General features: G+C 40.4%; 6 protein-coding genes across 7 annotated transcripts; 3 read left to right on the forward strand and 3 right to left on the reverse strand.

Annotated features, from left to right (window-relative positions):
- Positions 1-2,869: 2,869 nt before the first annotated feature.
- prss16 (serine protease 16) lies at positions 2,870-10,392 on the reverse strand. Its single transcript, XM_075474492.1, has 13 exons — positions 10,256-10,392; positions 9,466-9,641; positions 8,844-8,943; positions 8,306-8,435; positions 7,519-7,642; positions 6,714-6,791; positions 6,500-6,547; positions 6,288-6,407; positions 5,037-5,201; positions 4,697-4,838; positions 4,423-4,602; positions 4,123-4,277; positions 2,870-3,130 (listed from the first exon to the last, which is right to left on the reverse strand). Exons 1-13 carry the CDS (start codon positions 10,326-10,328, stop codon positions 3,053-3,055), a joined length of 1,569 nt encoding a protein of 522 aa, XP_075330607.1. The 5' UTR covers positions 10,329-10,392; the 3' UTR covers positions 2,870-3,052.
- Positions 10,393-16,663: 6,271 nt separating this feature from the next.
- LOC142388921 (lysophosphatidic acid receptor 6-like) lies at positions 16,664-18,571 on the forward strand. The gene has a single exon (XM_075474493.1). The coding sequence runs from the start codon at positions 16,768-16,770 to the stop codon at positions 17,638-17,640; it is 873 nt and encodes a 290-aa protein (XP_075330608.1). The 5' UTR covers positions 16,664-16,767; the 3' UTR covers positions 17,641-18,571.
- A 3,182-nt stretch (positions 18,572-21,753) lies between these two features.
- itm2ca (integral membrane protein 2Ca) lies at positions 21,754-27,195 on the reverse strand. The gene is made up of 6 exons (XM_075473993.1): positions 26,958-27,195; positions 25,275-25,418; positions 24,952-25,140; positions 23,801-23,911; positions 22,884-23,034; positions 21,754-22,791 (listed from the first exon to the last, which is right to left on the reverse strand). The coding sequence occupies exons 1-6, from the start codon at positions 27,048-27,050 to the stop codon at positions 22,700-22,702; spliced, it is 780 nt and encodes a 259-aa protein (XP_075330108.1). The 5' UTR covers positions 27,051-27,195; the 3' UTR covers positions 21,754-22,699.
- A 610-nt stretch (positions 27,196-27,805) lies between these two features.
- cab39 (calcium binding protein 39) lies at positions 27,806-43,100 on the reverse strand. Of its 2 annotated transcripts, none has more exons than XM_075473994.1 (9): positions 42,878-43,100; positions 40,004-40,159; positions 37,824-37,988; positions 37,010-37,128; positions 35,982-36,150; positions 35,085-35,144; positions 34,430-34,495; positions 33,848-33,991; positions 27,806-29,930 (listed from the first exon to the last, which is right to left on the reverse strand). In XM_075473994.1, the coding sequence occupies exons 2-9, from the start codon at positions 40,115-40,117 to the stop codon at positions 29,742-29,744; spliced, it is 1,026 nt and encodes a 341-aa protein (XP_075330109.1). In that variant the 5' UTR covers positions 40,118-40,159; positions 42,878-43,100; the 3' UTR covers positions 27,806-29,741. The 2 variants fall into 2 exon arrangements, with proteins under 2 accessions (XP_075330109.1, XP_075330110.1); XM_075473995.1 differs by lacking the exon at positions 42,878-43,100 and adding an exon at positions 42,010-42,831.
- An 8,801-nt stretch (positions 43,101-51,901) lies between these two features.
- Positions 51,902-53,771, forward strand: her8.2 (hairy-related 8.2). Its single transcript, XM_075474494.1, has 4 exons — positions 51,902-52,157; positions 52,306-52,401; positions 52,489-52,567; positions 53,032-53,771. Exons 1-4 carry the CDS (start codon positions 52,095-52,097, stop codon positions 53,391-53,393), a joined length of 600 nt encoding a protein of 199 aa, XP_075330609.1. The 5' UTR covers positions 51,902-52,094; the 3' UTR covers positions 53,394-53,771.
- A 3,171-nt stretch (positions 53,772-56,942) lies between these two features.
- Positions 56,943-59,931, forward strand: her13 (hairy-related 13). Its single transcript, XM_075474495.1, has 4 exons — positions 56,943-57,270; positions 57,544-57,630; positions 57,755-57,836; positions 58,614-59,931. Exons 1-4 carry the CDS (start codon positions 57,184-57,186, stop codon positions 59,078-59,080), a joined length of 723 nt encoding a protein of 240 aa, XP_075330610.1. The 5' UTR covers positions 56,943-57,183; the 3' UTR covers positions 59,081-59,931.
- Positions 59,932-70,460: the final 10,529 nt, after the last annotated feature.

A 70,460-nucleotide genomic window follows, 5' to 3' on the forward strand; every position in this document is an offset into this window, starting at 1 on the left:
CCCCACGCAGCCGCAATTACACCAGCCGCCATGATGGATGGAAGGGAGGGAAAGGGGGAAAGATGGAGAGAGGGAGATACAGAGAGGGGCATCTATCACGCCCCTTAATCTACCTGTCACTGCACAGGCCTGGATGGGGGAAGGAAGGCTGAGGGAGAGAGGAGAGTGGGCTTTACATTGGACTCTGGTGAAAGGTTTCTCTCTTTCTTCCTTTTTTATCGTTTGTTTCTTTGCTTTTTCTCAGAATTAAGCCTGGAAGAACTGAACTCATTAAATGTCCTGAGTTGTCCAATTGATTTCCCAGAGCTGATTGGATTCTGTTGAACATACAGTCAGTGCCTGTGTTTCAAGCCTCTGTGTTTGTCTAAATTTGATAGGCCAACAAGTTGGAAGATGGAGTTTCTTTCACCTATTCAAACCCATTTCAGCGTATGTGCACAAAACAACACCCCCTATGAACATTCAGAAAGGTGACCAGTACACCCAAAACTCCATTTTTTTTATCATCCCATCTGCACTCATTGCCTCCATGTCCCACCCACAGACCCTTACCTCTGCTCATCCTCATACCTGTTGAAGCTGTGACCTATCGCTGAATAAATCTGCATACAATCCCTGCCGTGCCTCATCAACTTTCCCCACAACTCTGCATGTTAAAAATGTTATGAAAAGTAATCTGAGGTCTCCTACCCTCAACCCCTCCTCCTCCTCCTCCCATTCGCATTTTCCTCCTCCACCTCCTCATCTGTCCAGAGGAGTGAGAGATGGGATGGTGGGATTAATACTCTTCCGCTCAAGCCAACCCTGGGAATGATAGATGGACAGATGCAGGACGGGAGCGGAGGAGGAGAGACAGATTAAAGGAGAGAAGTCTGAGGGTTCATAAATCCAAAAAGGGGAGGGAGACCTGCACCGCATCACACTCTAATAAGATCTGCAAGAAATCTATGATGAGGGAGACAGAGGTGCAGTAAAGATGAGGGAGAGAGATGGGAGTGGTGTAATAGCATTAGATGTAATCTAATCACGGCAATAAGATGTGAATGGATGAGTGCGAGCATGGTGATTATGCAGAAGAGCGATGGCGGTGTGTTGATTAGGCCTTGAGGTGTTAGGACAGGCCTCATTATTGGACATTTGGTCCAGTGTTGTAGCTCTCACTGGGGAACTTTGTGCTGCAGAGATGCCATAAAAACACTGTTTATTGGACTTTGTGTCACATTCAGCCACTTTAATCGTCACCAAAGAAAAACAGTGTCATCACAGTAGGCGCTGCATGGCTGCCTGTGTTTGATCTAAATGGAAAACAGGCAGAAAATGTGTTGATCACCTCTGTCATGAAACCTGTGAGCTTCATTGTGTATGTGTGCGTGGAGGCCATTACCCCGTTAAGAATCATATGCATGTGCATTAGAAGCTGTTGTGCAGCCGTGACCTGACTTGGATCAGATAGTGCTCCTTCACCTCCCTCCTCTTCTCTACGACCCCATCACCACCCTCTCCCCAACCACCCCTCCGTCCACCAGGCCACATTTTTCATGGCCCAGCTGTCGGAGGGCCGTGATTGGTTGGCCCAGCGGACAGATAGCCGATAGGCTCTGATTAATAGTTGAGGCCCAAGAACTTCCTCATTGATCAACAGGACAGGCTGCAGAAGGAGGAGGAGAGAGGCAGTGGAGAGAAAAAAAGCATGCCCTGTCGCTCTGCAAGTGCTAGCTGATAATCCAGATGGTGGCTCTTGGAGTTTGCGGAAGCATTTGTGTCTATTTGTGGGTTGTGTATTTGTTTACTATAGTAAGAAGACAAAAGTTGTTTGAAACAGGATGAAAAGGAAGGATTGGAGTGAAAAAGAGCTTCAGGATGCACCATCTCTCTATCTGTCCCATCTTTTTCTCTGTGCTGAAGTGTGATAGCATCTGTTAGTTTCCCAAGAGTAAGAAAGCACATTTAGGAATCAAAGAAAACATACACGTAGCCCATTAGTGGGAGTGTGTGTCGACAGACATAAAATATAGTGTCTGTGATGGATTCCATCAACTTTCCAAGGGATAAGTTTGAGTTTTAATGCATTCAAATGTGCTTTTGATGTGTTTAAATCTCCCCCCCCCCCCCAGATATGTTTACTGAGTGTGTGTGTGTTACAGTATCTATGTGTGTGTGCTTGTGTGTCCCCCCCTGCTGTTCTGTCCAGCCTCCAGTTGATTGATGATCTCCACTCCCATGGGGTCAGCAGGGTCATGACCTCCCACTTTTGACCCCCCTACAGAGAGGTTCACGCACACACATATACACACAAGGGCACACACACAAAAACAGATGGCCCTGGGACAACTGGAGCTCTCTCACCTTTCTCAAACACACACCGTATCTTCATGATTTATTTTATTGTTACAAATAAAACTACATCAAATATACACAGACTCTGACACCACTCAATCGTTCTAAATATTTTCAAAAAGCTATACAAAAATGGAGAGAAATCCAAGAACAATAATCAATAAACAGGCTTACGGTATTTAATCAGAAACAGCAGATCAAGCACTCTTTGATATGTGGTGTTTAAAAGGACAAATTCCCTGCCCCTGTGGCAACATCATACCCTAGTGACAAGACAAGGTACTGACAACTGATGAATATTGTAAACACAAACTACATACTAAGGATGACATTTTATCAGCACCAAAGAAAAAAGTAAAAAGAAAAAAAAAAAACAACAAGTTGGAGAGTTGGAAGCAGACAAGCAGGGTTATAACCCTCTCTAAAAGAGCAAAACCATCTAATACTCAATTAGGGCAAACTTAAAAAAAAAAAAAAAAAAAACTCAAACATGATATATCAGTAAAGCTGAATAGAATGTACAAAAGTATCTTTCAAAATCAAACCAAACAAGCAAATAAACTGCAGTTCTATAGTGGTAGAACAAGAGGAAATGGAGGACAAGAAGAGGAGCATGAAGCAAAGCAGATCCGACCAAACAGGCCAGATTATTTCCAAGTCATTATCAGTTTCAGTTGGTGGTGATAAGAGCTGATCAGGTTTTAACGTGACCTGATCAGAGTCGGGCTGATTTTTCTTCCAACTTCTCCAGGGCTGCAGTCCTCAACCAGCTGGCAACATGTTTTTCAATCTCCTGAGAGGTGGGAAGATGAGTTAACAATGTGGCTAAAATCTCGAGAGATACACAATACCCTTTCATTTATTTTATGATGCAACAGTATTTTTGCTAATATTTGGCTTTAAAGGTTGGTTTTATTGTGGGATTACTGAGGTGTATGATTCAGAATGTCAAGGAGTTTAAGGGATTTATGATTATTTATTGGTCTGATTTGAACAGATGTTGCTGTAAGTCGTGTGTATACTACAACTAACATAACTAATAATACCTGCACTACAATTTGGAATCAATAGGATCACATTATTCAAGTATAGTTACTCATAATTCTGCTTTTCTACACAGAGATCATCCATCTGCCTTGTGATATCAATGTATAAAAATGTGATTGTTCTGTACCTGAATGTTTTCCAACATCCAGCTGTTGCTGATATTGGTTTCAAGATTCGTCAGATGCCACAACTGCATTGTTGTTTATAATACTAGGCTTGTGCAAAACAAAATGTTATTTCGTCTGATCATTTTTTATTTTTCTAAATGATTAAACAGTGCAATACCTAATTGGAAGATGTTGTGTTCAGGCAAAACGTGTCATTTGTGTGCTTGAAACCTCTTTCATAAATTTGAGATGTTTTAAAATTCTTTCTACAGTTTACAGTCAGCCTGAAGTCTAAACAAGTGATTCATTTTCCAATTAGTCTGTATCCTTGCTGATCCACTGTGGATGATCATATATTAAAAAAAAAGAAAAAAGTGTAAAATACTCACTTTAGCAGTGGCTTAGCTTTAAAATGCATTTTCTTTAAGTAAGCAGGAATAGCGCATACTTGTCCTCATCCATTGCATTAAAATTATATTAGTAGGGCACACCATATCCTCAAATCCAGTTCATGAGTGGGAAGATATTGTAACCAAAAGTACACACTGGAAATTGCAGCTGGATGTAGAAAGATGTGAACATATCCTTTAATGGGGCAGTGTAGAAACAAATTTTAGTGAGGTGTCTATACCTGTCTCGCTTTCCATAGTGAGTGGCGCTCTCCGACTCTTCCGCTCGACATATCAGCACAGTGTGCAGTGTCTTTAATAAAAACTGTCTGAGCCTCATCTCCTTCCCCACTCCTGCCCTGAATCACCGAAAGCTCCTTCCATGGGTCAATTCCTCCTGTTGATGGGAAAAATTTAAAATTATATATATATATATATATATGATGATTATGCCCCGTCTCACATCACTAATCCTGTGTTACTGTGGTATCAGTCACTTGCTGTGGTTTATCATTTTTCCTTTCTCCAGTAAAGGAACTCACCATTGACATAAAGGACCCTGTGTGTATTTGGGTTGTCCCCTCCATAGTAACTGTTTGTGAAGGCAATGCGTGCAGCCAGAGAATGCTGGGAAATACCAAAAACCATGGCACAAAGCTGAGTCTGAGCCTGCAGGGTTGACATCCCAGAGAATGGACAAGTGGTGTCCTCACAAGTCTGGTCTACATGCACAGATACAAGAAGGAGGTTCAGCACACAGACATAATGATGCTGACTATACATGTATTGCTGTGTATGTGTGTGTGTGTGTTGTACAGAAGCCAAACTCAGTGCAGGTCTGATAGGTCCACTGTCTCTCAACTCTTCTGCCGGAGTGGAGAGATGTGTCCATCAGATCTTTCAATGTTTTCTCGTGAGAGATGTCCAGACAGTGTTCCTCAGTGGTGGAGTGGTAAATCTGCACAGATTTACAAGTAAAACATTGTAAGCTGGCCTGAGAGCCGCACATCTCTTCATTAAAATGGTGTCACAAAAGCTGCACTTTGTCATCGAGTGGCAACAAGCCCTGTGAGGAATGTGTGAAAATGGGTTTGTGGTGACATCTGGTGGTGATATCAGAGCATCAAAAAAGAAGATGAATTGAAAGGTTGCATACCTGTGAGAGTTTCACAAGGCGGTCGTAGGCCTCCATGTGTTGCTCATACTTCTCGCTTGTATTGGTCATAACACCACAGAGGTCCTTAATAGACATGAGCACGCCCTCTTCATTATACTGCACTGTCCCCATCACGATACCGGCCAAGTTTTGCACTAGCTCAATCTAGAGTAAAGAAGTTCAGTCAGAGAGTTATGCTTCATCAAGGAGGATTTACTATGTGTTACAATGGTGGATGAAGCATGAAGACAATTGGGTGTAAAAGCACATTAAAGCATTGACTATATAAATAAAAGTGTACATGGTTCAAATTTAAAAGTAATGGACACACTAATTAATAGATCAATTCGCTACAATGAATAAACATAATAGCTCAAACTAAGGGAAAAACAGCTGGTTCAAAGCAGTTGGCTAAATGTGCATTTGCATAGAGTAAAAAAAAGAGTAACCTACATAATTGAATTAGCTAAAACCAAATAAGAGTAATGTACAATGGTTTAAAAAGACAACTAAATTAATAAACACACAGTTAGGGCAAATGGTAAGCTAACTGGGGAAGCATTATAGTATGGTTTACATTTAGCCAAAAGGATATGGTTAGTTAATATGTTAGCTGATTGTAAATGATTAGAATAGTTACAAGTAATAGATAAATGGTAAGTTCAGTGTAATATAAACAGTGCCACTGTTGGCTAAAGCCAATGTATGCATGTAAGAAAACTAAAAGAGTAGCTCAGCAATAAGACACTAAATATTGGTTTATATAGCCGTAGTTTAAAGATAATCTGTTGAAATAAATAAGCTAAAATAACAGGTTATCAATTAGAAAGTCAGTTTTCCTGCAAGAAATAAAAATTGTGAATGTGACTAAACTGAATGTAACAACAGTAGGCTATAGAAAAATATATTTACATTTTCAACTTTAGTGTTAGTTATGCTAAATTATATCTAGTTTTAAATGATACACATTTGGGAGATAATAGTTGTTGATGAAGTGGTAATCAATCTCAGTTGTGAGAACATGTCTGAAAAATGTGGCTGAAAGCACAAATTTGCCTTGTTAATCATGGGAAAAACTGTTCACTGTCTATTGGGTGCATTCAGTTTATTCTTCACACATCTATAAAAAAAAATATATATGTAGTGTTAACTAGTTCAGGGAAAGTTTAATAAAAAAAAAAAAAAAAAGGTGTTCTCCTTTCTTCAACCAAAGAACAAGTCTTCTTAAAGCATAACAACCAAATCCATCACCTGATCATCAAGATTTTTGGGTATCTGACAGCAGCTGAAGTCCCTGGCCACCTGGCTGGAGTTTCCACCCATCAGTGCTGCTTCCACAGCAGAAAACGCTTCCCGCACTTTTGCCAGACACTGCAGGAGGAGAATGAGTCTGAATTTAACACAAGAAGTGACAGAGAGGAAGTTTTCAGACATTTTTTTATGACAGGTGGCAGTCTTCACACCTTCTCTGAGCCACCAACTGCCTCGTCCTTCAGACTCAAACCAACAACCTGTAACAGAGAGAACGGCAGAAGTGTGGGAGGAGGAGACTAATTAGTACCAAGTGACAGTTCTGTATGCGATGCAGCAGGCACAACTAAGCACAATAAGGTAAAGCCAAATGTTGGTTTAAAGATTGACAAAGACTTGCTACATTTATGACCATGGAGAGTTTACATTGTTGTATGCAGAAAAGTCCAGCTTTGCCTTGACTGGAGCAGAGGAGGCCACAGCTCCATACACCAGACTGGGAAACTGCACATGAAGGCAAGGAGAGTGGAGTAAGAAAATTCATAAACAAATAATTCAATCATGTACAACATGTTGTATTCATGTCATGTCTATCGTATGGGCTATTTTCCCAACAGTGAGGTGGGAAAGAAAACATATATATGGTATCTTCAAAAAGCAATGTCAAAGGTGAAACACATGAAAGGAGCATTGTTCGAGAAAAATTCTGTTACTCCTTTGAAAATGTTATCGTCAGACAATCCCAGCAGAGGTTTGGGACTAACAACAAACTAATCCTACTGACAAATGTAATATCCTGAGAGATATGTAATCTACTTTGGTTAAACTTAACATGTGCTAAAAAGCTTCTAGTTAAAAAGGGAAAAATGATAGCAGACAATGTGCTATGAAACTGGCTGATTAATATGTTTTTAGTTTTGGTCTTTTCATGGAATTTCCTGAAAATACCAAATCTGTACAATAGGCATCCTGCCCGAGCCATTATTAACAATACAATGGCTAAACATCTTGTTTTCCTGCAGTTGATGGACCAAGCTATATTCATATGAAAGCCATGAGTGCAGGCAAAGTGAAAATTAAAACCAAAGTGTCCAGTAAGAATTTTGAAATGAATGTTTTGGGATAAATTCATTCCTAAAAATCTTACTGACTTCTGTGGGATTACAATCTATTTGTGAAACAGTGTCTGAAAATTTCTGCAACTTTTAGGTATATGAGCCTCATCCCACACCTTTCCTCTAAACCAGGCAGATAAAGCTCCAGAGTAAGATCCTCCGAAGCTGATCCAGGTGTTCCTGTGGCTTAGATTGAAGCTCTGGCAAATGTACTGGTGGAATACAGCCAAGTCTGCGAGCCTGACCCAAAAGGGAATGGAACATACATGTTTAGTATACACACATCTGGGGATACATGTAAAAGGATAGAAACAAATGTTGATGCTGCGATAGAAGGCAAAAGGTGTACTTAGAAAGGACAGGCAAAAACACAGGCTGTCCCATGCTTGCCTTGACAGAGAAATTTAATGAGAGTGGATGAAAGAGAGAGACAGCAGGAGGCACAGATTTGCATGTGTAAGAAGGCTGACACCTGTCCTGATTAAAGGAGAATGCAATTAATTTTGACTGACTGTCCTGGAAAATGTTCCTGGTTTTCCTGGGACGTAAAGTATTCTGAGTTTCATTTGATCTATTTTTAAATGTTGCGTGAAGTACCAATAGCTCCATGACTGCAATTTGTGTTCAGACCTAAGCGTGGTGGATTGGGAGATGTCCTTATTGTGCAGCAAGTTTTAAAAAAAAAAAAAAAAAAAAAAGATTCTGGAGGCAAACTTAATACTCAGACATTATTACAGAAAAGCACTTGTACAATATGCAAGTAAACATAAACAAGTACAATTAATACAAAGGAACTGGAAAGAGTGATATATCTAATGAAAATTTAGAGCAAGAAAGGAGAAATGTAGGGTGAAAGACATAAATGTGCACACACACACACACACGTGGACAACTAATACTAACGCCTGCTGGCTGCTCAGATCTGCCAGGTTCTCCGTTTTTAGGCCATCAGGGTTGATGCTGTCACCATAGAAACGATGCTCCACTGCCAGTAGCAGAGCCCCGTGCTCCTTAGCCATGTCGACGTGATGACCTGGGTAAGCATGTTTAAAGCTGATAAAAGCAAGTCTTAATATATGACGAACAGCACTCTCAAAAAGCAGAATAGGAAAAGCCATCTTGAGTGCAAATGCAGATGTAATGTTTTAAAAGATGTAGACAAAACAAAACTATGTGGTTGTGAAATTCTCATGGTTTGGGTTCAAATTCTCCCCACTGATAACATCATGTTAGGATGCACACACACAACTTCTGCAACAAGTGCTTCCATTATCTTGGTTACCACAGTAACCCATCTTGGAACAGTGATGTCACCCTCTTACAACATGCGGTTGAATTGTGATGTTGAGTGGTTCTGATCAGGGGTCTAAAAGCTAATGGTAGTGAGTGAGAATCATTTGCATTTTTTAAATTGTAGAAAGGTGAAGATATCCCGAGGTACCTGCCAGAACATCAAACTTAAAGATGGGCCCTTCACCACCAATGAAGAGAAACACTGGACCATCAGGTCGCTGCCAGTAAGCCTCGTTCACAAAGAACTTCTGCAATGCAAACACATGCACTTAGAAAAAGGTAAATGCAACTAAACAAGAAGAACATTTAGAATATTACTGTGAGTGATGCTTCATTTAAACTGCAGTGGATAAATTGGTAAATTTTCTGCTTGAATTGGCTTTGAGAGCCAAGTGAAGCTGCAGATTGAGCTTAATGTTGTCATGAGACTTTGTCACCCTGTCTCAGATTGCTTTATCACTTTCACTGAGATTACAACAATCCTCTGAAATAAAACATGATCAGATCTTATTTGGTGCTTTACAAACAACAGGACCTACTTGTATTTGTACTGCACGGGGAAATATTAGCTTGAGGCCAAGGGCGGACTTAGTTGTCCCACAAAAGGAAATTACATCTACTGATTTAATTTATATTGTGGCTGTCGAGGAGCAAATGTTTGCTCTTCTCAAAAAAGGCAACAGTGTCTGTGGGATGTAGTCTGGGATAACCAGACCAATGTACTAACTTTTTCACATCATTGTATGTAATATGGTTTAATCTTTCTCTACCTGAGGGAAGGTGTTAACCTTCTGTCGGTTGAAATGGTCCATAGGCTGATGAATCCAGGCCTCCTTCACATGTTGGAGAGGCTGATGACCACTGGCTATGAGAGTCAGGAGAACCTGCTTGTTTTTCTGCAGCTGGTAGTCACGCAAACGCTCCTTGATTGTGCTCAGAATGCGTCCTGCAGGTATGAAAGAAACAAAAAAAACAGGGAATAGACCGAAAAGTGAAAAGTTGTGACACAGATAATGCAACAGATGTCAAATTTGATTGGTTTGTATGAGCTAAACCTAACATTTGTGTAAGCTAATGGCATACCATTACAAAGTCCTGTGTGATGAGGCCTTAAACCTGTCACTGGCAATACCAAAGCAGAGGAGATCCAGCTTGTTTATACATACGGATGTCATTAAAGTTTATGCTTGTGTCACTGATATGAGAAATTCAGCAATTCTTCTGACAAAATAAATTTATTTCAAGAACAGTCTGACAATAATTTCCCAAGAGCCTCATTGTCACCACCAGCATCTGTTTTGATATTTATTTTAGCTTCACACTGACAGCTGCAAAAATAACTAGACTTCCAAACAAGTACAGTGTGCTCGGATCATATCCAGACTAGGACCAAAAAGAGAAGTGGCAGAAAAGTTGTCAATATGTCCCATCATGAATGATGTAGTGTATCTTTTTTAAATTGTGAATCTTATCAGGATTTCACATGATTAATTTCAAGACTGTATAAAATAAAATAAAAAAAATGAAGGCATTGAATCCATTACAGCATTACAAACTCACCAGAATCAACAAAGGTCAGAAGAAGCACAGGTAGGAGGCAGGAGGCTGCAGAGAAAAGCATCTTTAACTGCATCAGGATACTTCAAATCAAGCTTGATGCATATCTGGTGTGTAGGATTCAAGAGGATCTCAACACTTTGCCACTTCTTATATAGTTCCTGGAAGGGGCTGCACTGGACTGTCAGCACTTGTTATGTGCATTTTACACCTCATGAGAACTGCATGCGATTGTGTTGAAAGAGAAAATGTATAAAACCGCTCAGCAGAATAGAGCATCAGCTTGGTGATGTAATTACACATTTTTGCATAGTCAAAGCTTTTTTTGGGGTGGTTGAGTTACAAGACCAATGCAAGCGTTTTCCACTTCTCAAGCTGAGTCAGTGTCTACAAGCAGTGCTGCTCATGTCCTTCACCATTTGTGTGTGATTTATTTATTTCTTTTCAAACACAAGTATATCGAATGACATGAAATTAATTGAAAAAATACTTAATTTATCCCATAGAGAAACTATATAACTTCGGCAGCCTGTTAACAATGACATCAACCGTTGCCAATGGCAACATTTATCTGGCGTGTCCTGGTTGTGTGACACTGACTTGGCCCCGAAACTGAAAAAAATCATTCACATTTCATTTTACTGGACACATGTTGGATCACATAAGCACTGAAAGGTCATTCATTTTATAACTGTTTTGCTTTTTAATTACACTGAAGACCTTTTTTATGGGAAAGGTCATAATAAAAGATTTTTGGATGTATTTGTACCACAGAATTTGTGCTTAGACAGAGACAGCGTGATGAAGTACTGAAATACTTTTTAGTTCAATCTTTTTTTTTCTCATGCATATTTAACCATTTCCCTTCATTAAAGGGTAAATAAATGACAGAAACAATCAGCGTCAGCATTAGCTATTGGGCTTTAGCCAAATTATCTCTAACCTTTGAAATTTCCTAAACCTGCACAATGACTTCCGTTACAGAATTCAGCCTTTTTAAATGCAGTGCTGTTTAAGGGCACCTTTACTTGACTCATGGTGAACTTTGTTTTACCCAATCATGTTAATGGAATGAAGCAATACTAGTTGCATCATGTTCCTTCAGCATATTCTTTGAAGTACCACTTACCTTTCAGCCGTTTGTGGCCTCTTTCTCTTTTTTTCCCCAGAAAAATTAAGATTAGCAACTATTTTCTTATGGAATGTTAAAATGTTTTACTTTCAACATTTTATGTATATTCTATGTTCTATAATGGATAAAATATTGATTCATTAGATGTACACATCCTGTCATTCTGGTTGTAGCTATAGCTGGTTTTAGTGTCCCAATTTTTTTAGAATGGAATTGTATATGTAAAGGTAACATTGCAAAAACACTTTCTGCAAGCTTTAAATGGTTTGTCAAACAGCAATGGAAGTGTGGCAGAGACGAGCAGCAGGCAGGTGCCAGATGCTCAGTCCCCAGCCCAAAGGCAGCCAATATTACCCTCGAAATATCAAATATGTCAAAACACAAGAACAGTTTGGAAAATACTATTTCTATGACTCACAACTTACTTTTCAGTTCCAACATTTCTGGCAGAAAAAGAGACGACTTCATAGGTGAGAAATCTGAAAGATATTATGCTCACCAGGTATTCCCAACAGGTCAGAAAATCCCAATCATGAGCTGAAAACTTTGGCACCAACTCGCAGTAGCTAACATCAGCATGTTCCGTCAGCTTCTGGATCCAGGACACAATCCATGATGGTCTATTTTTACTGATGTAGTGAACAACTTTTGTACACTGCTTATGCGGTACCACATGACGGGTTTTTAGTGCACAAAAACGTAAAGGAACAATTTCAGTTGATATTTTGAACAGCACTACAATCGGACTCATAGCAGTCAATATACTGCATGAGTTGGCTGTTCAGCCACAGTGAAACTTAGATGCATAAATAGAGTCATGAAAAGGTTAGGGTTATAGGAGGTCAACCAGCAGCCTGGTGGGTGGATCCTTAGAGGAGCTTAAAAAATGACAGCTCTGTCTTATTGATAACTCTAGTAAAACAGTAGTCTCAGAGCAAGGAGATTTGTTGGGAAAATATGGACCTTTCTAAAATAAATGGAACTAAGTCAATAAGAGCTTTACATGCAGAGGAAAGGGTGGAGAAATAGTCCCCGTCAAAACTCTCACTGCAGCATTAAGAACCACTGAGAGTCAATCATATAGTCTGTTTCTAAGGTCCTCGTGTCCAAAAACAGTCATTTTAGTTTGGTCTAAATTTAGAAGCAGAAAATCAAAAGTCATTCAGGCCTCTGGGTCTTTACATCCTTTATGGAAATGCATAGCTTAGCATCATCTGCATGGCAATGGAAATATATGGTGTGCTATTGCTTAAGGGAAGAATGTGTCAAGCCCATGTATCATTCCAAGCAGAGAACTCTTTGGAACTCCATGACAAGCTCTGGTATGTATGGAAAACTCATTGTTTACACGAAAAAAAAATGGAATCTATCTGACTAATCAAATTGATGCCATGTAATGACATCGAATTAGCCTAAAAAAAATATATTGTCTTTGTGTAGATAGACAAGAATTACACATTTCGTTCAACAAAAATTACATATTTCGTTCATGCCACCAAGCGCAATGTAGGAAAATTTTGTTGCTTGACTTTAAAGCCGCACATACAGCCGCTCGATGAAACCTTTCTGACTTTCAAATGCTGAATATTTCTCCTCGTGGATGTGCCTGTCCTTGTGTATTTTACATTAAATGCCTTGAGTATGTATTCTTCTGTGAAGTTTTTGTGTCAAATACCATGAAATTCTTTTTTAAATGTGTGTTTCTGGCTAGAATCAATAGACTGTGTCAATGACAGTTTCAGGTCTAAAAGACAAGCTGATAGTTTAAAGGAAGTTATTTTGGTCTTTATCTTTGAGATATCAACTGGAGAAACAGTCCAAATACAAATCAGAAACCCTGCAGTTGTTTCTACTGCTGCTGAAACTGGCCCTATATCAGTGACAGAAGTGGGATGGTTGTGATGAGTTTTTTCTATCCAACAGATAGGATTTCATTTGTCAAAAAGCTCATAAAGTCTTAACTTCCGAGAGATAAGGGAATATGGCTCAACAGAGCTATAACTCCTTGTCATTCCAGCTACAGTGCAAAAAACCTAGGAGTATTCATCTTCTGCTCTTTTAATGATGAATGAGATTCTAGTTTTTTAATTTATCAACCATCCTTTCAGGCCAGATGAAGTTCTTTCGAATTGAGGAAGCTTTGCAGCTTACTTAATGTCCACTTTAAAGTACACAGCTGTAAAAACCTTGCACACAAACCTCGAATACCAAGAACCTGTTCTCTTCTAATACATTTTCTGTTCTTCAACAGTCAACACAGTTACATGTACAGCTGAGATGAGCTACAGTTACAGCTTGACTTGAGCAGTTAACCGCACTAACATCCTATAGTCCCAGTACAGATGTGTAGGAGCGGAAGAAGTATGCCAAGTGCCGCGATGTTGAGAACTGTGTGAGAAAACTTTGTCAATGGGAGATAATTGTACATGTAAATATAGCCAAATTCAGCTGCACAGATGCTGTCTTTAAGTTACTTGAATAGTGACTTTTGTAGCAAAGCGACAGTCTAGATATGCTTTAATCAATGGCGAGTTGATACATAGTATCAATGAGCCTCGTATCTGTCCCAATTACTGACATTTTTAGACATCTGACAAAAGAACCCGAAAAATATATGAATGACAGCAGCTTATTGGGGATTTAGCTGCATTAATATACACTTACACTTCACTGTTTTTACAAAATGATGCAAAGAAACAGAATGTTGTGTGAAGCAACTAGGCCCATTTGAGTCTAGTTGAGCGTATACATGCAGAGGTGATTCAGTCCCAACAAGTGTTACGCACGGACACGTTAAAGTAAGCGCATTCAAGAGTTGGCTTCATATGTTCTGTGAATTTTGAACTAAAGAAGGCAGTTTTTAACTGAATGTAAAGTGAGGTTCTCGCAGCATTGAATGACCATCTTGTTCGACAGTGAACGTGTGATGTTGAATTGTGCCTGCACACGCCCTGTGAGCTCACAGTTCCGCAGAGGCCACCATATATAGCATGATTTCTGCAGCTGCATTAGAATAACACATGCTTATAGTTACAGAAAAATGTAGAACTCCGCAGCAACAATCCCACAGCAGACAGCAAGTCACAAACTGACAAAAATTGGAGTACCAAAACAAAAAGTGGGGTTCAGAAGAGAGCTATAAAGAGAAAGTTATGAGGGCTGCCAGCTGAATCTGAAGGATGGGATAGATGGCTTTCCACAGCAAAAAAACAGAAGAGAGCATCTGCAGTTTAAGTTGGCCACTAAGAATAATTTTATCGGAGGTGACACTCCAACAGTAAATGTTGTCACACAGTGTTGTTTTATTTGTTTCTTTTAGATGTATTTTGCTCTTTGAAAATTTTTCCTCCGCTGCTAAACTTACCGTAGCCTATGTTAATGTGATGTTCATTGTGTGACTGATTCATTACTAGCTCTCTGATGGCTATTATGATTAAATAGGAGTTAAAAAATGTTGACTTGCAGATAGTGGGACGAGAGACAGGGGGAAGGCAGGCTGCATACTAAATGACTAGCTAGCATGCTTTGGACACACTGTGCAGGATCCACTTAAACCAGTGATCCAGTGTGATAGACTGTAAAGTGAGAAAGCAAAAGGCATGCTTTTGCTTTTGTAGATTTTTTGGACTTTGAATTAGTTTTTTCTTGTCTTTGTTTGTTTCTATTCTGTTTTCTTGTTTGGATTCTTGGTGTTTTGACTGTTTTTCATTTAAATTAGTATTTATTCAGTTTGTATCTGTCTAGATTTTAGTAAGTTCCTCTCAGGGTTTGTCTTTGTAGTATTACTTTGGTCAGTGAGTCTTGTCTTGCCTCAGTGCTGTTTAGTTTCTTGTTCCACTTTTTCAACAGTAGTTGTCCTCAGTTCCCCTGGTTGGTCATCTGCCATACTCTCACCTGGATTTAACCTGTGTCAGCTGCCGTCACTCACTAAGCAGTTCCCCTCACAGTAGTCATGCTCCTTGTTTGGTCACAATCCTCATGGTAGTTCTCAGCTGTTCTGCTCGTTGCATCCAATGCATCATAAAAATGCTTGAAATGATTGGAATCATACAGAAATGACATCTATAGTGCAGATTAGTAGAACGAATGAAAATTAAGAAATAAACTTAAATTAGTTAATTTTAGGACTGAGATCAGATTTCCAAATGGTGAGCTATGAATTTCAGCTAAATCAGTTTCAGTCTGTGTGAACTGAACTTTGAACTAGTTCTCGAGAAGTGTGTGAGTACAAAACACCGCCAACCACATTGCCTTGGTTTATCAGTGTGCTTAATGTTGAGCGTGAAGCGGCAGCAGAGATATTGACATGTTCGGCTTTTATAGAAGAGAAGTTTTCAGGTTTCTGAATCACAGTGGCATGAAAATAACAGTGACCTGACAGCAGATTCTTAAAATGTGGTTGCAGCGTCATCAGATAAGCACCCACCGAGGGTAAAAAAAAAATCCCATGCATTGTAAAAAAAAAACTTAGCAAATGTGCTCAGTGTGCCATTGCAATTATCTTTTGTACTATCTTAAAGTTTCCGGTAAGTGAGCAATTACGACACCCACAACGAAACCCCCCACTGCAAGAGATAGCGAAGTATCGCTGTACTCTCAGTTTTCTTTTACTTTGATTCTGCCTTCACACTGTGCAGTAATGGCTAAGTAAATTTTCCATTCAAGGAGCGTATCTTCAGATGTGAATCTTAACTTTTCCAGAAAAATGAATAGATTTTCATTTTCATATAAAAAACAAATGTATTTCTTTTAATTAATGTACTGTTGTGATGGGGGTTCAGTTTCTATGGAGTGGTCTATGAATTGATAAAGAATCACAGGTAGAGTTCTCTTTTTACAACAGGAACAGTGTACCAAAATAGAGAAGTTCAAGAATAAACCATTTAAACTGGTCATGTTAACTTTTTACATAGTATGATGAAGGCAAGTTACTGTCCCGATGTGTTTCTTTATTCTTACTTTGGGACAGCAGACTTAATGAACATTGTGAAAAAAAAAATGTTAAGTTGTTATAGTTGTTATTTGCTGTTTAGCAAAGAGTTGACTCTAGGACACAGCAAAATATGATAATAGCTGCATAAAAACCAGGTGCCATTCATTTCTAAACTATATCTGTCGTAAACCTTAGATAATATATGTCCAAGCTGAAACAACTGTGTCAATGTGAACCTCAAAAAAACGCAAAATGGCTGGTTGATTTACGTCAGAGACCACAATTATTGCCACAGCACACTGATTTCCTGTTACTTTTTTCCTGTCCCCTCATTTCTCACAGATAAGAGCAGAGGAAGGAACCACTGAGTTTTGGGCTCTGCTGCAACTTTCAGTAACGGACACAGAAATATTGCACTTCTGTTCAGGTAGACAATATTTAAACAACAATATGACCAATTTGTTGTATGCCGTGATTTTTAGCAGCATCATGGTGGTCGGTCTGCCTCTCAATATCGTGGCGCTGTGGATCCTGCATCGTCACCACAGCCTCAAATCACCCAGTTCCGTCTTCATGGTCAACTTGGCCATCTCAGACCTGCTGCTCGTCATCACCTTGCCCATGAGAATCTACTTTTACGCTACAGGCAACTGGAGTCTGGGCAAACTGGTATGTGTCTCGATCACGATGCTCTTTCGCAACAACATCCGCTCCAGCTCCATCTTCATCACCTTCATCAGCGTGGATCGGCTGCTGGCCGTGGTTTATCCTCTGAGGTCACGGCACCTTCGAACCTCATCCAGAGCTGTGAAAGGTGCTGTGCTTGCTTGGCTGTTTGTGTTGGTGATGAATATCCCAGAGGGTTTAAACTTTTACAAAAAGGTTACCAGCAATGAGACGACTTGTTTTGAATCTGTTCCTTTTGGACACCGGAGACCATTTGGCTACTTTTATCTTGTGTTAGTGCTCATCTTGATGGTGATCAACATCGTGTGCACTGCTATGGTATCTTGGACTCTACGCAGTCATCTCAGTGACTCTGCAAGGGTCAACAATAAGGTGAACGTTTTGCTGATTTTTTTCCTGAACTTGGTTATGTTCATCATCTGTTTCCTTCCAGTGTCACTCGGTGCAATAACAGTTAGTAACAGTTCTGAGCTCACGCCCATGATATGTCTGGCCAGTGTGAACTGCTGTCTGGATCCGTTGTTGTATTACTTTTCCCTTGATGCCTTCTGGAAGAAAAAAGAGACAGTGGATACGACAAGAGAACAGATGACAACACAGAGAACAGAGGACACACATTGTCACAGGCCTTTGTAAGATGTCCCATTTAACATTTTGACATTCCTGCTTTTTTTTCCTTCTTCTTTATGGAATATTTTATTTTTCCACGCTTTAAATCACGTAAGCAAGATTAACTGTCTTTTCAATAGGTTTGGGGAATTTCAAGATAGAGGGAGTGAGTGTCTTATAGGCTGCTAGATAACAGTATCACTTCCAAAGAGTTTTAAGGCGGGTTCAGAAGAAATGGGAATGTTTAAAGGGATACCAGATTATTGTGGCAATTAAGTTACTTTGTAGTACTTTTGAAAAGAACTGATGCCACCTATGTTTGTGCCAAATGAGGAAACCAAGTCTCTGGCACATAAAGTGAAAGCAGGGAAACATTTGTTTTTATCCAAAGCTGAAACCAATATGTAATTGCTGTATAAATATTTGATTTCTTTGGAAATAGATGTAATTTATGACAATATTTTTTTTTTCTGAATTTGCGTTGCACTGTACAAGAAAGAAAGGGGAAAAAACTAAAATTACTAAAGACAACATTTTCACCTTGAAAAGCCAAATTCAGCTTTGTCTGTAGCCTGTAGTAACGGACGGCGCACTGGATCTCAGGACCAGGCACAAAGCTCACAGGAGCGAGCAGTTTTAATGTTGTTGTGGGCAAGAGCAGGCGTTCAGAAAAAAAACCTTCACAGTGATGTTATATATAATTACTTTTTTTTTTTCTGGTTAGTGTGTGTTCATGAAAGAAACCAAGTATCATGTTCTTTGCTGCCGTTTTACATTGCACTTTCTTTTACCCATTCAGTAAACCTTATAATGCAAACGTCAATAGTTTGGTGCCTTTCTTTATTGCTGCTTCATTATGTTGTTACAACTACAGCATTTGATTTACACTGGAGCCCTACGTTGGGCTTGGAATCCTGCTGGACCTGATGCAAATCCTATGGTCAGAGGTTCAGCAGCAGTGGGCAGGAGCAAAAATGTGGAAACAGTCATATATCTTTATATTTACTGTACAGACATGAGAATGGTATTAATCCTCTCATCTGACTCTCTGTAGACAGAATTTGTATCAAACTCTCTTGGCAGGAATGTAATGTTTCTGCTATTTTGTAGCCGACTATATGAATCTTTGGTCTTATAGCCTAAATGGTAAAAGATTAACATAGCTTTAATGATGACAACTGGTTTTTATACCACAATTTGAAGCCTTGAGTTGGCCCTTACTATCTTAAAAATCAGAGCTGACAAATGACCACTGGAACTAATTTCTGAAACTATTCATGCTCAAAGCAACTCAGCGCAGTTGCCAGAGGAATCATCCTCCGTCAGTCGTTTGGGGAAATGCTGGCTAAGACACTTTAGCGCAGGCTTGACTTTTGAGGCTGTGTTGTAAGTATTGCTCTGGGACATAATCTGTTTAAAACCTAAGATTTTTGGACGAATTAAAGAAATAAGATGTAATCTGGCGATTACAAGCCTGTTGGCCAGAGTATCTGTTCTCTTAGCTGTCTTCATATTGAGGTAATTGTCTCCTGGTTGCGACTCCGTATTTGCTGGCTACATGAATGATATCAATCTGCTCATTTAAGATATAATAAATATCTTAAATATATAAATATATATAACTACAAATATAAATATAAATATAAATATAAATATATATATATATATATATATATATATATATATATATATATATCGGAAGCTTACACATATAACATATACTGTATAGATACTGTTTAAGATGGAGTTAGTTTCTTCTCATTATTTGAAACTGATTCTTTTCAGGATCTTTTTCTTTTGATTGCTTAGCATGGTAACAGTTTGTAATAGTTTGACTGTCTTGTGTGTTTTTTTTTTATTTCATCAATTCTTTGTGTGACTCAGACCGTTGCCTTCTTTGTGAGCGTCTTCATAGTGGAGCCAACAGCTCAAGGCCTAAGCCCCCACCAGATGGAGGGGATGTCACTGTAAGCCTGCAGCAGACTGTGAGGATAGGTTACCTCATGTGCAGATTTCAAGTGATCCTAAACTAATTGCTGCAGGATTGGCAGAACTTCTTATACATGACTGTTTTATATTGATTTTCTCTTTCAAACGGCGAGCGTGTAACTGCAACTTGTCGTGAAACATGAGATTCTTTTATTATCGACATCAAGAGAGGCAACCCCGAAAAATAGAATGCATTGTTGCCACAGTGGAGCATGTGATGCAAGAGCAAGACGGAGGATTACATCAGAGAAATATTTCAGGCTTCACTTGATGCAATAGAAAACAAACAGGAAAATCATTTCACAATAAAACATTCAAGAATCAGAGGGACAAATTCTGTATTGTAAAAATATGAAAAAAATAATAATTCAAGGTAGTTCGAAATGGACTCAAAAAGAAAACACACACAGCTTCATGTAGATGTAAAATGCAGCCACTCAAATAAGCAATTCAATCTAAACTCGTTTGTTAACTTGATCCCATGACAGGAATTATACCCTTACTGTAATTGTGAGCACATTGTTATTGAGGCTTAAAAGAGACATTCAGGTGGGATAATTATCACAAATTCAGACAGTATAATCTTCATGATTGGCACATCCTACAAAGAGTAGGCCAAAAAAATATTGTTTTTTGTGATTAGGGAAAGATTGCATTTAAGACAATACTGTTATAAAATCAAAAAAAATAACTACATCCAGTGGGGATGGTAAACATAATTAAACAAGCAAATACTTTGAAACAGTTTCCATTAGGTTGCCGACAAAGCAAAAAACAAATGGCATTTAAACTGGCATTTTATAGAACTTTTATTCATTTAAACATACAAAATAAAATCAGTCACGTGAAAAAGAAAGTTTGTGTTGATACCACACCATACCTTCAAACCTATGTGCACACGTTAGAAAATCCTCAATCATCTTGCAACTGAAGGTATTTAGCACTAAAGAAAGATGAAAACATTCCATCAGAAATCATGGTTATGGTGAAAAGAACCTCTCATTTATAAGATTTTACAATCAAAAGAAATCTGGTGCTCATCACATCTCAAAAGTGGATTGATAAAACCTCAGATGAACAACAACACATGATGCATTGCACTACTACATATTTCACTGTTCTTTTAGAACAACTAAACCACAATGATGAATCTGTGTGTGGGAAACTTAAAAGAGAAAGTAGGCCCTCAAAGCTTCTATAAGAATATAGAGAGTAGGTTGCAGTTTGCAAAGTTGCAGCTGAACAAAGCTCGAGACTCCTGTAACAATCTCCTTTTTGGCAGACAAGACCAAAATGAAGACATTTGGCCATGATGTACCCAGAGACAACTTATCGCCTCCTACCAGTCATCAAGTATGTGGGTGGACGGGCGAAGATTTGGCCTCGTTTTGCAACCACAGGACCTGGGCACCTTGCAATCACTGATTCAGTCATGAACTTCTCTGTATACCAAAGCATTTTCTTAAAAATATGCTATTTCTTCTTGTTGAACTTTTTTTTAAACCTATATATTTCATGACAGAATGGCAAAATAATGGTTGAAGGAAATGTTTTTCTTTTTCTGAAATAATATACAGTATTTTGAATTCAGACTTTTTTTATCATGTATTGTTAATCCAAAATGCCTTCCTGATCACTCAAGCTCCACTTATGAGCTCTCAACTTTATCTCCAGTTGCCTTTTCATGTACTACTTTCAAACCAGGACTGGTGCAGCTTTGCTCCAAACTGGTGGCATCTGTGAAAGTAAGTAGCCGGATGGGAGGGTTGATTCGGATCGGCAGGCTGGTGCGCCTCTGAGTCGCCAACGTGGGCGGTCACATGAGCAAGTCAGAGATTCTAAACCAGAGGAAGCCTTGCGCCATGACTCCACAGCTGATGGCTTCAGACATCGATCAAACACATCTGTGTAGCTTCTGAGTTGGTAAGAAAATGAAGAAGATTGTGTTGTCACGTTAAGCCTAAAATCAACTCACTTAATGTTAGAAACATAACCAGCTGAAGTCTGCTGCTACACTCTCCAACTGGTTATGTAAATGAAAACAGATTTAAATCACACAAACCTTAAAAGCCTACACAATCATCGGAAATCTGTGAAGAAAAATGAGCACTGCGTCATGTGTTTCGTGGTGCAAAAGTAAAGCCCCAACGGTTTTGATTCATTCACTTTTACTTTATTCACAGACAGATTTCATTGGCAGACAAAATGTACAGATCAGTTGGTTTTGTTCGACAAACTTCTAAGATAAATATGCTTCCTTTAAGTTGTATTGACGTTAGTTCAGTCTCTGACTCTGGACTAAGGCTTTAAACGTTTAAACAAAACACTCTAAGAGTGCCGTTTCCTGTTATGGATGAACACATGCAAAGAAAAACAAAGATTATTGTAAAAGGAGTTGTACGTGTATGTGTGTGTTTGATGGGGCATAGAAATATCAAATGAGATATATAGATGGGTCTTCACATGGTTGGATGATTGAATATTGTTTAAATTTGTGAATGCAGTTGAAGGTCACATCTGGTCTGTTCTGTGTAACTTCTACTATGCGATGGTGCTTTTTAACAAGATGAAAGGCAAAAAGGAAGAGCCGGGAAGCAAAAGGCAGGCAAGATACAAGCAAGCAGCTAATCAGAGGTTACATGTTCGCTCAGAAAAGACCTCATGCTTTGCACAGATGACTGTTGGTACAACTAAGAAACACAATTAACCTCCAGGGTCGCAGCAAATAAACAAAAGCACAGTCAACTTGACAACACATAGGAACAGTAACCATCAAACAAATCCCCAAAGAGGAAGAGGAGAGGTCTTGAAATAATCCTTTATTATTGGGTTAAGGATTTGCTACATGGAAAATCCTGTGATAGAACCAACAACTTAGTATTGCATCACCCTTCAGGGTAAAAACTCACAACGGAACAGAAAGAAGAACAATAACACAAGCAGAGAGTGACACTGAAAAAGAAAATAGTTTACAAACAACTTCAAAATCAAAAGTAAAGTGCAACTCAGACACAATCAGATCCACAGGAGGGTGCTACAGTGGCTGGGGTAGTGACTGGAGATGTGCTTTTAGGTTGGAGCGATTACACCGATGACTTTACGCTTCATCGCAGATCACCGTCTCCACCACAAATGTATTCTCAAAGTGGCGGATGTGGTGGCAGTCCTTCGCCTCTCGCTTGTTGATGCCTGCGAGGGAAACGGTGAAACAACAGAGAGGGAATCAGCCACGTTACTTTGTTTGTTGGACTCCGGGTCCGATCGGATTAAGCCAAACTTACGCCTGCGGGTGAGACGCCGGTTCAGGCGGTACGTGTCCTTCCCGTTGCACAGGCGGTAGATGAACGGTCCCAGCTGACGCATGTTGTGCACTTTGCCAGTCACCACCATCTCCTCATGGATGATGTAAGTCTGAGGCAGGTATGTTCCCTTCTGCAGGGAACAGAACAACAAGCTCCATGGGACATGTTTGTTTGCGTGATTATAATACACCTGCCTGGGCAAAAACAGACGATGTTGAACAAAATCCAGCTGAATGCGAAAGCTGCTTTAAATGGTGAAAGTACTGATTGTGTATAGCAGCAGAAAATCCTGCCTGACAAATGGCCATCTGGTATTGGCAACAACTGCTTACAAAAGGGGGTGGGGGAAAAAAAAAAAGGGAGGGAGGATGAATTTGACAAAGAGCCTAACAATAAAATAAAAAAAAAAAAGTGCTGATGTCTGCAAGGCATTTTAGAGAGAGTTGTCATTCTTCCTTTGAGCAGCCATTAATTTCATGTTCAACAGCAACTGAAAGCATTAATTTCCCTGCATAACAAGCAACATGACCCAGTTTATTTGGCTTTAGTTTGATTTGAGGGGTTTTCACACATTGACCCTCTTAGTTGACACATCTTGCTCTTGTAGCCTTAATGGGATTTTGGACATTAGACTGATTTCCCTCCCAAAATAAATACTGATGACTCATCCTGCTCTGAGGGACGTATACTGATAGTATGATATATAACATAACATCTGAAGAGCTTATATGGAATACTGGGTGTGATCAGACCTCTGGTGCTGACCAATCAGTGAAGACTGGGATCTTTGGGAAGGCAGGGTGGGGCGGCTACTGACAGCTCCTCCAGAGGGACTCTGGAATAAACAATTAACTGACACGAGCACAGCACATTGTTCAACACTGCAGCCGTGTTACCTTGACATTGATGAGAAGCTCCCAAAGGTTGCGTGGAGGCATTACAATGGTGGTATTGAGCTCGATAACATAGCACTTGTCCAGAGCAATGTCATGGTAAGCGGTCAGTCCCTGGAAAAGAAAACGAAAGAGTCTCAAACCTCAACTCTACAGACTAGAGGGTGTATTTCACATTTTTGCACTATCCATCCATCCATCTTCCATACCCGCTTAATCTGTCGGTCGCATTTTTGCACTATTTTATTTTTGGTTTTCCAGTAGCAGTTTACAATATCAGAAAAATAATAGATTTAACCATGCAAGCTGAAGTGCTGTTTTAAAAATGACTGTTAGGCAGTCTGGAGCCACCCATTATTTCTACATTTATTGCTAGAAAAATGGGGGCCACGATTTGTTGAAACGTGCGGAAACATTAATGGATATATACAGCACATGAAGCAAAAACAGAGTTTGTACAATTTTGACGAGCTTGAAAGTCAATATTTGGTACGACCACCTTTCTTCTTCTGAACGCCCTTAGACACGCTTTCTTGTCATTTCTTTCAGTGGTTTAAGAGGCTTTCTTGAAGGACAAGAAACCTACCTTCTGGCTTAAACCAAAAAAAAAAACACTCCTCGAAAAAGGTAAGGTACAAGCAGGTACTGAGAGGGAAAAAGCAGCCAAATCTCCTACGAAAAAAATAAAATTTGGAAAGCCTGGAGAAATTTAGCTCAAGCAATTTGAAAATAAATTTTAAAAAAAGAATGAAGAAATGAAAGAATATCTGGATCCTTGAAATCAAAATCTCAGACACTGAATGCTTTGCTTATACAATTCTGAATTTCTAATCATGTCCAAAGAGGAGAAATCCTATCAATTGTGGTCATCCACAAACCTTTCCTTTAGCAAACCACCATCAGGTCAAAATGTTCCTTTATCCAATATTCGAATCATCTGCCTGAAAAAAACCCCGAAATCCTGAGTTTGTGCCATTTATAAATGTTAAGCAATTACATTAAGTCAGTATTAAAACTTAGTCAGCATTCCAACCATGGTCACACTGTGTGTTCAGAAGCATACTGACATTAGCATTCAGACCAAGGCAAAGTTGGGCAATGGCACCATGAAAAAGAACTTGGACGTCTGTGTGTATGCGTGCGTTTGACCTCACCCTGTGAAAGTCGTGGATTATGTCAGCCGGGTCGCTGCCTCCAAAGTGAGGCACGGGCACAGTGATTTTCTCGTAGTTGTCGGCCAGGTAGATGCCAACGTTTTCCTCCAGCTCCTGGCGCCCTCGCAGTGGGGCATATACAGAGTCTTCATAAAGCACCCTGCAGTGAAACAGATTCTCCTCTGGGATCTGTGCACAGACACAGAAACACAGGATAAGCCTTTAGGTCAACACCCAAGAAACAAGTCTGCGGCAGAAATATCCTTCTTCACAGCCCTTCTTGGCATTTATGAACTGAAGAGTGACATAGAATGAGAGCTTACATGAGGTATAAAGTAGTAGCGGTAGACATAGATGGAGGCCAGGACCAGACCAGCCATGAAGACTACCAGGCCGAAAGTCAGGCAGCACAGACCATTAAGGGGAGACTTCTTGGGGCGCAGCGGTAGAACCAGCTCCTCCTCATCCTGGAAAACACACAGTCCCGCGTATGAATACTCAAAAGAGACACAGAACAACATTTCCAGGCAGCACCAATCCAGCCTACTCATTTCCACCATGACGAGCAGCTGAAAATAATGTGATTTAACCTACATCTAAAATGGAATCTCACGTAAAAAGTGATGCATGCATTTAGAGCCCAGCTAGAGAAAAGGGATGTCAGGGAGCCTGCTCAAGAAAACCCGACTGAGACGGTGAGTAATCTTCCCGTATGCATCCAGTCTCACAGCCCATCTGCCAGCGCCACGCGCCCAACCTGCGTGGGCAGAGTAACACTACACACAGATAGTATCTGCTCAGTGGGCGCCTCCATTTACAAAAATAATGACTAACAAAGTGTCGAAGCACTCATTGTGGATGTACTGCTGAGTGATTGTGAAATGTTAGATTATTCTGTAAAAAGCCAGTTCTGTATGAAAGAAAACACAAAAGCGGCTACTCTAAGCTGGAGCAGTGAGGGAAGAACGAACAACTGTGTGGCTTTTGGAGGAAGACTCAAAGACTAGCAACGAGACTCATGTTCAAAAAGCAAATGACACCAAAGGCTTGAAAGCTGCTGTGCTGTTTGACAGCGTCTGGTATGTCTTTAGTGCCAAATTACCAGGCACCGACTTCCCTGAAGCAGGAGTTGTCGTTTCATGCTGTTCTTTGTGGAAACACTTGGGAGTCAGAGGGTGCACAAGGACAAGGAGGCGACAGAGCCTGCGTGAGCACTCACACTTCTGTGAGTTCTTTGTGTTCTTGCATCCCACCAAAAGAGATAGAAGCTCTTTCACGCCAGCTGTGAGGCCAAATGTTCAAAACATTCAGCTCAACACCAGTGACAAAGCAAACGCAGATATGTGCTTCTGTAATACTCACATCCTGTGCACGACTCAACTCTCATGTATATTCTAATATGGTTTATCATGTTGAGCTCTGCCGTGCATCATTGATAAGCACAATGCAAGGCAGAGTTCAGGGCTCCACTGCTGGCACAAATAATCTTGCATGCGCTGCAAGCCACAGCAACCCATCTGCCATTTTGTCAGTCAAAGCAATGCTTTTCTGGTATTCTACCTTTTTTCCCCGCCTTTTAAGCGTAGGGTTGTTCATTTTAACCAGCACTGAAAGAAACAAAAAAATCCACAAAGACCACACCGCTTCCGAGGAGACGTGCAATCCGATGCGACTACATTTTTATTTTTTTCCTTTTGAGGTTTGGTAATCTCTGCCCTGAACAAAGAGTATGCATTTGCGCATTTTAATATCTTGCATTGAGCTTCAACTTGCGAACCGACGCGGCAAATATTTAGTTTCCGCCCAAATGGCTTGCAAAAAACAAAAAAAATAAAAAAAATGTTGAGAATCTAAAGAAAAACAACAGTCCCCTGCAGTTTGTGAGCGTGCAGGTGCACGGACGCTGCCTAAGCACAGCAGGCATCACCTTACATAAGTATCATTACAGACAGCCGGGACACCCGTTATCATGGGATGAAATAAGACAAAACGACGCAGTCACTCACCATCGGATGAGGAATAAGAATTTCGGTTTTGTCCACATCATTGTCCTTTTCCACTTTCTGCCCCACGACAGACTGGAAGCTGATTTTCACCATGGCTCGGTGTCCTGTTCGTCCTCCAGCTGCAGGTGTCTGCACCTCCTCGCCTGTGTGAACGTTAGCTGATGTCAAACAGATGCGCTCACCTCCACGGCGTGCTGCTGTCTCTTTCTGCTCCCAACGCTGAGATGCCACTCTGGTTTTCTCCGTTTTGACCGGAAGTGCCTCCCCTCCAAACCCCACCGTCTTAAAGGAGCAGTCCGCTGTTTTCTACAATCACGCTTCATTAAAAGCTGATTTTCATCGTCTGGAGCTTCCTCTCATCTCAAAAGAGATGAGAGGAAGCTATTTCAGTCTATGGTTGTCAATAGCTATCAAAAGGTGCGTGATAAATGATTTATTATCCCCAAGACATTGCTCTGAGGTTAAGACAGTAGCAGCAAAAACGCAATGCGTTTTTTTTTAAAAAAAGTAAACGAGTATTGTGAGCAGTTTTAAGTGGGCAGGCTTTTATTAGCCTAACTGTTACAGGCTGTTAAGGGACATACAACACGCCTGTCTGTACCATATGAGTATACCAGTGGACAATAGTCACTCCAGGGTGCAGTAACACAGATGGCCTCTAGGTGGTGGCTCTGAAACATCTCCAGCGCAGCGAAAACTCATCCGTCCCGGCTTGAAATGGCATCTTAATCCCGTCCAAAAAGAAAGCCGTTAACAATTTGAACACTAATCTACCGTTTCTGAAGAACAGAGAGAGACACATCCCAGCAACAGCTGACATTTGCTGAATGATTTTCATACACGGGAGGAAAATGACAACAGCTTTAATTTTATTTCAAAATGTTGTTTTTTTTCCATCTTTATTTCAATTTTTGGGCCCAGGCCTTTGACACATCTGAAAGCACCCACATGCTCTACGCTGAAACTGGAGTCTAAGTCAGCATACAGCCACGAATATACTTCTAATTCTTGAATACTGAGGGCTGGGGGGGGGGGTTGAAAAAAAATTCCAGTACAACATCTTTAATACAGCATCATGCACAGCCAGTGGAGCAACATGCTTGTTCAGTGTGGATGGAGACAGTGGCTCTTAGTCTTATCTGATTTGACCGTCTAGTTAACTGTGACCCTTCATCAACAGTGTTTTTTCGTTGCAAATGTAGAACAGCTGTGGTTTCATCAGCTTTGCTAAGCCCCATGAAGAAATCTATCACACCCAAAGCACTCCAACTCCCACAATGCTTTGCACTCACCATTGTACTGGAATTATAAACCCTGTGAACGGAAAGGCTCAAACACAAAGGGCGGGGTGGGGGGGTAGAAAGACTGATGGATGTGACACGTTTTCAATGTCAGAGGGAGTTCCCACCTGATGCAGACCAACAGCGGGGCCCCATGACAAGCCAAGCTCAGTGACCAAAAGGGTGAGAATGGGGTAGTCTTAATCGCCCTCAACTCCAAGTGGGTGACACAGATCAGCCAGCACCTCACAAAGTGCACAAAACACAGGCTTTAATGTTCAGTTAACGCTCTGCCATTCCCTTTCCTCACTTCTGCAACGCTCACACGCCCTGCACATTTTCAGCAGTAAGAAATACTCAAACTGTAGATGCAGAATAAAAACAGGATTAACAGATCCAGAGCTATTACAATGACATTCCTCCGCTGTACAAATTGTTAATTATCCTACAGGTTAGCTAAATGCGAGCTGGCTCTTTTAAGTTATGAACAAAGAAACTCACCAGCAACCATTTCAGCAGTAAATGAAATGCAAAAACAACATCACCTTTCTTATGGTTTAAAAAGTAATTTGATTACAATTAACCGAAAACATGTCGTTTAAGGTAATATATATAATATATATTTATGTCAAGGTTAAACAAAAAATTTCTACACAAAAAAGAAAAAGGCATATGTACATGTTCACCCTGTCCAAGAAAACAAAAAGACCCAATTCAAGGGCTTTAACAAATTTATACCTTACATCCTTTCCTCCTCTCTCAATGGGGCTCAAGTGCTGTGTCGTAACAAAGCACATAGGAGGTAAATGGTTCTGTGTGATGTCATCTGAGACCTTGTCCCTTGTAAAATGAACCACTGTTGCTTTGTTGGATGAAGGCATAAATGCGAACTATAGCGGTTGCCGTGTGGCGCATGAATTTTCCCGTCTGCGGCACTGAACGTAGGTGCCAGACGGAGCGGACCGTCGGGGAGGCGACGTCGGGTACAGCCATGGATCTGTCACATTTCGGGGCATGCGCCATCCACACCAATGTTCAACTTGCTCGTACCGTTTTCGTCCCGTTCAGTTGACATTCTTGCAGCATGTGTTTGTGTGTATTTTTCGCGAGATTCATGTGTGTAAACGTGTTGACTTGTGATGCCTGCTGTGTCTGAGCCATCAGGAAGTCTGCCTTACTTTAAATGCATGAACATTTTGTGTCTCTGTTTGATATGACTGTCGTGTCAATATATACCATGAATGTCTCAATGTGCAAGAAAGCAGCAGCAACTACTATTTTCTTAATTCTTTTTGAAGGAAAAAAGACTGAAGAAAGAAAAAGAATCTTAGATGTTCTGAGGGGCAGAGCAGCTGGCGACTTCCAGATGATGTTGGTACGTTTGTTTTTATTTGTTTCTCAGTTTTTGTTCAAAAACCAGAACAGCAGCTGCTGATGGGTCCATAAAGCAGACACTGTCTGGATGTTGTCCAGACCAGGTCCTGGTGGCTCCTTTATGCACCTCTCAGGCCTCCTGCGGTGCAGGCCTCTTAAGGTCCCTGATCTGTTTGACCAGGTAAGTCTTTTCATCATTGAATTGTTCGTCCTCTGTTCTGTCGTTCTGGAACTTGCTGAGAAACTCGATGAGCTTGGTCTGGTTCTTCAGCAGGATATCCAGGATGGGCTGTGTCTTGTTGGGGTTGGCCACAAACACCTGGTAGTGGGCGAAAAGAACATCAAAGTAGTTTAGATCTACAGCTATGTCACACCACCTTTGATGTTAACTAGGTTTTTGATACAAGTGTGATAAAGGTCTCCCCTGGGCTTCTGTTTTACGTGCGAAACACCTGACAACATGATGAAAAAAAAAAATGTAAAAATGACTCCACTTTTCAAACTTGTTATCATTGTTACAATTAGAACTGATGAGAGATGGAGCTTGATATCTTCTTACTGAATCAGAATCCAGCTCTGAATATATCCGAGTCTATTTTTAACTCATGGAATCGTGCTGATCAGAAACTGTGGTCCGACACAGCCTGCAGGATACAGTGTGATGACATTCCTTCATGTCATTTCGTGCATTTACATGACAATAAAAGTCTTAAACTTAATCTTATATGCTTGTCCCCTGGGAGGTAGTGACCAGTTAAAGCCAGAGGTGTCCAAAGTATTCACATTCATTAACCAAGTAGAAGAATAGATACTAGAGTTTAAAAAGACTTAAGTATTAACTCAAGCGTTTTACTCAAATAGAAGTATAAAAGTACTGGCTTCAAAACTACTTAAAGTATAAAACTAAAAGTAATGTAAAGAAAAAAAAAAGCCATCAAATGTTATAGGCCGCACCACATGGGCTACACTACACGAAATATTACATTTTATGTATTATGTAAAAAAAATAAATAAAATGTTATGTTATGTTAGAATATTATCAAAAATATTGGTAGGGATAACTCTGTCTTCCTCAAACTTTGGTTGCGACTAGCCCCTATGGTCCCTAAACTTACGCCCTTGACTAGGCTGAATGAATGCATTTTAGTAGATTGCAAATACATTAAAGAACCATACATGTGTGCTACTAAGCATTAGTTTCATGGAGCGGAAGATATGATGACAACCGGTAGTTATATGCCTATAAGTATTGTAATGGTGCAAAAAGTCAAACTTCAGTGGCATGTTTTCAATAACCTTTATTGGAATGTAAATCAATATCCAAGCTTAGCTGCAGGTGGTCCTTCCCTTTATCCCACTTTGTGTGTGTGTGTGTGTGTGTATATATATATATATATATATATATATATGAATATATATATATATATATATATATATGAGTGTGAAGATGTACATCAGTTAAGCACATCACATATCCGAAATAGAGCAGGTGAGCCTGGCAGGGGGACGAAGCAGTAGTGATGGCAACAGAGCGCAACACTGAAGCTTCGATACGTGCTTCAGACCCTGAACTACAATTCCATAGAACCACTGCTTCGAAGCTTGCTTGCATGTGACGTGATTTGTAATGTGCAGGGGCGATGGATCACGTACAGACCAATAGTGTGTCGGAATGGTATTTGTTAATACTTCTCATCCAATCCCAATCAAATTTACTAAGGGAAAAAAAAAAAAAAAAAAAAAAAAAAAAAAAAAAAAAAAAATACGAGTAACAAGGCCGTTTTTTTAAAAATGTAAGGAGTAGAAAGTACAGATAATTGCGTGAAAATGTAAGGAGTAGAAGTTAAAAGTCAGCCGAAAAATAATTACTCCAGTAAAGTATAGATACCCAATAATTCTACTTAAGTAAGGTAACAAAGTATTTGCACTTTGTTACTTGACACCTCTGTACAAGACCAACGGGAAAGGATTTAATCAGGTTGTAAAATCTGCTAAAACACACGACTGGTTGCCCGTGGGCACAGCTGGCACTTTCATGTGGTTTCTTAGTTGAGCTGGCCGACGTAGTACTAAAAGAGCCTCCCCGACACTATGTATAACTGCTAACCCCCCCGCCCCCCCACACACACAAAAAAAGAGTTGTACTATGTGTGGAAAAGCACGCTTCTGTCTCACACTCTTCTCTCCTCTTTTTGCTCTCACTGCATATTTTCATCAGTCTTCTGAATTTCACTAGTCCTATCTAGAATTTATGTGTTGCGTGAAAAAAAGCGTTTGCTCCCCTTAGAAACTACTGTAAAAAAACAACAATAGCTATGTTAACGTAAACCCCTTATAAGCAGATAAACCGTCCAGTTAGAGTTCTATATAGATTCTACTACTGCAGCATACACCCATAAGCTCAGGTACATGAAAGAGAGATACGTTCCACCGCTACACATGTGCATCCTGGTTAGTTGGACCACATGCACAGAAGAATCATTTTCTCCAAGTAGAATGCAGCCTTGGTTAATTAACCCGTATTTGTCTGACTTTAAGTCAAAATGTCTGCTGTGACAAAGATCTACAGCTCACCACTTAACGGAATCCAAGCAGGCTTTTGCAATACTGATATTGATGGGGATCAGTGATGGGAGAAGTAATCATATCTCAGATGCATCGAGACATAGATGAAGAAGATTCCGTCCCCATTTCACAGGTTATCTTTCTACATGTCCAAGTGACGAGGTAACGTTGATGGAAGTGGAAGTTAAATAGAAGAAGTGAAGTGCAAGCGGGTTGACTTGCCATTCCGCTTTTATCTGTTTTATTAATAAAAGATGTTGCAAGTAAATTCATTTTGGATCGTTACAAATACTTTGCTTTACAAGAACCAAGTTACTTACAGCACATGGTTAGAAAAAAAGAAAAGAGCCGTAAGAACTTTCTGAAGCATAATCAAAAAAATCTTCGAGGCGCTTAGAGATTTGCACCCCTAATGACCGTTCATTTTCAGTATACAGAGCAGCCATACTGTGCTGTCCAAAGTTAAATCCTCCACGATTTCATCTGCAGTAATTAGCTGCAAGTCTTTTTTTCCCCTTCTGCTCTCTGAGCAGATCTCATATTTTCAACTACTCCCATCTCCCGCTGTTCAGTGTAACTCAAAGCTTAGTTTCGCTAGCTTGAGGCTTATACACTTCTGTGTGCTGTATATCTACTGGGATGGTATAAAGATAGCAGTATTCTCCAATAAAATTAACAAGTTTTCCTCGAGTTTATAGCTACATTGTTACTTAAGTGCAATTACACACCAGCAAGTATAACACTTACAGTTCAATATGCTTCACACCACCATTTTGCACTTGACATGGAATATCAATTGGGTCAGAAGACCGTGAAGCTGTAACATTATTATATTATCCTGCACTTAATGTGCTGTACAATCTGGCTAACTGCCAACGTCATGCACACATCTTGGTTCTTTCTGCCGCTTATACCGGCGTGTCTAAAGTAAGGCTGAGGAACATGAATGAAAAAGCCCCCAATGTATTAATGACTGAATGCCGTTGCTTTTACAGACTAATGAAGCCATTAATAATGTGAATCTTGTGTGAAAGGGGCTCCAATAATTGTTGGCTGATTAGGCCACTTTTCACGTGTTAAAACGGTTTAATGCTTATGAAATGCTTTGCAGCATGTACACACACATCTTTTGGATCTTAGTGGTGTTCATGTAAACACATTTGAGTCTCTAGTCAGAATGATTTCAATCAGGCTAAAAAGAAAAATATCAATTAATGTAAACATGGCTGATATAAATAATACCAATTCTATTTGTATCATACAATGAATTGATCTTTGATAAATATTGGATTTTGGCATGCGCCCATGTTGCTGAAAGGCATTGTTACACTTCTGCAGGTCACAGACTAACTGAATGCATAACACGCAGGTTTGTCCTGAGCACGATCAAACAGCACCAACACTGATATTTATTGATTTCAGACCCTTAAACGTTGTCTACCATTTTTGTTTCCCTTTTCCCCCCCGCACCTGTTATTTTGGCAGTAAAATATCAATGTGGGATTGATTTTTTTGGCTGTATAATCATCTCAAAAATAGAACCAGCTATTAGAGCCCATCCCGATAATAAACACAACATATTTTTCTTCCACAGAGTTCCGCCTTACCATCTGTTAGGTAAGGTTGCAAACTTCCCCCGGTGCTTTGATATCTATCAAAAAAACATCTTACCTTGAAAACATGGAAAGCTTCAAATTGGATGTTGCGACTCTTGTCCCGTAGCAGGTTCATCATTAGCTTGAGATTCTCTGGCTTGCTGATGTATTTCGTCATTATGGTGAAATTGTGCCGGTCGAGAAGCAACTCCCCCAGTAGCTAAATTATTTTAGAGCGAGGAAAAGAAACTACATCAATCCAAACTGTTCAACAGACAATCTGCCACAATTAATTTCCTTTAACCGAGAGTAAAGTGTCATTACTTTGATTCAAAATCTCCACTTTGACTTTCCAAGCTCACCATACTCAGTTAAATAGTCCCCCTCTTTTATAAGGTTTATAAAAATCTTAATATTCAGCCTTATGTCATCAGATGGTACTGACTGCACAGCTAAAACACAAAGAAAGGAAAGAAAACACAAAAAGGCCTTTAAAAGTGGTGACCTTTTCTGTCCAACCACTAGATGGCAGTAATGAAAAGGCAATGGAGTGATTTTGAGAAACCCAAAACTTTCTACCAGACCGCATCTTTAAATAGCTTACTGAATAGAGTTGCACCACTATAACCTTTTTACTGGTGGGAACCCGAGCCCTTACCTTGAGGGACTGCCGCTTAGTCACGTAGTTTTCTGAGTGGAGCAACTTCTCATACTCACTGAAGAACTACAGGAAGAGGGGCAAAAGGAAAAGATAGTAGAGGTTAGGGGCAAGAGGGAGAGAAAGTCATAGTGTACACGTTATCATTCTTGTACGGGATCAAAAGACAAGGACAGAAAAAAAAAAATACATAAATAATTTCTCCCTCACAGACTGACAGTTATTTTGTGATTCCAGCCAGCAAATTGTGTCCCAAATGGCCGGGTTGAAGCTGTTAGGAGAGAGCCTGCCAACAAGCTGAGCTGACAATCTGAGTGTTCCTTGGTGCATTTTTAGTTATAGTAAAAACAGTATTAACTCCAATACAAATGCTTTAAACTGCTTGTACACACAACAATTAAAACGAAAAGTAATTCATTTTCAGTTCCATTCATTTTTTGCACCGTACTATGAACTTGTCAATATTTTTATTTTATTTTTTAAATCATAAATAAAGTGTAATAATGCCTTTAGATCTAAATCATCTGTTCTGTTAATTGCAACGGTAAGTGGTAAAAAGATGTAATTGAATCTAATAAATGTATTGCTTTAAAGCTTTTCTGCCTCACCCTGGACGAACCCATTCCATCACATTTTGCTCCATTCGTGGACTTACTCTGTCATAATGCTGCTCCAGGAACTCGGCACTCAGTAGCTTGTGTCTTGTGAGGAGGTCCTGGAAACAGAGATCAATAAAAAAATAAAAAATAAATCAGACATGGTGGTTACGACCAACCAAGCCAGCTGAATCTGTTTTTGTTAGTCACTGCATGCAACACACAGTAAAAAAAAAAAAAAAAAAAAAAAAAAAACCTAAATGAATAAAGAATAAAAATCCTGAACCTACATTTAAACAGAAAAAAAAAGCATTTTTGGCTGAATTGTGATTAGTGACGATAATAATCCGTTCAAAGACTTCAGAACATGGTCAATTCCAGCAAATCATTCAGCAAAATAATCCTTTATTGGAAAAAAAAATAAATTGCATAGTCATGAGTATTCATGAATACGTGGAACAATTGGTTGTAGAACTACATTTAGTCATTGTGAAAGTGCTGGCTGCGCAGTGGGAGCAACTAAGGATTTAAGATGGACCCACTAACACCTGAGGAACAGCTGCTCCAAAATACCAGCTCAACTTTGAGCCACTCTAAAAGCAGGCTAAACACTCAGCCCAGTACTGATTGTAGTTTAAATATAAAACATGACTCTGCAATTCTGACTATCTCATGATAAAAGTAGAGGCAATTATAGCATTTGCTGTTTGAGCCTTTCGGTAGTTTCAGTGTATTAAACGGTACAATGTCAACAAGAAACCAACAGGTAGCAGCCAGAAGGAAATGGGGTCACTCCAGTTAGATGTGAGCCAATTTGTATCACTGCTCATCACGGAAAGTTCGTTATCGTCATGCTTTTGAAATGACACTTTAAAGATTCTTCTATGAAGAACTCGCCTGCTTTAAAATAGGAGTCGCATATGTTTAAGAGGAGCGAAACAATTTGGCTGACTTACTTTGAAAGTGGCAAATGCATCTGAGGCAATGTCGAACGTGGACATCTCCACGTATCTGAAGAAGTCGTAGAACTGCTCTGACCACAGCGTGATTTTAGCCAGCGGCTCGTGTCTGATACATTCCCTCAGCATAATACCGCAGTTTAGAGCAATGTCTGGCGACTCGTACCTGAATGAAACAGCAACATAAACATAAGGAATCATCATCAAACACGCGCGTACTATACATGCAAATAAGTTCATCGGTTCACACCAAATCACATCTGAGAAGATGTTTCTTTTCCTAAAACACACGCGAGGGGGAAATCAAACAGTCGGCATTATTACAGCATACAATACTACACACAACCAGCTGTGTTGACTATGTCAACCGGTTAATAACTTGGCAAACTATGCATTTGTGCATATATTGTGTACAGAATACAAGAAGGATTAAGATCTATTGGAAAAATGTTTTTGTTCACAATAGCATCTTTCTTGTTGAAAATGAAGAAAAGTGCCGTGTTACAGATTGTTCAGCATCTCTAGGCTTCACTGAGCAACACAAATGACAGAAAAAAAAAAACATTACATGAATTAGTTGTGTAAAAATGTGTCATAGTTAGAGTGAGTCAATTCAAGGTATCCAAGTTATTTTACAACTTTGCCTCCTTTCAAAAAAAAATAAAAATGTTTGGAAAGTGGTTATTCTATGTTGATAGGTCCTGTGTGCAATAGCCGATGTTCATGCAACGAATGATGCTGAAAATGAAAGACATCCTCCCCACTACCCCAACAAATCTTGTTACAACTAGCAGCAGTGGTTTGGTCTACTCCTTTCTCTCTAACTGCACCACATATCTGTTCATCGTTTGGATTGGGGTGCTTATTTCTGTTCTTCCACAGCCACTATACTTGTTCTCGTTTAATAACAACTGCTCTCTTTATGTTTGTAAGTTATCTTCCCCAACAACAACATTTATGATCTACAGAGCCAAATTGCATAGGGAGTAGGGATTCCTGTGTTGTGTGTGTGTGTGTTTCCTTACCCCTTAAGCAACATGAAGAGAATATTCTGCTGTGTACAAAGGTACTCTACAGTGGGTGTGCGAGTGCCGATTTGGCGCCTCAGGATGTTGTTGAAGATCTGCGCTACATCTTTTTTACCCTGTTGGTAACGGACAAATTATTCATCATTCAAGGTTAAATACAACAGAAATGTGTTTATGTAATGCAACAATGAAACAGAACAGACCAGGGGTGAAAGCAAAAACACGGTTCTAAATGTTAGGCGTGGCGTGTTCAGGTGTTGGTGTTTTAGCATTGCGAAAAATTACATCAACAGATATAGAAGTTAGACATTATATGTCATGTCAACGTGCACAGAAGAAGAAGAAATGGTGATTCACTTTCCCATTTTTAACTTGCTCTCTTGTGATTCTTAACCAGCCACTTCTGTTGCACAGGGAGGCGTGTAAAAGAGGAAGTGAGAGATCTCACAACGCAATGACTCATGCTGTGAGATAAGGTGAGTCAGGGAGGCCTGCGGCGGCAGTTGCACACAGCAGCAGTCTGACATATTGTGGTGGGATGAGTTTACGCGGATATACACACACAGGCAGACCTGACTCAAAATAGCCAACTGAACAACAATTTAGTAACATCCGCGTACCTCATTCACATAAACCGTATTGTTACGGTGAGAATATTGTATTGATCCTGTATTGATGTATTTGTAACTTAGATGAGGTATGACTTCTACGTGACCTCTCAGTGATAAATGCTTCCCCACTTCATTTCCTGTCCTTGCCGTCTCAATAAGTCAATACTTTTTACTTTGCTACAACACATACAAAGTCTCACCTCAAAGTCGATAAGCTGCAGGTCTGCTATCAGGGTGCTGAGTAAGCCGCTGTTGTAGAGCTCCTGGGCGAGCTGGGCCACTGCTTCCGTCTGGGGCTCTTTTTCGTTGGTCCCATAGAGGATCTCCTTCATGGCTACCAGGCTCTTTGACACCTCCTCTGCAGCCTGAACAAAGTCAAATGTCAGTGAACACAGATGCAGCGCAAAAAAACCCATCGGGATTTCTAAATATTCAGTTCGTCCTCTCACACTCATCTCAAATTAAAAAAAACAAAACAAAGCATGGTATTAAAGCCCACTTGATATGTTTTTGCTCACTTATGTAACTTAGAAATGGTGCCATCACACAGTGGGTCTTGGAGAGCATGTCTCTATTACGTGGTATGGTAAAGCTCATTGGGATGTACAGGTCGAAATATCTTAATTGATCAGCTAATGTTTACAAAACAGACGGAGGAACTTAACTCCGTCTGGACAGTCTATAGCACGCACAAGATAGCTGAGAGAAAAATCCGACCGGCACCTTCTGCATTTAAAACTAGTATGTGAAAGCACTTTGGCTTCTGTGAGGATGAACGAAGAAATTTAGGAAACATGTTACATGTTTCGAGGCAAGGAAGGATGAAAAACACCCAGCTGTGTTTGATCCAAACCAGAGGACCTCCGAGCAAGCAATGTCAAAGCTGCCCCCCCAAAGGACGAAGCCAATTACAAACTCTAAACAACAACTTTTAACACCAAGGATTTGTGTCCATCTGTGTTGTGCGCTTTGGAGCCGAGATACAATGTTCCATCTCGAAGATGGTTGACTGAAACTGTGATTGCCACACCACAATGAGACCAAATTTAAAGTCACAGAATCACTGAAGAAAGCGAGCAGCATAGCTATTGATTGCGTGCCTGAACGCCACAGAATCTTGTGTCACCATTACGGCATTAAGAAATAGAAAAACTTTGCTCTGAAAAGGTAAGAAAAAGAATGCAGAAATGCAGCCACAGAGCATCATTACCTACAGGTGTAAACAATATCTCTGCGGCAAAACACATACATCAACACACTTCCCTGTTCTGTTTGTCATTTGAGAGTTCATCATACAATTCACAACATTAATCGTGGATCTCTCATTTGGACAGTCACATATTGTGTGCATGACAAAGTATGCATAAGCATGTCTATTAACTGTCAGTGTAGACTTCAAGATAAATAGACACATACTCCACAGAGTGGAGATGAGCTCTGTAGTGCTCAGTCAGTGTGATCACTCTCAAAAATATATTCCAGCCGCTTGGACTGAAACTATCACAAATTCAATCAGCACAATAACCGCTCCTCGCTTGGGAGTCGCCTCAGATAAAAGTGCTTGCCAAATCAAAATAATATAACAAAAATATATTAGGGGAAGTTGCATTGTTTCTGTCTCCACAGTTTCACACATGCTGTGATGATAAGCAGCTGATCCCACCCACATACAGAGCATTCTGTCTGCAGTGGAAGATGAGGTATGGAAGAGCTGTTCTGTGCTGTATTGTACCATGTAATGGAAAAATGATCACATCTGAGCTGACACCCGTATGAAGCGTGTAATCACAGAAAGTTTCATACTAGTTTGTGAAATATAATGCTGACATGTTTAATAAAGATCAGATGGATCTTGGCCCGATACAATTTTTACATATTATCAGCCCTTTTGGAATTATCTGAGCAGACCGTGACTATTCGAAGTAGTTGTTCGTCCAGCTGTACAACTTTCAGGTACAAAGTGTTTTCTCCAGCAGCCTAATTGCAATCTGATGAGCACTTATTCATATTAACATAATGAATTAACTACAAAGCCAAATAACAGTTTCACAGTGGGCACGCTTTGATTTTAAACCAAATGGAAAAAAAGGAGCCTAATAACTTGGAACCAATTTGGTTTGCAGTAAAAAGGTAGCAGGTTACATAGCTAATATACCATATTTAAAATGAATGGTGGTATAACATGAGGAGGAAAGACAAAAACTAATTTAATTGTTCATCGGTTATTTGTATGATATTCAATTGTCTGTAAAGATTTCCGGATCATGACAACGCTTGTATCAACCCAAATATTCAGTATCTGTTCTGGACAAAGTTTCCTACCTGAGGTCATGCATCACACAGGAGAAAGTCGCAAAGCAAATTAAGAGATTCGACCTACCTTTTCTGCCTTCTTATCAGAGATATCATGCTTCTCAAGCACCGTCATACTGTCCTTAAGGTTCTTGACGATGTCTGCCGGTGACTTGTGGGACTTGCCAAAAGGGAAAGGCATGGCGGAGAGTTACCACGAGCGACCAGGCAGCGGACTGTCCACCTAAAGGAGAAAATTGAAAAACAATTTCATCTTTGTTTCACTTGTAAAAGTATAACATAACTGAAAAGCACAACTGCTATCAAACTATGTACACGCGGCTTGTTTTGATATAAAAAAGTGTGTTTGATTCTAAAAGACTCAACACCGAGTATTCATTACTAAAAAAAGTTACAAATACACTTTTGGTGAGGTGATGTGCACTTGCACACGTCAAATCCAGATGCTTTACTGAGGAGTGTTACGATCTTGCATTTCTTCTGCTCATAGTCAGTAAATGATTAACCATGCAATATTTACAATGACGCAACTCTAATTCACTGTGACATCGACTCAGACCTTTGTTTGACCCACTCCATTTGCAGTGGTTAACATATTCAAGTAGTCACGTCACACATCGAACTTTAACAGGCGACAAATGTAGGATTGTAAACACACCCTTCGAATCTTATCTCTGTTCAAGAGCTTATAACCCAGGATAAGCTGCACCACACCACAGAGATCCAAGAAAAGGCATGCATGGTCAAAGAGACACATGTGATGACCATATTGCTCTGGTGCTCAGTGGAAACTGACTGACAAGGACCCTAATCTATACGGCCTCACTATCTATGACCCACCCAACCACCTAACGTATACTGAAGGGTAAAAGCCAAATACAGAGGAACTCACAATAGCAAAGTTAGAGCCTGCGGTGGACAAACATGACAAGATATTTTAATCTAAGTCTGGAATAGCATATTCTCATCACGTATGCTGCATTTTAAGACATCTGTTAGTCCAGTCTGTATCAATGTATGTTTGCACAGAACGTCAATCCTACATTAGCGCTACCTTTAGTGCTGCTGTGATCCCCTAAACTCTGCACATAAATGGAGTAGTCACACACTTCTTATGCTTTGGAAGGGAGTCCACAATTAGAACGCATTGCTGGGGCCAGGAATAAAAACCAAGCAGCAGTCAAGTGGGAGGTGCAGTCCTCCCTTTATTTATATAGATATGATGGGTCATGTGTGACTCAGGTGAAATATAAAACCGCGTTTCACCGGGGAACTACGTACTAAAGTTCACCTGCTTACATCTTTACTGAACTAAGACACGCCTCAAGTTGACCAGGTGGCCAAATCCGTCTTTTCCACAGGCTAATACTCGTTAACGTAGCCAGCAGGTTGCAGAACCACCTCTTTCCTCTTGACCCGCTTCACTATCAGTGACGCAGATAGGAAGGCAACACATATGGCAGGTTCAATGTCAGCAGGTCACTCTTAAACCTCTATGACTCCTTTACTAATCAGAGATCTTGTGCCGAAGCAAAACCCAAGACTGGGGCCCAATCCCAATCACCAAATGTTGTTAGAATACAAGCAATATTGCTATTTCAATAACCTTTTACAACCTTGTCTCATTATTGGGGAAACTACAACTAAACAAGCTGTCCCATAATTTTCTATCTTTTTATACATAATGGGAGAGACATTGGCAGATATTTTATAGGAATTTGAACTCAATACGTCAGTCCCACTGTAATGGTAAATGAAAGAAAGAAAGAAAGAAAGAAAGAAAGAAAGAAAGAAAGAAAGAAAGAAAGAAAGAAGTATTAGAGCATAAACATATCTGCAGTGTCTGACAATCCCTTTCGGGCGAAAATTTCACGGCTCATAGAATTTGGTGTTACACTAATGAAACAAAAACAAACGTTAGCGGTGCTGCGGTTCCGCGTCCAGCAGCTAAACTCAAAAAGGCGCAGGCTCTCTCTGCAGAAGTAAACCAAAGCATACTTCACGTTTTTTTGTTTGTTTGTTTGTTTGTTTTTTTACGGCTACAACTGCCAGTTTGTCCTGAACTATACTTACCTTCTGGGAAACAATCGAAGCAGAGTCAGAAGCCCTCTCTAACGCCGACGTCACCCCCACAGCAGATGCTTCACAACCACCTAACAGGATGCTAGCAACCACTGCGACCTATCGCTACTCCAGAAACCTAAACAGTTTATTTCCGTGTACTGTAAATATATTTTCGGTTAAATTTACATTTAGTACCTAATGCTGATGTTTTTAATAAAAAAAAATTAACAAAAAACTATGGCCCGTAAACTGGCCAATATGAGCCTGACAGTGAGCACCGCCCATCTGTGTTATCCATGCTTGGTTTGTGATGGTGTGAAGCCTGCCAACTTCGCGCAATGCTAACAAAATGGATACGAACTGTGTAACACGGAGTCGAACAAAAGCTATACAATTGAACGCATAGTTGCTTGAGTAAATGATTCAGCGTCACTCTACATTTGATCGTCAACTTTATCTACTGGTAAGCTAACGTGGCCTAAACATTTCAATCACTGTCCACCAAACAGTTGTACTGCAGGCTTGCTACTCAAGTGTATTTCATGTCGACACATATAAGGCCTCAGAAGGCCCAATGCTTACAAACGTTGAATAACAAACTTCGCCACGTTAAACTTAACTGAGAATTTAGGACTTAAACTTCAGATAATTGCATTTACAACGAAGAAGTGGCATGGTTGGTTAGCTAACTTAGCCTAATGCTAGCAAGGCCTGACAGTGGTTCATCGCCCTGCAGCTCTGAAACTCATGCCTGTCTTTAGCAACCATTAACAACAAGCTAACTGTAGCTAAAACAATTCTACTCAGTAAGTGCTGTCCAGCAAGATATGCTCATAAATATTATTTCAAAGCATTATACATACACAGAGTACAATACCTTAAAAATGGCGTTATCACTTGCTTCTCCTGAATTATGTAGACAGCAAAGGCAACTCAGGTACTCCTTTATACAGAAACTACTTTGTTTTGCTTGCTCGTCACCTCCCTTGTCTCTGCTGTTGATGGTCGTGCGGCCCCTGTTACCTCCTAGTTCTTTCTCGGAGCCTGATGGTAACGTTTGCACAGCGGAACACTTGTCACTGCAGCTGCGTCTACCGCCTCCCCTGGCCGTCTGATGTCATGGCAACAGCAGTTGCTGCTGCTTGCTGTTCACGGCAAGCGACCGCAAGAGGGCGCCATCTCCCCATAGACAGCTCAACGGACCTTTCCAATGCACCTGCTATGTTCAATGATTTTTTTCATGTTCTTGTTCAGTATCCTTTAAGAGCACGGGAAACACAAAACCCTGCCATCCTACTCAAGACAGATTGTTCGGCGTCTTTCGATGGGTGAAACTAACCAAGACCACGCTTTTCTCACATAAACCATCAAGGTCATGTTAATGTTTAAGCTTTAATCATATTCATCTCCTCGACTGAGAGGTCAATATACAATTCTACTTCTCTATCTTTATTTGACGTAATTCATTTTGGATAAAGACTGAATTACAAAACATAATAGCAAAGGAAAAAAATCAAAGAATTATCTATCCCTGAAAAAGACACAAGAAAAAAAATGAGATATAAAATTACCATACAGAGAAAAAAATCAAATTGTGATAAAACAACCAAATACATTATGTAAATGACTAGAAAAATATGCAAAAATGACCTAGGCTATATGTGGCATGAAACAACCATGAAATGATGCAAAATGACCCCAGACAATTAAAAAAAATCATAAAACAAATATTTAAAGATACATAAAACAGCAGAACAGACACACAAAAAGAAGCAGACTCAAGAGAACTTCAAAGTGTATCTGCATTGTTTGTCAGGGTGCCTCATTTCTCAGTGGAACAAGACTATTGTTTTATTATCGTCTGTAAAATGATCTAAATGACTTCCTTGTCATGCCACTACAGCTAATACACACTGATATATCAATAATGATAATCCAATTGTATGTTTATCACCGAACATCAAGGGGAGGAGGGCACTGTCAGCATTACATTTTGAAGATTTGAATTGTTTTGCTAGAAGTACTTTAAACTACAATACCTTAACTTAAGTATTTTCTTTCATTGTAACCTCTACTATGAGCTTCTGTTTGCTCTAACCAACAGCAGAATGATGTCAAATGAAGATCACCCCTCCACTCATTCAGAAGAAAGTGGCTCTGGTAATAAATCTTGCTCTCTATGTTATTTTTAGCATTACTACACATCTTGCATCACCAAAAGAATGCTTTTTGTGGGGGGGCTTCACATAAATATATGATGTCAGTGGAGGTCAGCTTTTACATGCCGCAGAGGAGCACAGATCCCCTTTCCTGCCTTTTTGGATGCTGAGGCTGCTTTTTGAGGTGAGGTGGAGTCAAGACTGGCTGCCAAAAGAAGTTGGGCAAGTGATTCAGCTGAAGTTGGTGCCAGAAACTACAGGAAAACTCTGAGGCGGGCGTTAACTCAAATGTAGTGATAACTGGTGGAAAGAATAATCCAGGAATGTCGGTGATGGCTGGGGAAGCATGCAGTTTACAGAAGCCTGATGAGAGCTTGAGGGAGCAGATGCAGGGTGGGGTCGCTGCTCTGGCTGCACTCTGAGGCTAACATTAGAGCTCCAACATAAATTAGCGCACACTTATCAATATATATTGATGTGAGCTGGATTCTTCTTGCTTTATCTGCATCTGTTTTCATCACTTCTTTTTGGATCATACTTATAAGAAGTATACATGCTTTGTTGTATAGATGGGGCATTTTTTCTTTTGTTTCCCTCAGAATAAAAGAAAAAATGAATCATGGAGATTTGACTCTCTTACACACACATATGCATGAATGCACAGCCATGCTCGTAACTTTGTGAACCTATAAAATGGCTTTCTGTCTGTTTTTGTATAGACATTGGCCAATTATTGTCTAAAAACAGATAATAAAAAAAGAACCAGACAAAACAAACTGTTTCTTTATTCAGGGAAAAATTATCTTTGTGATTTGGAAAAGAATGCTTTCAGTATCTCCTGTGACCTTGTGCATCGACTAAACTTTTTCTCCTTTCGTTGGTCAGTCATGCACATCAATTCAATTCAGTTCTATTTAAATAGCGCCAAATTACAACAAATGTCATCTCAAGGTACTTAAATAATATCGTCCGATTCAAGCCAATTGGAGTTCAATTAATTGTAATCATAATCCAATGAAATCCAATTAATTAAATTCAAAATAATCCAATTCATTCATATAGAGCCAATTCAAAAACAATTTCCTAGCTAAGCTTTCGATTGCACCGAAACTTATTTTTGGTCCAATCTCCCGTCCTGAGCGTGCCTGAGGCGACTGTGGAGAGAAACGACTCCCTTTTAACAGGAAGAAACCTCTGGCAGAACCAGACTCAGGAAGGGTGGCCATCCGCCTCGACCATCAGCTTGGAGGAATATCAGCCCATACTGTGTAGAGAACAACTGGTCAGGTCTAATGTTGGTGAATTTCCTCATGTTAGCTGCTTTCTTCAGGTCCATCAACAGAGCATGTTACCATGCATGTGCTTTTTTCACTGAACTGAGATTCATTTTACAGACATTCTATTTTTTCAATCTACTTTTATAATTGAAACTTCATTGAACATCCCATAATAGTGGCAAGACATCCTGGTTTAGATGCAACTAACACCTTGCTAGGTTCCTCTCTGTAAAAGATCAACTGTGAATCTAAGAGGTTCACATACTTTTAATTCAGACATGCAGCATTGAATAATTTCCCACATTGAATAAATTTTTTAGATTTCTTGCCGAGTTTTTTTAATAGGATGCTTTTTATGTACATTCAGGATGTCACGATCTGATGAGAAGCGTGGACCCCGGAGCGGAGACACAGAAACGGGTGAAGTAGATGGTATTCCAAAAAGTATTTTTATTTGAGGATAGGCAGCAAACTCATAGGTGCGCTCAGGCACAGGTAATCCAAACAAACACTTGGGTCCAAAAGGTATGGCGTAATCCAGTATAATCCAAAAACATGAAACAAGACGTTTAACTCTGAAGACCAGAATAACACAGTTAATGCTAAAAACAATCTGGCAAAGAAAAGGGGAAGTAACCAAGTATTTACAGAAGGAATAATAATTAACAAACAATAGAAAACTGGTGTGTCAGGGCAGCATGGCATCCCCTCCTCCTGATGGTAGAAGGAAAAACCAGGAAAAGAAAAGAAACACTTAAGCTGGCCCTGGAGACGCAGCAGTGGCTGTGACACAGGACATGTATATAAGTTTGATAATGTTTTAGATCACGTTTATGCAGAAAGAAACATTAAAGGGCTCGTGAACTTTTAAGCATCGCTGTGAGGAGGCAGCACTCTGGGCAAACACTGTGCTGGATCATCCAGTAAAGCGGAAAATGAAGCCCAAGAGATCCAAGAACATCAGTCTCAAAATGTGGCAGTGAATCAGTAGGACAGGATGTTCATAGTGTTTGGCTCTGTTTCCTCTCACTCTATCATGGTCCCGTTTTCAGAAAAGAGTACACCCATGACCAAGTTTAGCCTCCCCAAACACTGAACTTTTAGTTGATGGGTGGTGCCAAACAGTTTTACATTTTAAGTGTTTGTTGCTCACTGAGATTCTATCATTCTATAATGACGGAAATCAACAACACTGGAATGACAAGGATGCACCGTACTGTGCAATATTTGGAAGTTAATCCCTCAATTCTCCATTGCTACTTTATCATGTTTAGGGTTGCTGGAGCGTTACGTCAATATATCACTAAGCAAGTATTTTCATAACTAACATTAATTTTTTTTAATTATTTGAGTCTGGAGTAAAAATGTTATGTCACCAGTTTTTCTCTTTATCTGTCAGATACTCCTGCTTACTTATTTCTTAAGATGATTGATGACATTTTGCAGACTAACCCACTGTCAATGTTTTCCTCAAAATAAGGATTGAATCAACTGCCAAAACTTTTCATATTGACTGGCTCTGTGTCATCGTGTCAGTTTGTCCATTTATTTTAATTTAAGAAAAAAAACTACAAGTTTTGTTTAAAGGACATCCAAGTTGAATTATAAGTTTAGTACTTTTAATTGAAACAAGCGCAGTTGATTTGACTTGATAAATAAACCCAAGAGTGCACTTGAACTGAAGACTACTCGATGGAAAGTTTCTCTGTCTTCGATTTTTCAGATAGTCATTGATGATGCTGTGAAACAGCAAAGCCATGACAATGTTTATTTGAGTGTGGCTGCAACTAATCACGCTGTTGCACATACTTGCTGTAACTCTCAGAGTAAACATATTTAACATAACTGAAAAGGATCATTTCAAGCTCAGCGGTAAAGCACCTTAAAGCCAACCCAGCTTTGAAAAAGCTAACAAATGTGGTTAGAACTAGTGAATAAAACAAAAGGGCAGCGCATAGAGACGTGGATTTACTGCAAAATAGGAGACAAGTACCAGAAAGCAATTACAGTTCTTTGAAGTTGGCGGACTGATAGAAGGTGGCTGCGAGGCAGGCAAACAGACAGGCTGCTGACTGAGCGATGGCAGGCCAGACTCATTGATCAGCTGGTAGTGGCATCTTGTTGGACAACATAAATCAGACAAGTGCGAATGCAGAAAGAAAAAAAGTCCAAACTTTAGTTCTTTAACTTGAGTTGACTGAAGCAGTTGTTACCAGGCTGGCATGAACAAAGATTTTGCCATGAGTGAAGGAAAGACCAAAGCTGATGTACTGCGAGTTGATTGTGTTCGGGTGAAGAGACTGATTTCCAGGGACCTGGAGAGCACCCTCCAGCACACAGAGACAGGCAGGAGAAGACAGACAAGCACACACGAAGGGAATAGGAGGTAAATAAGGGGATGAAAACCCAACAAAGGAGCAGGAGTGTAACAACAAAGGTAACTAAAGGGGAATTAATAGTGCTGAATTATAAGTACTTGTCATGATTTTGGCCCGTCTGCCTGCTGTCTCCCTTCCCTGCTCACCACGTCTACAATCAACTTCATCTGCTTCACCTGTCCCCTGCTACTCCACACTCAATCAGCGTCATGCCACTCATCTGTTCATTGGCAGTTATATTCAGCTCTCTGGCAGGCAGACGGTGCCAGATTTTTGAAAACCTTCGAGTGAGTAGATATCCAGCGTTCCTTCTCTGACTGATCTTGTTCTTGACCATGTTCTGCCCTACGGATTTTCCTGCTCAGCCTCGCCCACGTTGGATTTCTCTGTTCTGGACACCGACCTTGTTTTCGCCTCACGCCTACTCATCATCAACTTTATTTATATAGCCTTTCAACACAGCCTTGGCTGAAACAAAGTGCTGTACAACACAAAATAAAACAAGGCATAAAACACAAGAACAGTGTAAAAACAACAATAAGCAACAACAATATTAAAATAATAAAAACAATATAACAGAAACAGAGTCTCATGCTGGGTTAAAAGCCAGGGAATAAAAATGGGTTTTAAGATGAGTTTTAAAAATGGGCAGTGAAGTAGCTTGTCTGATATAAAATGGGAGGTCGTTCCAAAGTTTCGGACCGGCAGCGGAAAAGGCTCCGTCTCCTCTGAGCTTCCGTTTAGCCCTCGGTACCTCCAGGAGCAGCTGATCAGCTGACCTGAGGCACCGGGCAGGAGCATAAGGATGGAGCAGCTCAGAGAGGTAAGGCGGGGCGAGTCCATTTAAAGATTTAAAAACAAATAAAAGAATCTTAAAATGGATTCTAAAATGCACAGGCAGCCAGTGGAGGGAGGCGAAAATGGGAGTGATGTGCTCCCTCTTTGGTGTTCCAGTTAGGAGGCGAGCGGCAGCATTTTGGACTAACTGGAGACGTGCGAGGGAGGACTGGCTGACTCCAACATAAAGAGCATTGCAGTAATCCAGCCGAGATGTGATGAAGGCGTGGATTACTGTTTCAAAGTGCGTGCGTGCGAGGAAGGGCTTCACCTTTGCCAGCTGCCTAAGATAAAAAAAGCTGGAGTTCACTACTGCACAAATTTGCCGGTCCAATTTAAAATCACTGTCCATCTTAAAACCCAAGTTTGTGACTGTTGGCTTCCTGTATTGCACCAAGGGGCCCAAGTCAACAGGAGGGGATTCGCAAGAGCCACTGGGACCAAACACCACCACATCTGTCTTATTCTCGTTGAATTTTAAAAAGTTTAAGGACATCCAGACTTTAATGTCTTCAAGACATAACAGAAGTGGTTTAATAGAGAAAGCATTCTTCTTCTTTAGGGGCACATAGATTTGGCTGTCATCAGCATAGCAATGGAAAGAGATACCATGCTTTCTCAGGATGGAACCCAGGGGCAGCAAGTATAGAGAAAAAAGCAGGGGCCCTAAAATTGAACCCTGTGGAACCCCATATGACAGCGGAGCAGAGTGGGACTCAGAAGCACCAAGGCTTACACACATGGTTCTGTCTGCCAGGTAGGACTTGAACCAGTCCAGGGCGATACCAGAGGTGCCCACTAGGTGCTGCAACCGAAGCACCAAAATGTTGTGGTCCACAGTATCGAAGGCCGCAGTTAAGTCCAGGAGGATAAGAGTCACATAGTCTCCAGAGTCATTTGCCAGAAGGATATCATTAAAAACTCTTAATAAAGCTGACTCTGTGCTATGTGGTGTTTTAAAACCGGACTGGAAGACCTCTTGGACATCATGCTCATCCAGGAATGATTTTAGTTGAGTATAAACAACTTTTTCCAAAAATGTTTAAATAAAAGGAAGCTTGGAGATGGATCTAAAATTGTCAAGCACACCAGGATCAAGACTGGGTTTCTTAAGCAGGGGTTGCACCACAGCATGTTTAACTTTGGGGGACAACACCAGAAGACAGACTGCTGTTAATAATGTCCAGAACCGACTGCCCAATACTAGGGAAGACCTCTTTAAAAAAGTGAGGCGGGACAGTGTCACAGGGAGAACCTGAAGGTCCCATGAAAGGATCGTTTGCCTCTGCCTCCCTGTTTCTGACCCTTTTTCTGTCTCCTGGATTCCGAGCTCTGTTCTTCCCCTCCATTGTTTCTCAAGGAGAAACAAGACCTCACCTTTGGCCCTCGCCAAACCAATCCCAGAAGGAACGGAACCTCAGCCCACAGTTCCACCCGAGCTCCAAAAAGGTTAGTGGCACTTCTTCAGCACTTTCGATCATCTTTCTGAACCAATATTAGCCACTAACCTGTTTCTCCGTCCTCAGTGGTTCCTGTCCCTGCTGCTGGACATTCCTGTCCAGAACTCTGTTTTATAATAAACTGATTAACACTTCGATTGTTGTCTGGCAGAAATTCTGGGTCCTCCGTCCCGATCATTACAGTGCTGGTATTAAGAATTAATAAAGTTGCCCTGTTTTGAAATTTGCTAAATATCCTCAGTTTATATTTGCTCCCAACATTCACCGTCCCGATGACATTGTGTTTTTGTTCACTGTTTATCTTTCATCTTATCAAATGAAGTAAATGTGCAACAACAAAAACTGAAACCGGGACAGTAGGGACATTGTCGGATGCTAAATCTGTATCTTTGCATTTGGCACAACTCTTGATGGAGGAGGCTCCATTATAATAAGTTTGCCAACAGGAGTGAAATTAGAGTGTCACCTTGGGTGTCTGGATTCTTGGTCAGTGAAACAGCTGTACTTAGTGGACGAAGACACGTTGATAACAGATAACAGTTCGATACATAACGTTTGGTTTAAGTCATTTCACAGGAGAGGGGAGACGACCAGAAACACAAATGGAAAAGATGATGGTTCCCACATAGTTTGCCCTGAGCATTGCTCCCTTCTGCAGTGTTCTTTGGCCCACATGCCTATGTGTTGGCTATGGATGAATTTGGCTACCCAAACTCAGCCACATATTCACCAGACAGACATACTCCGAATCAGTTCTTTCTTTGGATCCCACTACACTTCACAACACTTTAGTTAACTCATGTCAAAGCCAGTTTATGATATTCAGGCCACAATTGGCCCACACAACAGACGCCGTAACCCAAGTTAGGCCCTGCTCATGATCTTTGGTCAATGTCTAGCCCACAGAACACTTGTGTGTGCCATAATTAAGCCATAAACACCAAGTGTAGCCCAGAATAGACCTAGATATGTCTACTCTGGTACCATTCACATTTTGTGTATTTTCTGAGGATGATGAAATGAATCGTTCAAGTTGTATGTATGATCTATCACACTTCAGACACTGGTCATGACTGGTCACCTGCCAAAGCTTCAGCGTCCTCCTCCTTCTCCTCCTCCTTGGCCGGACTGTCCAGCCTCTCTGAATGTTACTCTCTTCATGCTGATTAGGTTTGGATGAATAGCGGCCTTTGTTTGGCCCCGTTTCCCACGACCCGGAATTCGCCTGCCAGTCGCGTGGCTCTGAAACAGGGGCCCCAACTTTGAGTTTGAGGGGGGTAAGAGGGGGGGACATCTGGTCAATCTGACATCTGCTCGCTAACAGTTAACAACAAAATGTCTAACATTTGAAAACACGGGATGTGATCAAAGCACGCGGTAAGAGCTGCTTTCTGAGATGCGCTGTGTGTCAGCCCCCCGCCCCCTGCTGTTATTAAAGAAAAGATTAATCACAACTATGATAGAATGACAATGACAAATCTGACTTTCCCAGGAATACGCGTGCTCTCGGGTGATTTGTCAGCCTATTATATCTTCCTGTGAGCTTTTAGGAAACAGGTTTTGGCCTTTTTGTACAGTGTAGTGTAATGTTGCGCTGGACAAGAAAAGGCGAGGGGCTCCCCGGAGTAAAGCACGGTAATTGCACACTCTTGTTCATCGCTGGGAGAAAAAGGAAACTCCAGATTTTCTGTCCTGTAGGGTGGATGGGTGGAGGGGGGCAGTGCATGGTTTCAGGCTGGACATCTGTCGCTTTTTCTTTTTTTTTTCCCCCTTTTTCCTGGGCCGGGTTCTCCCGGTCACTGAATGGAGCCAGTGACCTGTCAGTCTTGACTGATGGGACCCCATGTGTGGGAAAATCCTGCAGGCAAAGAGTTGAAGTATTCACATGCTAATTGCGCCCTATAAATAAGAGGGTCGTGCCGCGCCGTGGACCCTAGAGACGCGCCGAGGTTTTGGAGGAGAAGGGACAGCAAGAGGAAAACCATGACTGCCTCTTCTGCGGCGCACAGCGTGGAAAAACATCCCAGTGCAAAGGAGGAGAGAAAGGTATTTCACACTTGGATATGCGGTCGATCACTTTCTCTCTTTTTTGAGAGCACTCAGAGTGGACACCACACACTTTATCTGTGTCTCCGCTTTTCTTTTTTTTTTTACCTTTTGCCTTCATCTGAGCGTTTTGTTGTTGCGTTTACAGCTGAGAAAGCCGCTCATCGAGAGGAAACGACGGGAGAGGATAAACAATTGTTTGGATCAGCTGAAAGAAACCGTAATCGGAGCGTTCAGGCTCGACGTGAGTACGACCACGCGTCTTCTCCTCTACAAGTAAACAACGGGGGACTGAGGCAAGTTAACTGTAAAATGTATCTTCTCTCAATAGCAATCCAAACTGGAGAAAGCAGATATCCTTGAGATGACAGTGAAACATCTGCAGAACATCCAGAATAATAAACTCAACGGTGAGGAACGTGGTGCTGTGTGCTCGTTTTTATCACATCTGTGGGTGATCTTATTGGTGATACTCACCCTGCTATAGGCCTACTAGATGTTTAAATCTCCTGATGTCGCCCATTACGTGGAGACAGTGTGTGATAGATGATATATAAATAAATCCTCGAGGGTCTTTCATTGAATCTGTAACATCCATTGACATATCTAACATTAGGCAGCAGAGGGCAGCATCCGCATGTCAGATCTTAGGCCTACGTGTTGTGACACGTGTTAAAATGAATTAAAGCAGTGCTTAGTTGTGTTACTGAGGATGCTGGCTGGAGCGATGTGGATTTTCCTTTTTTTTTTTTTTCCCGAGGCACACATGCATACATATAGCGTCAAATGACAGTGGCATTAAATGCAGATTGCATTGTCACCACTAGGAGTTGCTGTGACACATAAATCCTAATTTCTTCCCTCTAATTTCCAGACCCAACTCTAGGCCTGGAGGCCCAGCAGAGATACAGCACAGGCTACATCCAGTGCATGCACGAGGTTCACAACATGCTCCTCACCTGTGACTGGATGGACAAAACTCTGGGTTCCCGTCTGCTCAACCACCTCCTCAAGTCCCTGCCCAGGACCATCGATGAGGGCGCCCCCACCCATCCCACATCCAGACACCCTCACCCTGCCAACCAAGTCATCCCAGGCACACCCATCAAGGCGGACCTCCTGCCCGGGAGGCAACCCCAGATGGAGAGTCCCAACTTCCATGTGGCTGGGCAGCAGGAGAGGCTGGCACTCCACAGCCCTCACCTGGGGATGCTGGAGATGTGGAGACCCTGGTGAACTTGGGGGTCGATGATCTTGGTTGTTCATTTTTGTTAGACCATCCTCTTTTATGTATCTTATAGATATGCTGCTCATAAGACAAACGTGGGGCAGTTTTGTTCCAGTGGTTATTATTGTAGTTGTGCTATAATAATTCTATACAGACCTTTTCTCAGTACTTCCCTTAAGAAGTCGACTTCTTGTAGCCTGCATTATAGAAGGCTCTTATTAATCTTTCATGTATTTATTGTATTAACAGCTTTATTTATTTGATATTATAAGGCATGACTTTCCCTCTTAAACCACTTGCTTGGCATTGCATAGATTTCTATATCATCCTCCTTTGCTTAATTATTAACCTAAACATTAATAATAATAAAGCCTGTTACAGACTCACACTGATTTCATCAGCTTTATGAATTGTTATGTTCATCTACACTTTCTGTTGTAAATACTGTAATGACATTTCGTCTGTGGTGTAATACAAAAGGACACAAAAGACATCATACGACATCATTCCTTTGTCAAACAAAGGGGCCCGAACTGTTTATTTTTCAAGATCTTTCGTAGAATTTTACCATTTAAATTAAGGAACAGTAGTTTGTGCCCATATGTGTTTATTAGACCTTGATATTAAATCATTGGCAGCAACAATCATGCATGACATTTGACTTTTAACACGTACAAATAACAAGTCAATTTTTTTACCAGTGCACCAGTTCCAATTAGCATTCCACTAAACCACAATACAAGAATCCCTCAGCTTGCCTGCGTGGAATTACACTTGTGCTTTCTATGTATGAGTCAATTTTCCTGTTGTGAAAAAGGGCCGGTGAACAGACCTTTGTAAAGCCAAGTGATATTTTAGCAAATCTAACAAATCAATGAATACCTGAACAGTCATTAATTAAAAATAACCTAATGGAACATATCACATACAGTGACACAAGACCAGCTCTGCAGCTCAATTGTTGAACCTCATTGTGTTCCGTATGGTGCTTGTCCACCAGAAATGTGAGCCAAAGTTGGTAACTAGTAGAGGAAGTGGAATTCCTCCAAGCTATAGGCTACTAGCTAAACCCCATCCTTCTTAAGTCATTTGACTCTGTGATGCCAAACAATTAAAAGGAGAATAATTCTCTCACACCAGACATTTGGACTTATGGCAGGTTGTGTCTGATGAAGCTCTGATGACAAGGGAGCATTCACAAGACAACAACCACCTCAGCTAATTGAAATTAAGTCGTTTAATGTCATCCACGTCCCCTGTGCCCTCCAACAAAATGACCACTGTGGGAAAGTTCAGTGCTGAAAATAAATGGAAGTAGTGTAATTCAGCCCTAGTTGATTTTGGTACATACACCTGGGTTAGGCTACTGACACTGTGACCTGTCAAAAATACCTTCTGTGAAAAACTTGTTGCTTTCTGATATCTGTGTGCTAGCTAACATGCTAATCAGTTAAGACAGCTATGCCACAGGGCTGCAGTGCCCTTCATAATAGGCCTTTGTGGCATATCTAGAAAAGCTCATGTAGCAATATAATGAAAAGTGTTGTGTCCTTTTGAGACACACCTAATGCTGTTTGTAACACTTGTGCATTTCTTACATAATTTTCCTTACAATCAACATCAGCCTGAAGGGTAGCTTACTGAGTAGCCTAACTTTGATAGATATGCTACCTTCAGGCTTTTCAAATTCCATCTGTGGATGCTTGGAGGGCTACAAAAGAAATTTCAGTCATGTTGCTTTCACTGGGATGGTTATTTGTGGGCTTAAAACCTGGGAGATAGCCCAGGTAAGCAAAAAATGTTCCTTTATGATTTAAGGGAACTGACTCAATAAAGTACAGGTGACACACCTTTCTAACACATAGACATTAGGCTAATGATAACTAAATGAATTAGAACATTACAATGCATGGCCTCGAAGATTTGCCACAGAGGGCAAGTCCAAGGTTCATAAAGAATAGATGCATGAGTGAAATATGTGGCTGAGACTGACATGTAATATTTTTTTGTGCTTGAGACCAAAACACTTTTATCAATTTAGATTCTGATCAAAACAGTTTGATCAAAGAAACTAATATCAATCATCCAATGAGCAAATCAGTCCACTTTGAAAGAAAGTTTGCGGTTATAACCGCAACAAAGTCATCACCATTCAGAAGAGAAACCCCCCAACAACAAATAGTTATATTTACATTTTTTCATAAAGATCCAATTCAGCCATTGGTTTTTAACAGACCAAACTTGCAAATGGCTCGTGCATTTTTACCGTCGTCGTTGCCGTTATGATTGGCCGCCACATGCAGCCAGGCGGCGGTTCTGAAGACAGAGAGAGAAAGACAGAGGAGGGACGCCTGGTCCCTCAGCGGAGCTCCTCAACAAAAGCGAACCGAGACAGCTGCTCTCTCCAAAGTCCACACCATTAAATCTCGGGAACGAGCAGAGATCTGCGAGTGGCGAGGTGCCAAAAAAGCCCCCACTTCAAAGGTCTGCAGCGCTTCCGTCGTTTGTGGGCTATGGGTCTGGTCTGAGTAGGATTTTACGGATATATGACGATGGGAATACCGTGCGTAAAGAAGCAACTGAAAGTGCATCTCTTGGTTTACCTGCACGACTGTTCCAGATGCAGACTTTTTCTTCTACTGAGCAGGTCTGCTCTATTGTGAGGATAATTAGCATAATAATCGGTATACAGAACGAGTATAACAACGAGTATGAGTTGAGGGCTCTTAAGGCAAAAAAACAAACATTGAAGCGGCCACTGTAGCTTTTCCAGAACAAGCATATAAAATGCACTGCGGTGCAGAGTGTTTAATTAAAACATGACAGCTTCATATTTATCACATTTACACACATAACAGACAACAATGTGTGTGAATAAAAAAAAAATCATCTCTCACACAGCAGGACAGACAACGTGAGAATGCACTTGCACACGAATAAGAAGCCATCAAAAAAACTAGAACAACAAACGAGGCGCAGCCCAACACCTGTCGCTTTCTTTGGAGAAGGGCCCTTAATTCCCCCGGCTGATTCAGTTTAGGCCGAGGGGCCGCCTGGAACAGCTGCCAACTGAAGGCATCGTGTTACATCCGCCAAACAGTTGATTAAATCTGCTGAGGCTCGGACACAAAAGCCATAGAAAGAAGAAGGGGTAGGGCGGAAAAAAGTTTCTGATGACATGTAGCTGCCTAAACTCTTCTCTCCGTAAACCTAAACAGGTATCAATTTAAAGCTGCTTGGTATAAAACACTGTATCGAGGAAAGTGACCTCATCAGGGCCAGGCAAATCTTACAGAATAAAGCCTGCTTCAGGCCAGAAAGATTTTTTTTTTATATCAAAATTAAAAATGGAAAGTAGACATCACAGACAGCCATTCTGCGTCAGCATGCAGTTTGGCAAAAAAAAAAAAAAAAACATCGCAGTCGTTCCCCTAACCCAACGTATTGTCTGATTAAAGCCCTTCCAGCTCCTCTTGGCGCAGACAGAGGCTGACCATAGACAAAAGGAGCGAGCGCCCATTGGCTCCAGCCATGTGCGCTCTGTTGTCCCCCAGCGCGAGCAGCTCAGCCCCTATTCACATGTTAATAAGCCCCTATAAATACTAACAACAGCCACTCAGGGCCAGCAGCACGACTCTCTAGGATTGCACAATAAACACTGGGCGCCTGGCCTCGCCTGCGAGTCGGTCGGGTTTTTTTCTGCGTGTAACTGGTTCCGTTTGCCAGCTGCCGCCTGCGGACGACTCCAGAGGCGAAAGCAGCACAGGAAGAAGACACAGACGCAGAGATCCAACCAACATGGCCCCTTCAGCTCGGCCCAACAGCACCGGAGTTTTCATGGAAGAAGAAGAATCCTATTACGGTATTCAGAAAGAGGACAGAAAGGTAATTACTGAGGGGCTGATGGTGGCATTTTGGTTTCATACACTGATGCACCTGTCACGCTGCATCCTCAGTGCAGATAAACTAGAGATGTTTGGCTTGAGAGGAAACCTGATAAGGTTTAAGTTAATTATCACGTTTGAGCAACTTAAATCAGAAACAGACAGGGGGATAAACGATGCGTTTTCCTTTACGCACACAGCCACTGTGCAACGAGGACAGACGTCGTCTTTGAATCGTTGCTTGTCACTGACTGAGCTTTTCTGTGTCCTGCAGACCAGGAAGCCTCTGGTGGAGAAGAAGAGACGAGCCCGCATCAATGAGAGTTTGCTGGAGCTGCGGACTTTGTTGGCGGATACTGACGTGAGTAAGGGGCCCACATACTGGATCTAAGCTCTTCTGGCCCAGGGGTGTTATTTAGACGAATATAAGGGGTCAGCCTAGGCAGAGTGTGGTTCTAAAGGAGCTGATCTTATTGTTTCCACAGTTTCATTCCAAAATGGAGAACGCAGAGGTGCTGGAGATAACGGTGAAAAAGGTTGAGGACATTCTGAAGAGCCGAAGCCAAGGTTAGTTTAGAATGTCATCTTTAAGCAGGCCAATGAAGCAGCCAAAGGGTACAGTCTCACTACAGCAAGCAATTTCAGTGCTACTGTGGTAATCATGGCAGGACAGGTGCTCAATTTTCCAGAATAAACTAGCAAAAATAGTATAAGCCATGCCTCAACAGAAAGAAAGCCTTTATGAAGCCAGGGAAGTTATTACATTAACCTTGTACATATATAATGCTGCTCTTAGTCTATACTGGAACAATCAGACGTCAGAATTACATAAATTTGCATCAAACGGTTAACTTATTTAGTACCAATTCTGCAGCTCAGCAAATAAAGTAATCAGAAGCATGCATGTATTCTTTAATATAATTGAAAAAAAGTGTCTCAGTGTAATAGTACATGTCATTGTTATAAGTGTATACGTTACATTACTATTACTGCATTACTATTACTGCATTTACACATTATTGTAGTATTGTGCCGTATGTGTAGCTGAAGAAAATATGTATTACTTCATAAAGTGTTTATGCTTTTTTTTTTATTGATGCCAAATCTGCATATATTATTTAATGATGATACATTTAGTGTAAAAGTCTTAAAATAAACTGACTGAGAATTATTTCATTATTTCACATCCCTTAAATAAATGTAGCTAGTGGAATACACAAATAGAATATTTTGCGCTGGAAACAACAAGTTCAAAGTATGGAAACACCTTAACCAGAACTGTAGTCTATTATCGATGCACAGAAGAGTACTAAAAGGTTTTGGTGTTCTGTTTTGTCTCCTCAGAGACAGACACACTCAACCGAGAAGCCAGTGAGCGGTTTGCGGCTGGCTACATCCAGTGCATGCACGAGGTCCACATGTTTGTGTCCAGCTGTCCGGGGATAGACACGACGGTGGCAGCCGAGCTCCTCAACCATCTGCTGGAGTGTATGCCCTTAAACGAGGAGCACCTGCAGGACGTGCTGATGGACCTAATAACAGACACTTCTGGCAACAATAGCCGCACTTGGCTCGGAGGCGGTGAGGTGCTCGGCACAACTCTGGCTTTTCCTGGAGAAAGGAGCCTATCCGGTGGCGACGTCTCGGCTCTGTCTCCGGCCTCCTCCACCACGTCCTGCGAGGACTCGTGCTCTGACCTGGACGAGACCGACAGTGAGCACAACCAGAGTACAACAGAGAGCGTGGAGAACACGGAGGCTTCGAGCACGCCCACCTTGAACTACCCTCGGTCCATGTGGAGACCTTGGTAGGAGTGGATTTTCTTTTGCGTGATTCTGAGTTTCCTACCTAAAGGAAAAATTCCACCCTACAACTTGCTGTAGTATTTCTGGACTAATTTGTGGACTCATATTAACCGCATGCACTGATTTTTTTTAAGGATCCCTGGACTCCCCTCACTGAGTTCCAATTTTTAAAACCTGCTCTACAAGAGAGTAAGGGAAGAAATTAGCATCTGGCAGATCCTCCAGCTGCCAAATCAGCCGTGGAACTGCTTATCACTCCGTGAGACTGAGGAGTTTACATCCATTCCACTGCATTCTGGGAAGTGTAGGAAATCACTGAAAAAGTTTAAATAGAATTTTCAAGCTACTGGAACAACATTTGACCTGAAAATCTGCATGTCACACAGGGAAAAAAAAGGTTATTATCGATGTTAAAGGGTGGACTTTTCCTTCATCTCCTCAATGTCCCTAATGGGCCCCTCCAGCTTGGGACCTTCTGAAAGGACTCCCCCTTTTCCTTCTCTGTTGTAACACCCTGGCTGTCAGTCTTCTGTTGAGACTTCTCTTCACACCTGGAGGAAGAAGAAGAAGACAAAAAAAAACCTTTCTTTTCAACACTTATAACCGAACAAAGGACAGAAAAGGACCAGATGCTCACACTTGTTTTGTGTAACTGTGTATATGGGATTTGTATTTGAAGAAATGCTCTTTTTAGAACCCAACAAGTTTGGCAATGCCTCTGATTAATATAAATATTTCTATGATATTTCATAAACTTCTGTAGTGTAAAGGAGGAATAGCCGTCTTGAGACCACTTAATGTTGTAATGATGTTTAGAAATGCAAGTAAGAAGTCTGAATTTGATAAATAAAATAATGTAATTGGAATGCTTTTGGCTGGTGTGAATCAGTTTGGAATCCAAGGGCTTTAAAACCGAGTCATCAAACAGGATCAATTCTGCTCCAACTGTGAATATATGAACTTGTACTTTACCTTTAATGAGAATAAGTTAAACTCGTACAAAGCAGACCATTCTCTCATCATAAATGTAGTAGATAGCTTTAGAAGTCAGTGTCTGAACTGGTTACACTTTTATGTCTTGAAATCTGCATCGGGATGCGCTCGTGCACGCACATGAAACAGTCGCACCCCACTAAAAGTGTCTTCATTCTCACCTCATTTACAATGATCGTTAACAAATCCCTGTGAGATCCTGTCTGGACCAGCTGATATCCTCACAGAGGCGCGCATCCTCCTTTCTGTTCTAAAACCAAACCAAGTGAATAACCAGCCGGGTTTATCTCGCTAAAAAGCACAATCAGACTTTCAATATTTCCCGACATCGACTCAGTTGTGAATGAATACTTACTTTTACACAACCGCATGCTCATCGTTCTCGCTGCGTAGGCCTAACAGGTGATCTTGGACTCTTGGGAGAACAGACTAATCAACAAAACCCGGTAGAGGAGGAGGAGGAAGCGGTGGAGGACCGAGGTGCGAAAGTCGGAGGAAACACGTTCAAATGTGACGTTCTGTGACTGTGATCAAAGCTGTTGGGCACCGTGTGACAGCTAAGTGTCAGTGATGTCCGTGAAGTTAGAAAAAAACACGAGAAAAGATTACTGTTCTTCAAAGCGACCACTCACAAGTCTCGCTTTGATACAGTTTTTATTTTTATTTTTAAATAGGCCTACAGTCGTTCACAATGTGTTTTTATTCGCTCATTTTAATCATTTCTGGCAAAAAGAAAAAAAGTAGCATCCTCCAAGACACCACACCTGCACCTCCAAGTCACGGTGGAAGAAGTATTTACATCAGTAGGCTCTTAATATAAGTAGAACTCCTGGAATGAAAATGGTAGAAACGTAAATGATATCTGTGTGTGACCAGAAAAATATAGCCAACTTAAAGCAACTTATTTAAACCAAACTGGTAAAAACCCAAACTTAAATGCCACCAAAAACACTCAATCATTTCCAATTTTCCACCAACTTACAAACCATTTGAACATTTAATCATTTTTAGTACTAATAAGACTATTAGTTTATTACCCTAATTGTCCACATCCATTCGACTTGATGGAATATTTGTCATTTTAGAATCAGAATCAGAAGTTGGGTGTATTTGTATAAACTGTTGAATTAGCATATAGGTTTTGCGGCAGCATATGCCACCATCCAGATGATGTCTTTGTCAGTGAAGGCCTCCCTTATTTCATTAGAACAGTGTAAACCCACATCCTGCAATCACTGGAACAGCGTGGCCCTGCAGGAGGAGAGCCTGGATGCTAGATTGACCTGCAGTCCCTCACCTTTCACCCACTTAGAACATTTGGTATCTCAGAAGTGTTTAACAGCTCAAATCTTTGATGCAAAAAAATGGTAAAAACGTTTTGCTTGGGAAAAACTCCAGTGAATGATCTCAGTTCCCAAATGGTGACAGAGCTGCAGACATGAAATTCAAAATGAGCATGTGTGTTTCAAATAGCGAGATTTTTCAGTTATGTCATTTTTTATGTTCTCCTTGTACGACTTTCAGTCAAGTTTAAGGTGTCAGTGATTTGGAAATCTCAGCATTTTTAGTTTAATCTATATTAAACACGATGCCTCAGCACTTTGCTTTTGTTGAAGATTTAGTGACAGGCCATCTCACAAGCTATCGAGCTCACAAGATAGTTACTGCTCTTCGTTTTTACATTCTGCTATTTACAACACACACAAAAAAATCTCAAACATACTGCCATAAAGTAAGATAAATTATCAAAAAGTTTAGATCAAATATGCTGTTAGTTTGGCATTTGAGGGCACATTAGCTAACAGACGAATATAATTTAAGAGTTTAAGAATGAAATATATTCCTCCAAAACAAGTGGAATCCATTTGCCCATACATTTCTGTGTGGATATGTATAAGGATATTTGGGTTGACTGAAATGCATCACATATAAATATGTGGTCATTAAACATATCCTTCACTGTTATTTTCAAGTGCTCCACAGCTTTTATTCCAAGTACTTTTTAAGGACCCCTCTGCTTTACTGCATCCTCTTTTGTCTTGTCAAACAAGAAATGGAAATATATAATTTAGCTGTAATTTTACGTTTAAAAAAAATCTTATCAGCCAAATTTACCCACCTTATACACATTGTATGTATGTTGCTACAAACATAGACTTAAGTTAATGACTGTGCGAACTCTTTGCTCTATCGAACCCCTCCCATGTCACCACAATCTGCAGACTGAAAATGACAGATGACAGGCTGGGCAGATTAGCTAATTTGGTTTTAGATGGAGAAAGGAAAATCAGACAAGAGGGAGGGCATCTGAATCCAAATGCATCAGCTGTGAGTTTGTGACCGAGCAGATGAATTCAGAGGTTACAGGTCAGTGAAGTGCAACAGTTGGTGTGAGAGAGATTCAACGGCAGAGGCGAGCATATGGCGCTGAAACAGATCCCCAGGGGGGACTCTGCTATCCTTTGGTGCTTCTCAACTGTCTTTGACTGTGAGAGAACAATCAGAGCAGGAGCACCAGCAGCAGTATGTTGTGCCATATGCAAAAAATAACACAATTTATCACTCACGTGACATCATCATTTTTGGTTAGCTTTTATTGACTTTATTTAATCTTTTTCTCAATGTACTCTAGAGGAATACTAAGTTTGAGGAAAAAAGTCTGTTTTGGGTATGATTGGTTGTAAAGACAAACAGGAAATATATCTTTCCCAGTTTCCTGAACTATACAGAGATGGAGTGTACTTTTTAACTCTCAGATTGCCTTTACAGTTGGAGCTGCTGTTTAAAAGATGCAGTAGCCTTTGACGAGTCACTTGCCCTTTGAACAAAAGTTTGATGTGACTAAACCACTCAACTTTAGTGGGTAAATGGTAGACCATTTAATCATATAAGTCTTAACAACTTCTGAGTTGTGTTTTGGAACAGATATCCAATTTGTGTGTAATTAACTTGCATTTACTTGGTCAAAATGTTTTAAAAGAGTAGTTTTATTTGCAATGGTTATCTAACCCTAACTATCTGTTGTCTATCATTGGGATCTGGCAAATTACATGATTCCAGCTGCATTGTAAGGTCCATATCCCCACATTGGTCCTTAAAAACCAAGGTGAAGGAGCAAATAATTAAAAAATAAAAGAAATAATGGCTACCCCACTTTCTGTGTTTTTTAAATAAAACTAAAGGTTTAGGCTCTTCCAATTGAAAAATGATAGTTAAAGTAGGATTAAAACAGTTTTGAATTGCCAACAATTTAATGATATTGCACAGGGTTTACCAGTCGCTTTTGTCTTTTCACTTCAAATATGGCTTTAGGGTGCTGGACTTTCCCAGCAGGGTATCTTATAAGTTGTAGGGACCCCAGGGCATTTGTAACTGCCCTGAACATTAGCTACGTTCCCTCCTGCTAGTTAAGCTCCTTCAGATGTGATAATCTTGCTTCTCTTTAATATTTGGTCCAGAGAGATTTGGCCGGGCATATTCATCAAATCCAAACGATATCCTTGCTGTATATCACTTAAATGTCCTGCTCTGCCATTTCTTAGAGCAAAATATCAAACATATGTGAAAGTTAGCCTATCTTAACCATTTCTTCCACTTTTAGGTATGTCATGCTAAAAGAGAGCATGTGTTATGGCATGACCGTTTCAAATTTGTGTACTATAGTTGGCTTGTAACTGCACATTTACAAGAAAACATGTAAAAAGTCCTGTTAGCAAGCTTACCACCAACGCTATCTTGGTTAAGTTCATTGTTGCCAAGTAAACACAGAGAAGACTGGGCCACATTTTTGACAGTAATCCAAGAAAATAGTGGTGCACAATCTGACGTTGCGAAATCCCTGGTTCTCCAGTGAAAGTCTTCCCCCTGAAAGGGATTTTCCAAAAAGTTGAGTTCCAATATCCAACCCTGTGTTTGGGGACGAGCACGCAGAGAAAAATCTGTGGTTATCAAAATACCCGTGTTCATGTGTACAAGGCCCAAGGCCCAAGGTCTGCCAGATGGGTCACAGCTGTAATTGATCTTATCAAATGTTCTTTCCAGTGGTTTTCCTAAAGAATAATTCGATTTTGGTTCAACAGATCGATAGCTGTGGATGCTACCCTCTGCTGGCGTTTCCAGTTCCTGAACCCACCCCCACTTAGCTCAGCACCTTCCAAATAACAGAGCTTAAAAATAGCTTTTATCTGTTCATTTTTCTCTCTGTTCTTCATTTACATATAAGTTATCATTTGTAAAACTGCACCCCTCTGATTTTTTGTGTCATTGACTCAAACAGGTCCTCTTTGCACAACTGAGCTGTGTTGGAAGCAGCTTTAACATGTTCAGTTTACCCATTTTTTAATAGCATTTTGGTTTATATGCTTTTTGTGAAACACATAGTTATCAACTGAAAAAATTTAAATAAAACCCTTGCAGTAAATTGACCCGACATTTAACTGTGGCCCTTTGCAGCTTGGGGCCCAAGGCAATTGCTGGCCTTTGGCTAATGGTAAAGTCAGCCTCTGTAATCATAATGACCGACTTTTACCCAAAAAAGCATTTAATATGTCAAAACGAAGTAACTGTAGATGTCAACAGTTTTTAAACCAACAGTGGCCTCATGAATAAGTATGAAAATATTTCAAAAGCAGCTACATTACAACGTATCCACAGCATGTTTTGGACTGAATAACTTCAGTTTTAAATATGGTTTCTGTTTACATTTTACTAATAAATCCTGGTCTTGTGACACGTCACTTCACGGTTAAGATGCCTGAGGGGTATTATTTGCTCACTGGGCACACGAGCTGAAAACATCAGCAGGCCAGAGACAGAATTTACTGTTGGTGTCATGTGACCTTCAACCCTTCAGATGCACAGGCGTGTCTTGCAAAACCATTTTTTCTCAACCCAAGTCTGAATTAAATGAGAAAAAAGCGATATATAAGCTACCTTCAAGTTCACTGGGCACAAGCTCATCTCACAGAAAGATGGACAAAAAGACAGTGAATGAGGCCATCTTTAAGCTGCTTTTAGAAAAAAACTAATGTTCGGTTCTATGTGCCAAAAATGACAAAGACTAACCTGGCTTTACAAGCAAAAGGTACAATATTCAGCTTTTCTGATGGTACGGGAGTGCGTAAGTGCATACTGCATGGATGTCTTTAAAGATTCAAGCTTTTATTGCATTTTAGAAACATTTCCCAACTTTTCTGATAAAGGCCTTCGTACAACATCGTATAAACAGCTACCCATGTGCATACTAATACACTAATTGGCTGGTAGTGGCTTTGTTTCCTCACTAAAGCACTGTATCTCTGACACCTTTCAAATTTAACGTAACACGCGCCACTTTATCAAACGATGAACGAGAATTCAAAACGTCCAAGAGAGCAAAGAGAACGTTCATTCAAGATATGAAAGAAATGATGCCACCTGGTGGGTCATGCCTGACAATGTGTCCTCCAATGAACAAAACCCAAACAAATGAAGGCAGCACACAACCAAACAATGCAGTTTGTGGTTAAAGTTGGATTCCAGCTACTCTCCTTTGTCTGTAACTAATTTAATGTTCTTTGAGTTGATCTAAATGTTGTGTCTGTATGTGTGTCTATGATGATGCCTGTATTTGTATGGGTGAAAGATTCCTGAATAGAAGGGTGAGAAGTAATTTCCAGTAAGACTATCTGAAATTCTTGTAAATCCACATGCATCATATTTACAGTATTGTGAGTGTCAATGTGAGAGATAAGAGTAGATGTTAGTTGCTAAATGTCCACCAGCTCCAGTTAAAGTTGCCATAGTGATGTTACCCTCAGCATTCCAGTCTCCAGCACTCCTAACAAATCACATTGTGAAAGTTTAATCACCCAGAGTACTTCAGTGTTTTGCTGCACGCATTAATATTTTCTTTGTAAAGTCGGTCTAATGGGAACTCCGATGGTACTTTAGTTTGGTCTCACTCCAAAATAGTTTTATGCTGTTCTTTATTAAAGATCCTCGTTCATCAACGTTGGACAGCCAGATCCACAGTTAAACTCAAGTAAAGTCAAGGTTAACTCCGATAATGCATTTAAAAATAGCCTCGCTCCACCAAAGAGCTGTTCAGGTTCTACAAATATTATCAATAATCACTCAATTAATATTAAATATGACTCTAGATGTATAGAAACACCTAAACACATAGTTTGGATTTTTCTTGGAATTGTTGACTTGATATTTTGAATTCCTGTTTATAAATCTCGAGAGTCAGACAGAAATCTGCCTTTTGATTACTGTCATGTGAAAAAGACCCCTCCTTCTCTTCTAAGGTTTTTTACATATTGGGACGGAAAAAATCTGGTCCTTCCCAGTTGCGGCAAACACAACCACAGATGAGCAGCACAACATGAAATATTACACCGTGGAATTATTTGTGCATCAAAAAACCAAGTAAAAATACAGAAGCAGCGTGTGTGAGACTAACCAAGTGATCTCCATTAGCTTGGGAAATCCTGTTGTGTTGCAATAACTTCACGTCAGAGAGGAGGACTTTTGATCCAGTCTTCTTCATAAAGTTCAAACCAGTTCATTGAGGCCTGTGGGCATCAGTTTATGAACAGCTTTCTCACCACAGCAGGTCCCACCACAGCATTTTAGTCCGATTGAGGTCTGAATTTTAACTGGGTCATTGCAACATTTAGATGTTTATTCTTTTCCATTTTCAGCTATTCTGTTGTCGATGTGCTTGTTCTCCTGAGTTCATTGTCTTTTTGCTGATCCGATAAAAGCCATTTTTGCTATTGGACAAATGGCAATAAGGGTGTACATAGTTTTTCACAAAATGCTACAGTAGCTTGGATTTTTTGTTTTGTTTTAATTCATCTAATAACATGGTGTAACATGTCAAGAAATGTTGCTTTTACCTATTTTTAGGATCTGTTAAAGACCAGATCAGTTTTTTTCACATTACTCTATGTCCATTTAATTAGGCCAAAGAAAACTCCCAAGATGAAGGAGAAATGGTGCAACAAGAAAGGGTCTGGCACTCAGATTGAATCTTTGTATCTGAAAACAATGAAAAAATGGGTTTTGCTTCATCATTTGGAGAATTTCTGCGTTGTTCTACTGATTCTTTATAGGTCCGTGTGAATCTTTCAGAGTTAACCATCACTGAGTGTGTTCTGTTAGCCCAGTTTAACCTGCAGGAGATTGTGCTGACTCCCGTAACGCATTTGGGTCAAACAACAATTCTAAATCTATGATGAGTTGGTATCAGTGATTATAAATGTTTGCGTATTTTTTAAATGTTTGTTTATGTCTGGGTTCAGTCAGGTGACGGAACTCAGACGATGTCACACATTCTAGAACTCCCATGTTGTGATGTATCATAGCATTTTTCGAAACCAGTCGAAACTTTGGAGCCAGTTTGAAAAAAACATAACTATAGTTCACATGCAATTCGCTGACGAGAAGAGTTACAACCATGTTTAACTATCGGCAGAAGGTTTGTCAGGAAATATCAACTCTATGTGCTGTTTATACACTGTTTTTAACCTTATTCTTGGAAAAATCTGATATATTTGGCTTTACTGACAACATTGTTGTCCGTGTGGCCAGTTAAAAACAACAGAGGATCCTTTTTTGTGACTCTAAAAGTTTTTTTTTCTATTTTCCTTTATCTGCACAGACAAATCAAAGCATTCCTGAAAAAGTTGATCGAGACCAGAGCTTACAGCGCTTTGGTTTAGACGGGAGGTAAGATAGTTGCTCAAAAATCCAGTATATTTATTTTTTTTTTTTCGTTTCTCTGTTGATACAATTACTCGAATGTCACCTCATATTATATGAAAACGATAACCTCTTTCTTAAAATATGTGATCTTTTTAAAAACAATTGATTTAGGGTGATTTGTTTTAATCATGTATTCACAAAAGAGTAACCAGCTGTGTTTTCTGTTTGTCACCAGAATCACTGTTTCAGAAGCTCCAGCAGCCAAGACCTTCCCAGAAAAGACCAAAGGGAGGACGACTTGGCTGTCCAGGCTGTTCAGCCGGATCCTGGTATGTTTAGAAGTGCCTGTGCTTTAAATGATTGCTATGTTTAAAAAAAAAAAAAAAAATCATAATTGGGTTTGTGTTTGTGTTTGAAAATAAAACTTGGCAAAGTTTATTATCAGACATATTTTCCTTGTCAATCCCCAGAAAAAAGATCAAATTCAGACAAAGAGTAACGACAAACCCTCTGAGCAGAAGCAGAGGTAAGAAAATCCAGCAGGTTTGCTCTTAAGGGAAGTCACAGAAATATTAGATTACAGAGGGTTTCAACCTGTGTCCGTGTTTGTCTGCAGAGTCGACTCCTCAGACGCGTCAACCACCACCACAGCACCCCAACCTGAGGAGAAAAACAAGCAGAGGAAGAAAAAGAAAAGTTGCTGGAGACTTTTTAGCTGCTGCAGAGTATGTTCCACAGGTTTCAACACTTCATATTCTCTATTCTGGATTCAAATGTTGCCTTTTGAAATGTCCATGCTGGTTCATCTTGTTGCAGTTGTGGTAAAATTCAAATAGGTTTGTTCTTTGTCCAACAGAGAAAACATCGAGTGTCTCCAGTTAGTGACGATGACACTCAGGAACATAACAGAATGTAAGCAGACTCATTTCAACATATCGATCAGTTTTCTTTTTTTTCCTCATAAAAATCAGCATTAAATTCGCACACGGGCCACAGTGTTACATCTCATCCTCAGTGAACAGGAAATGAGAATCAGTCTGGACATGTGATGACTTAAACAGTTCTTTGGTTCAAATTAGTTTTTTTTTTCATTCCATCAACAGTGAAACGTTTCTCACACATAACAATTCTTTTGAATTCTCCAGTTTGGTTTTGCTGTTGTTCATGAATATGTAGAAAATACTAACAAAATGAATCATCTCCTTCCACACTGTAGTCTTGTTAAAACTCAAGATGGGAAGCCTGCAGCTGTAGATGAGCCGAAAAAGCACAAAGATAAGAAGAAAAACACAGTGAAAAAAGTCACCATCAATGAGTAGGTTCACAAGTGCAGGATTTTTTAGCAGATAACTGTTCATACACAGTGTTCACACACACTCATATTGACTATGCGTGTGTCTGTTTGTGTCTATGTAGAGGTGTGAGGTTCTATATCAACTCTCCTGATAGTGCATACAGCTCACAGACTCAGCAGATCTCCTGCCGCGGGTGAGGACATCTGCACACACATACTCATAAATACAGAAAACAAGCTGATAAATGTTTCAGATTTTCTCTTTATCTTACAATAAATCACTTACAAATTATGTAATTATGTTAAATGTGAATGTGTGTTTGTGTGTCAGATTTCCAAACCCAGCCCAGATCTGCTACATGAACTCCAGCCTCCAGAGCCTGCTGACACTCACTGAGTTTGTAGGTAATGTCATCTCCCAGAAGGACATGTTGAGACTGTGTCCAGAGGCTGAGCTGATGAGGTACAACAATCAAGCACACAAATACACACAAAAAACACACAGATGCAAGTTTATTTTTGGTACATGAGTACACAAAGAAAGACAAAGCTCTGTTTATTTCCTTCATCCTCTGCAGATGTTTCATGGACATTGTGGGATGTCACAGCTCAGAAGATGCCCTCCTCAAACTTCAGGCCATCATGAGGTTCAAGAGGGTCCTCTCTGTCCAGGCTCCAGAGTTTGAAGGTCAAGGAAACAAAGTGAGTCGGCTGCTTTTTGTGTGTACACTTTTACGTCTGTGCATCAATATAAATCTGTGTGTTTTTTATTTCTGTGCATTCAGGATGCCCATGAATTCCTCACAGCCGTCATGGGTCAGATAAGGAGCCTGGCTTTACCACTGCAAGAGATGGCAGCTTTTGTGGGGGAAACCTACATCTGCCCAGTCACAAGAAACATAGTCTTCACAATGCAGAACACCAGGACATGTAAAAGGTAAAACCACACAGATATACTCACACCTCAGATCTGGAAACATTCATCTTTGATTCATGTGGGATTCATGTGACATGTCATTTTAATATGGGTAGATTATGATATTTTTACATTTGCGTCACAAAATATTTATTTCTCATTGTGAGGATTGTTTATATGGATTATGTTGTGAACACTGTTCTCATACTGTCCTACCATAGTGGCTTTGCTGAACCACAGATGTTTTTCTAGCAGGAGGCCTTTTCTTCACATGTATCTTTATGTGCACTGTTCCTTTAATGTGTAGCTGTGGTGTTCAGTCCATCACACAGCAGGACTACACCGATCTCTCTCTAGACCTGATTCCTGGAAGTTCAGTGGAGGAGATGCTCCAGATGTACCAGAAGGTGAGAACCTCATATTTTCACTGTTTTTACTGTACGGCTGTTTCTGTGGGTCGTTGATGTTTTGTCAGTTTGTTTCACTGTACA

Source organism: Odontesthes bonariensis, chromosome 9 (assembly GCF_027942865.1).
Source record: "Odontesthes bonariensis isolate fOdoBon6 chromosome 9, fOdoBon6.hap1, whole genome shotgun sequence".
NCBI classification, from domain to species: domain Eukaryota; kingdom Metazoa; phylum Chordata; class Actinopteri; order Atheriniformes; family Atherinopsidae; genus Odontesthes; species Odontesthes bonariensis.

Coding starts and splice junctions, on each gene's coding strand:
- itm2ca (XM_075473993.1), bottom strand. CDS start 27,050: ATGGTGAAAATCAGCTTCCAGTCTGTCGTGGGGCAGAAAGTGGAAAAG. Junction 25,419..26,957: donor TTCTTATTCCTCATCCGATG/GTGAGTGACTGC, acceptor TGTGTTTTCCAG/GATGAGGAGGAGCTGGTTCT. Junction 23,912..24,951: donor TAATCCACGACTTTCACAGG/GTGAGGTCAAAC, acceptor TTTCTTTTCCAG/GGACTGACCGCTTACCATGA.
- prss16 (XM_075474492.1), bottom strand. CDS start 10,328: ATGCAGTTAAAGATGCTTTTCTCTGCAGCCTCCTGCCTCCTACCTGTG. Junction 8,944..9,465: donor AGGTTAACACCTTCCCTCAG/GTAGAGAAAGAT, acceptor TTTGCATTGCAG/AAGTTCTTTGTGAACGAGGC. Junction 6,408..6,499: donor CAGTTGGTGGCTCAGAGAAG/GTGTGAAGACTG, acceptor CTCCTCCTGCAG/TGTCTGGCAAAAGTGCGGGA.
- cab39 (XM_075473994.1), bottom strand. CDS start 40,117: ATGCCTTTCCCTTTTGGCAAGTCCCACAAGTCACCGGCAGACATCGTC. Junction 37,989..40,003: donor CTGATAAGAAGGCAGAAAAG/GTAGGTCGAATC, acceptor GACTTTGTTCAG/GCTGCAGAGGAGGTGTCAAA. Junction 37,129..37,823: donor TGCAGCTTATCGACTTTGAG/GTGAGACTTTGT, acceptor CGTTACCAACAG/GGTAAAAAAGATGTAGCGCA.
- LOC142388921 (XM_075474493.1), top strand. CDS start 16,768: ATGACCAATTTGTTGTATGCCGTGATTTTTAGCAGCATCATGGTGGTC.
- her13 (XM_075474495.1), top strand. CDS start 57,184: ATGGCCCCTTCAGCTCGGCCCAACAGCACCGGAGTTTTCATGGAAGAA. Junction 57,271..57,543: donor TTCAGAAAGAGGACAGAAAG/GTAATTACTGAG, acceptor TGTGTCCTGCAG/ACCAGGAAGCCTCTGGTGGA. Junction 57,837..58,613: donor TCTGAAGAGCCGAAGCCAAG/GTTAGTTTAGAA, acceptor TTGTCTCCTCAG/AGACAGACACACTCAACCGA.
- her8.2 (XM_075474494.1), top strand. CDS start 52,095: ATGACTGCCTCTTCTGCGGCGCACAGCGTGGAAAAACATCCCAGTGCA. Junction 52,158..52,305: donor GTGCAAAGGAGGAGAGAAAG/GTATTTCACACT, acceptor TTGCGTTTACAG/CTGAGAAAGCCGCTCATCGA. Junction 52,568..53,031: donor CCAGAATAATAAACTCAACG/GTGAGGAACGTG, acceptor TCTAATTTCCAG/ACCCAACTCTAGGCCTGGAG.